This window comes from Chenopodium album, chromosome 17, assembly GCF_948465745.1.
Source record: "Chenopodium album chromosome 17, dcCheAlbu1.1, whole genome shotgun sequence".
Taxonomy (NCBI): Eukaryota; Viridiplantae; Streptophyta; class Magnoliopsida; order Caryophyllales; family Amaranthaceae; genus Chenopodium; species Chenopodium album.
The window spans coordinates 25,367,789-25,439,877 of record NC_137850.1 but is presented as its reverse complement, the minus strand read 5'-3'; positions in this window follow the sequence as shown (position 1 = coordinate 25,439,877).

Below are 72,089 nucleotides of genomic sequence, written 5' to 3'. Positions count from 1 at the left end.
AATAACAATAATATCAAGCAACATAATAACAACAATCATCATAATAACAATCTCAACAAAGCATAATAATATTAGCAAGACCCTAAGCATGATACTAACTGTTGGGTTTTGATGAGTCCGGCTCATCGCGGAAGAAAACCCGAGCCAAGACCACACTCATAATAATTATAACCATAAAGCATAATTAACTTAAACAACTAGATTAAGAAAGAGATTAATACCTTTGGCGCATGCTTCGCTCACTAAAAGAGCTCTTACTTCGAAAGCACTAAGCCTCGCTCGCACGAGGACCTCCAACGAAGTCCACCCGCAACTCGAGCACCAAAAATGGTCCAATGCTTGGAAGTTAGCTAAGCCCGACCTAAAACCCGAGTAGTTAATTGTGTTCAAAGGTTTTCACAATGGTGATGCCTTTTTCAACACTTACTCAAGCAATTTTCCCAATACCCCAACTTGGGTATTTATAAGGAAAATAAGAGTGAGATTTGCTCTTTTATCTATGTGGGAGAATTGATTTTTCCATTTTATTTTTAAATTAAAAATAAAATTAATAATCAAGCTACTAATAAATCAACAAGTGGCATGCTCACAAGAGAGGTTAGGTGAGGATCATTTGGAGAAGGGGGGGGACCAAACTTGCTCCCCACTCCTCTCCCATAGCCGGCCAACACACCACCCTCAAGCCAATTACTTCGCGCCACGTGGCACCCCACCACTTGGGCACCAAGGCACCCAAGGTGGGCTGCCAGCCGCTGCTTTACCCTTCTGCCCAGCAGGCCACTCACCAAGTGTGCGGGCTTCTTTGGCGAGGCCTGCTGCCAGCATGCCACGCACCAATGTGCGGGCTGCTAGCTGCAGCCTGCTAGCATGCCTCGCACATTTGTGCGGGCAGCTAGCCTTGGCCTGCTAGCATGCCTAGCACATGGTGCGGGCTGCCAGCCCTGGCCAGTTGCTAGCAATGGTGCGCTAGCACACACCAGCGAGCTTAGGCTCGGCTTGGTGCTTTTGCTAGCCACCTTGCTAGGCCATATGCCCTTAGCACTTGGTTTTCTCGGGCCATTCCGATGCTAGGGGTATTTTGGTAATTTTGTTGATTTATTAGTAATTTTCTCGTCTTATCTTTTATTATTTTCGACTCGACTTTTGACGCTCGGTTTCGATGCTCTAAGCTCGAATTTCCAATGTCTAAATATTAATTACTTGGGTGACTCATTAATTCCTTCCAAATTAATTCGTTGCATCAGTTTGTTTGTTGCTTGGGTGTGACCCGGAGGGTTCATTCAAGATTAAGCTGTAATATTAATTATACATTAATACTACTAATCAGAAGCGGCCTCCACCCAGGCATTTCGATCTTGACCTCACTGAATAATTAACTTTCTAATAATTCCGAACCCTCTATCGGAATAATACACTTGTTCGAAGGACACCATTCCTTTCAATCTCCCACTTGTCCTTCCGGACAAGTGCGCTCTTAGTGTATAGCCTTTTTCCTATGTCACTCAATGTCTCTTCATGAATTTTAAGGTAAGATTTATTCGTCATCCGTATTATGTCTAGAAGTGTTTCTTGATCCCGAGTCCGACTATCAATAAACAAGTGATTTCTAAAATCCATCCGAGCACGGCCATGCATTTTACAGTCTCGCTCTTCGAGAGGCCTTGTAAACAACAAAGACATCTTCCCTATTTTAGTAGGGGGACATTTCCAGTCTTGTAATGTAGCTTCTCTTTCTGAGAGGACCTAGCCGCCCGAGTGTTGTCGTTATAATCATGTCCTTGTAGCACAAGAAACGGTGCTATAAATCAAACTACACACTAATCTCAAGTGGTCATTAATCATCCATCGTTCAAATGACCTTGATTAGGGATAATTCTCGATTATAATATTCAACGTTCACTTAATAGGTGTTTCATTACGAAGGCTGGTCTTGATACCCTATTTTGAATATTCTCGGAATCGAATGGACTCATTATTTAATCCTAAACCATAATTAAATAGCAAACGGAGTGATATAATATTGCATGAAATTTAAATTACTCCAAAACTTGAATGGTTTTTCTTAGTGTCTTACATGAAAATGATCAAATTTAACTAAAATACTAAACAGGGAAATCAAAGCAAGTCTCCAACGTGCCTGATTCCCATTGCCTCAACGTGCTTGTTGTGCTTCACTTGAGGCAAAGGTTTAGTAAGTGGATTGGATACATTGTCATCTGTTCCAACTTTACAAATTCTAATTTCACCTTTTGATTTCCATTCTTGAATAATGTGAAATCCTCGCTTGACATGTTTGACCTTCTGATGTTCCCTTGGCTCTCTGGCCTAAGAAATAGCTCCATTGTTGTCACAATAGAGGCTTATTGGACCCTTGATGGAGGGTACAACATCAAGTTCACCAACCAACTTATGAATCCAAACAACCTCCTTAGCCGCTTCAGCAGCTGCCAAGTATTCGGCTTTAGTTGTAGAATCTGCAGTTGTGCTCTGCTTGGCACTCTTCCAACTAAATGCTCCTCCATTTAGACAGAACACATATCCATATTGCGATTTGAAATCGTCTCTGTATGTCTGGAAGCTCGCGTCGGTATAACCTTCAACAACTAATTCCTCTAAACCACCATACACCAGGAATTTATCCTTGTTCCTTTTCAGCTACTCTAGGATATTCTTGGCCGCAGTCTAATGGGCCTCTCCTGGGTCTGATTGATAACGGCTCGTAGCACTTAAGGCATACGATACATCGGGCCTAGTATATATCATGGTATACATGATTGATCCAATAAGCGAAGCATATGGAATCTGATTCATCCTTTCCCGCTCATCAGGTGTCTGTGGGCACTGCTTCTTGCTTAGGGTTATGCCATGTGACATGGGTAGGTGACCTCTCTTGGCCTCCTCCATGCCGAATCGAGCCAGTACCTTATCAATATAAGTACTTTGGCTGAATCCAATCATCCTTTTCGATCTATCCCTATAGATTTTGATGCCTAGTATGTACTGAGCCTCTCCCAAGTCTTTCATTGAAAAACACTTTTCGAGCCAGGCCTTTACAGACTCTTACAACGGAATGCTGTTTCCAATGAGCAATATGTCATCGACATATAAGACTAGGAAGGCGATGTCACTCCCACTGACCTTCTTGTAAACACAAGATTCATCTGGATTCTTGATAAAACCAAACTTACTGATGGCTTCATTGAATCGTAGATTCCAACACAGTTTCTTCGAAAATACCATTGAGGAAGGCGGTTTTAACGTCCATTTGCCATATTTCATAATTATAATATGCAGCAATCGCTAGGCGAATCCGAACGGATTTAAGCATTGAGACGGGAGAAAAGGTTTCATCGTAATCGATACCATGAACTTGCCTGTAACCTTTTGCTACCAATCTAGCTTTGAATACATTTCCAACTTTTTCGGTTTTCAACTTGAAAATCCACTTACATCCGATAGGTGTGTAACCTTTGGGTAAGTCAACCAAGTCCCAGACTTGATTTTCAAACATGGAATCCATTTCAGATCTCATAGCCTCTTGCCATTTAGCAGAGTCGGTGCTTGCCATCGCTTGCTTGTAGGTTGCTGGTTCATCTCCATCTATAATCAGGATGTCCTGATTCTCGGTCAATACTATACTAAGATATCTATTAGGTTGAGATCTCGGCCTCCGAGACCTATGTAGGGTAACGGACTGAGCATTTGCATTGTCGGTTTGACTTTGCATATTTTGACCAGCGTCAACAGATGCTGTTTGAGCACTTTGAGTATCAATCCGATTTTATTGCTCGTCCTCTCGAACTTCATCGAGTTCGATTTTCTTCCCACTTTTCATTTTGGAAAGGTGTTGCTTCTCCAAAAAGACACCATCACGAGCAACAAACACTTTGTTCTCGGATTTATTGTAGAAGTAATACCCTTTGGTTTCTTTTGGGTAACCCAAGAAGTAAACCTTATCAAATTTGGGATGAAGTTTTTTAGAAATCAATTTCTTGGCATATGCTTCGCATCCCTATATCTTTAGAAAAGACAACCGAGGAGGTTTCTTCGTCCATAACTCGTATGGAGTCTTTTCTACTGCTTTTGATGGAGCACGGTTTAGTGTTAGTGCCGCAGTTACAAGTGCGTGTCCCCAGAAAGAGATAGGAAGATTACTAAGACCCATTGTAGATCGTACCATGTCTAATAAGGTTCAATTTCTCTTTTCGGATACTCCGTTCCATTGTGGAGTTCCTGTAGGTGTTAATTCTGAAAGTATACCCTTTTCTTTCAGATGGTCATCGAATTCTTTGCTCAAGTATTCATCACCTCGACCCGATCGAAGGGCTTTGATTTTCTTTCCAAGTTGATTTTCAACTTTACTTTGAAATTCTTTGAACTTTTCAAACGATTCAGATTTGTGCGACATGAGGTAGACATAACCATATCTACTATAGTCGTCTGTGAAGGTGATAAAATATCGATGTCCGTTCCTTGTGGAAGAGCTCATTGGTCCACATACATCGGTGTGTATTAGACCCAATAAATCTCCTGCCCTTTCTCCCAGCTTGGAGAATGGTTGCTTAATCATCTTGCCTAATAAACATCCTTCGCAATTCTCAAACGATTGCAAATCGAAAGAGTCAAGAACACCTTCTTGTAGAAGTTTCTTGATGCATTTGATGTTAATGTGGCCAAGACGACAATGCCACAAGTACGTTTGATTTGACTCCATGGTCTTAGCCCTTTTGGAGGTATTATTCACATTATAAACTTTTTTGTCTAAAGAAAGCACAAAAAGACCATTTTCAGAATGTGCAATACCATATAAAACATTATCAAGATAAAACGAACATTCATTATCCTTTACTCGAAATTCAAAACCCTTGGCGTCCAACGCCGAAATTGAAATAATGTTTTTGGTTATGTTGGGAACATAAAAACAGTTTTCAAGTTAAAAAACAAGCCCAGAGGGCAAAGACAAACTGAGAGTTCCTACGGATACAGCTGTAATTCTGGCTCCATTGCCGACCTGGAGTTTAACCTCTCTCTTCGCTAGCTTCCTAATGTTCCTTAGTCCCTGAGAATTGGAACAAAGGTGTGAGCCACATCCGGTATCTAATACCCATGATGTTGAGCTAGTGAAGTTTAAGTCTATAACGAATATACCTGATCTAGAAGCAACGGTTCCGTTCTTCTTATCTTCCTTTAACTTGAGGCAATCTCTCTTCTAATGTCCCTTCTTCTTACAGTATAAGCATTTGGAATCAGATTTAGAAGACGCTACCTTCTTCTCCTTGTTATCCTTGGTAGCTTTAGACTTAGGCGGAAAGGTCTTCTTCTTACCCTTCCCCTTAAAGCCTTTCTTCTTCTTGCCTGAGAATTTGAACGACTTGCCCTTTTTGATCATGAGCATGTCATGCTTCCCCTCATCCTTGAGTATTTGCTCGGCTTACTTCAACATACCATGAAGCTCGGCAAGGGTTTTCTCCATGCTGTGCATGTTATAGTTCATCTTAAACTGATCATAACCTTTGTGCAGCGAGTGGAGAATGATGTCAATTGCCATCTCGGTTGAATACCCCGCATCAAGCCTTTCCATGTTCTCAAACAATCCTATCATTTTGAGTACATGTGGGCTGACTGGCTGTCCTTTCTTGAGGTTGCTCTCAAGGATCTGCCTGTGGGTTTCAAAACTTTTAGTTCGGGCCTGCTCTTGGAACATGTTCTGCAGCTCAGAAATGATCTCAAAAGTTGTCTCCTTTTCAAAGAAAGTCTTTTGAAGCTCGGGAGACATTGTGGCCAACATGATGCATTTGACATACCGATTGGCACTTTGCCATCGGTTTAGGGCAGCCCGAGTCACCTCCTCATTAGGAGTCTCGGGCATTTCCTCATCAAGGACATATTCCTTTTGTTCTTGCATGAGAACTATGCGCAAGTTCCTTTTCCAATCAAGAAAATTTGGCCCACTTAACTTCTCCTTGCCGAGAATTGAGCGCAACGAGAATTGGTTGTTTGAGTTATTTGAAGACATGATTCTACAATTGAAAGAATTTGAAATGAAAAACTATTCATAATACTTAAATAAGATTGAAATCATGCATTTTAATCAAACTTATTTAAACGTCTTATTCACACATTAAAATTGTCCCCGTTTTGGTGAGAATAAGTCGATTCCAAGATCCAAAGAAACAAAGAGTAGTTAAGCATGCTTTGGCTTCTCTTAATACTCAATCTCCTAAGGTAAGAAACGCTTTGCTAATGGCTCCAAGCAACACTTGGTTGGATAAATCGTCACATCTAATGCTCTCTCAACAACTTATCCGCTTTACCACGACATGTTAGGACTCCACTCATATCGTTGAGTATAACCAAAACCAACTTGCATACCCAGTATGCCTTACGTATCCTAGGGAGTAATAGTGCTGCCTCGCTTTGGCGTAGGCCATCACTACTCTTAATAGGGCGATAAGTGTTGTTTTGGAATGACAATTTCACTCAATATTTTAGGGACCTAGGGTTTCTATGTTGGTTGATTTAAGTGAACTTAATTAATCATCACAACATTCGAAATCCTAAACATGCATCTAACATATAATTCATATATAAATATTCATAAATATATATCGAAAACATAAATTAAGATGCATTTGGAAACTAGCATGACCCCTTGAGTCTTCAAGTTTTCAAGGGACGGCTTTTGAAACTTCATGGCTTCGTCTTCCAAGAACCTCCGTCTTCAAGGCATTACCATAATTATGCAAATACTAGTATGTACGATTAGGACTAATCTAAAAATTAAGGTACAAAAATACTCAACGGTTCGCAGGCCGTATTTAGATTTACAAAAATACATCACGGATCGCAGTCCGTATTTTCTATACTAATCGGGCCCCACTAGTTGCCATTTTATAAAACCTGTGAGAGAATATACATTCCATTCATCCATTCACTATTTGTGAATGGCCCATGCATTTTACAACGATAAAACAAGTAACAATGCATAAAACGCGCGCAAACTAGTAACTAATTTAGGTCGTTAATCCAATTAACATACCTAATTAAAACTATTCAAAGTTGTTTAATTGATTATGTAAATTAGCGCAATTAATAATTGAAGCTCCCACTAAATTTCGCATCCATCTTAATTAATCCAATTAATTAAGCCGGTAAACCCAAATATTTGCCAAAATTAAATTTTGCAAATGCTGCTCAAAAATCGAGGCCTAGCCTTATAATTTAATTAAAATTAATTAAAACCAAAATAATTAATTAAAATAATTAAAACGGCAAAATGAGCAAACATGAAGCCAATTGCATTCAAGTGGCTCACGCACTAAGTACGTGCCATTTGCAAGCCAAGGTCGTCTAGCAACCCCAGACTATACGGCTTGGTGTATGTGCATCCACCACCCAACGTAGCACTAGCTAGGTTGAGCCTAGTAGCGTTTGCTACGGGTTACCTGGTGCTAGGCACACGCACTAAGGCTGCTTGCCCCTTCGCACCAAGAACCAAGCAACGCACATACACCATGCTCCATGCACGCACCAGCCACGGCTAGCCATGGCCAGCCACATAGCAGCACGCATGGTGCGCGCGCACAACACGATGCTGATGTCGCACCATGCTGTTGCTCGTTGCTGGCTGGCGCGCCATGATGCTGGCAGCGAGCAGCCGCAGCGCGCTGCTGCCTGGCTGGTGTTGCTATGTTGTTGCTGCGGCTGGGCGCACTAGCCACGCTACTAGTGTGTGGCGCGCACAAGGCATCAACCACCTTGACAGCCACATGCGGGCTACACAGCAGCCCGGCTAGCCAAAAGGGTGTTGCCTTGGTTTGCATGCCATACTCTCGGGATTTAAAATTCGAGTTTTTTGCGTGACTAAATAATTAATTCTAAATTAATTTTTAGAACTAATTTAACGAGCAAAAAATGAAAAATTAAACAAGTCCAACTTAAATTAAGAATTCATTAAGGTGCATATAACCAAAATTATTTCCAAGAACCATTCTTTAATAAAATTGGTTTAACTTGGTGCAATAAAAAATAAATAAAGTGCAATCACACACTATTAATTTAATTAATTTAAATTAATCATGAGATTTTGACAAAATAAAAGGGAGTTGGAAATATGAACACAATGTTCAATTTAAAGATTCCAACTTTAGCACTTGTGAATCTTTAAAAAATTATATCTTCCAATATGAAGATAAATAAAATTTCTATCACAAGATTCAAACTTTATGATTCCAATCAACTTAATACATGATTAAAATCAAAAGTTCAACCAAAAATTCATGGAATTTAGTAACTCAAAGTTTCAATCACTTAAAACAATTAAAGATTGAATCTTTAGTACTTAGAAGCAACAAAGAACAAATTTTTCACACTTAATGCAATGGATTTGCAATTATGTGAAAATAAAAACCAATATTTCAAGCACCAATTACTTCCAAGTAACCATGCTTAAAGAGGTTTAAAATTGCATATAAATTAAGGAAAGAACCAAATACATAACCACCCTAATTATGCCATTCAGATTCAAGGTTAGAAAGACTTAAAATTTTTCGTCAAAACGAAAAATCCCCCGAAAAAGGAATTTCAGGTCGTTTTTTTGGCTAAAAACACAGTCCTAACGGGTAAAATAATTTCCAGAACACCTTTTCCACCCAAAATTCACTATGTTTGGGCGAAAATCTGGGTTCTAGGCTGAAGAAAGCTTTAATACGAGCTTAAAAGTAATAAAACCGAGCTACTAATCTAATTAGCAACTTAAAACCAGAAAAATTAAGCCATAAAAACACCTTGAAAAAATAATATTATAAAAAATAAATAAGGATGGCTCCGATACCGCTGTTGGGTTTTAATGAGTCCGACTCGTCGCGGAAGTAAACCCGATCCAAGACCACACTCACAATAATTATAACCATAAAGCATAATTAACTTAAACAACTAGATTAAGAAAGAGATTAATACCTTTGGCGCATGCTTTGCTCACTAAAAGAGCTCTTACTTCGAAAGCTTTAAGCCTCGCTTACACGAGGACCTCCAACGAAGTCCACCCGTAACCCGAGCACCGAAAATGGTCCAATGCTTAGGAGTTAGCTAAGGCCGACCTAAAACCCGAGTAATTAATTGTGTTCAAAGGTTTTCACAATGGTGATGCCTTTTTCAACACTTACTCAAGCAATTTTCCCAATACCCCAACTTGGGTATTTATAGGGAAAACAAGAGTGAGATTCGCTCTTCTATTAATGTGGGAGAAATGATTTTTCCATTTTATTTTTAAATAAAAAATAAAATTAATAATCAAGCTACTAATAAATCAACAAGTGGAATGCTCACAAGAGAGGTTAGGTGAGGACCATTTGGAGATGGAGGGGACTAAACTTGCTCCCCACTCCTCTCCCATAGCCGGCCAACACACCATCCTCAAGCCAATTACTTCGCCACGTGGCACCCCACCACTTGGGCACCAAGACACCCAAGGTGGGCTGCACGCCGCTGCTTTACCCTTTGACCTAGCATGCCACGCACCAAGTGTGCAGGCTGCTTTGGTGAGGCCTGCTGCCAGCATGCCATGCACCAATGTCCGGGCTGCTAGCTGCAGCCTGCTAGCATGCCTCACACATTTGTGGGGGCTGCTAGCCATGGCCTGCTAGCATGCCTCGCACATTTGTGCGGGCAGTTAGCCTTGGCCTGATAGCATGCCTCACACATGGTGCGAGCTGCCAGCCCTAGCCAGCTGCTAGCGTTGGTGTGCTAGCACGCACTAGCCAGCCTAGGCTCGGCTTGGTGCGCTTGCTAGCCACCTTGCTAGGCCATATGCCCTTAGCACTCGGTTTTCTCGGGGCATTCCGATGCTAGGGGTATTTTGGTAATTTTGTTGATTTATTATTAATTTTCTCGTCTCGTCCTTTATTATTTTTGACTCGACTTTCGACGCTCCAAACTCGAATTTCCGACGTCTAAATATTAATTACTCGGGCGACTCATTAATTCCTTTCGAATTAATTCGTTGCATCGGTTCGTTATTGCTTGGGTGTGACCCGAAGGGTTCATTCAAGATTAAGCTGTAATATTAATTATACATTAATATTACTGATCAGAAGCGGTCTCCACCCAGGCATTTCGATCACTTGACCTTACTGAATAATTAGCTTTCTAATAATTCCGAACCCTCTATCGGAATAATACACTTGTTCAAAGGACACCATTCCTTTCACTAACATGATTAATAAGAAATCCTAGCATGTCACTAAACAATAAAGATCAAATATTTAACCCTAACATGATACTAACATGATAGAAAAAAATAGGAAGCAACCTAATCATGATAGTAGAAACCAATAAATAACATCCTAACATGATACTAGGAATTAATATAATTTAAGCATGCTTTCTATAAAAATATAGCAATAAAACAACTTACTTTGTTGCCTCATATCTCTTTCTATCAAAACAATACGCACGTTAGTAACTTCAAGAAAAATATTAAATCAAACAATTAATTTAAATAATTGAAATAGGGATTTGGGATCAAACCCTTAGAAATTATCAACCTTTCACGTCTAGGGAAAAGGAAACTTCGAGCTTGGTTATGTGCGTCTAAGACTTGTGAATGCGGTATTGTATTTTGAAAAGGGAAGGCTTAGAAAGAGGGAAAAAGAAAGAATAAGCTTTAGCTTAAAAAGAGAAAGAATTAGATGATTGTTAATGATTATTGGCCATCTTAAAAACGGGGAATAAAGACCTTATTTATGTAGAAAATAGTCCTGAAATTATCAAATATGTGTTGATGTTGTCTCTCATGATGCAAGGGTTGTAGCATCATAGGCTATCTCAATTGTTGACTCAATGACGAAAACTTAGGCACGGAGGCTAAGTACTTCATACTTTGTGATGCAATGATGATTGTGATATGATTTTGATATGACAAGGCATGCTTCAAAGTTGTGTTAAGATTTCATGACAAAGGGTTCCTAAAGGGAATTATCATTTGGTCATGTATCTGTGATGTGTGTGAAAGTGACACTAAAGTTTGGCCGCATAGGCTAAGTGTATGGAAAATATTTTGAGAAGAGTGAAATGATGGTGAATCTTAGGCTAGGTAGGCTAATGATGTAGGGATCAAGCCCCCAAGTCTAGCTCTAAATGGATAAGGATGAGCATTGGAGATCCCTTGATATGATCATGTATGAATGTAAATATGTATGTAAATGCATTTTATTACGGCCGCACCTCCAATGTGAGGTTGCCTACGTATCCGTTAAGAATCAGACCGAACGTAGCTCTAGCCGAACCTTGCACAAGTGTGTGTATACCTCAAAGAGGTCTGTTGAAGGGTTATAACAGGGTTAGGCTAAAGGTTGAAGAAGAAAAGATAAAGGCTCAAAACCCTAGATAAGCCCCTAAGGTGTGCAACCTTGCTTTTGAATCTTTATATTTGTATGCTTGAGGTTTCTCACTTTTGAACTCTCTTTTATTTATATTTTACTCTTTCTTTTTTGCTTTTGCTTTTTTCTGTATTGAATCTTTCTCTCTCTCTCTCTCTCTCTCTCTCTCTCTCTCTCTCTCTCTCTCTCTCTCTCTTTTATTATTTTTTTTAAGTGTGGGCAATCCCGATCATGCGGTCTATCACTCACTTGGAATTTATGTTTCTCGGGCGTGGTACTAAGCACTCGATAAGAGACACAATCTGAGACGTGTTCATATCAAAGATATGTTCATATTGATGACATTGGAACACTTGCCCTTTTGCACACTTTTATATTTTTCTATTTGAATTTTTGAAATTTTGTAACATCACTCAAGCTTTTGTATTTGAAAATTGCATAGGTTGCACATTATCCCATCCCAAGGTTAGGTAGATGTGGGTTGAAAAAAAGAGGTCAATTGTTAAACGAGGATCAAAGTGTTTTATCAAGAAAGGAATGTATTTTAGAAAGGTGAAAGTGATATGATATGTTTATAAGGGGTTCCCCAAATCATTGGTATACCTTGTGCTAAGTTTGACATTTTTTATTTTATTTTAATGCAATGCAATGATCATATGAAAAGAAATAAATTCTCATTTTATTAAAATGGGAAAGGATAAAATCTATGGAAACTAAGGAAGACAAAGGGTGCCTATGTTAGACTTTATGGGAAAGGGGAATTAAAAAATAAGAAAAGAAATCATGAAATCTTGTCATTAAAATCTGCCTTGTGTTTTCTGATTATCATCACTCAGTCTTATTGCCAGTTAGAGGCAACGAAATCTTGTTTGCATCTTTGAGATCTTGAATGAGATTTTGAAATCTGTAACATTCATCCGTGGTATGACCATTTCCTCGATGGTACTTGCAATAAGAGTTGGGATTTCATCTTGAAGATTGCTTTTCTGGCATTAGATCTTCAGTAGGGCCGATAGGTTTGATCAATCCTCGATCATAGAGACGATCGAAAGCAACATCATAGGTCATTCCAATGGGTGTGAGTTCTCTCTTAGGTTGCTTTTTAGGTCTTTGATTATCCATGGCTAAGACCTCATTAAGATCAAAGGTACTAACATTACTAATAGAGTAGGTGTTTTCGGAAGAAGAAGGATTGTCGTTCTTCTTTACTTTCCAGCCATTGTTGTTACTACTGTTAGTAGCTTTCTGTTTTGCAAGGTCATCTTCAATGTTAATGCCTATGTCATAGACAGCCTTGAAAGTATTCAAGTTGTGTTGGTATTTCAAATTCTTTGAATACTTCTCTTGGAGGTTCTTGATGAACATCCTTATGGACTCCTTTTCAGTAGGGACCTCTACCATCCTAGCAGAAGTTTCCCTCCACTTATTGAAGAAAGAAGTAAATCCCTCGTTTTCCTTTTATTTCAACATCTCAAGTTGTCTATGGTCTGTTTCAACTTGAATGTTGTATTTGTACCTATCAATTAAAGCGTTTGTGATAGAATCCTAAGAAGAGATTTTCTCTTTGTCAAGGGAGAAGAAACATTATTGACAAACGACTTCTAGAGATAGTGAAAACAACGAGTGGAAAGCTTACCTATCAATTCCCTTAATATTCATTATAGTTTCGAAAGATCTCAAATGGAAGTAAGGGTTATTAGTTGGCTTGAACTTAGGGATGTCATTGGCATTGAACTTTTGTAGAAGAAGTTTCTTGTCCACCGAGACCCCTTGGGAGCTAATTCCTTGATACTTATAATCGTTGGAAACTTTCTTAAGGCTTTCTTCCATGCGCTCAAGCTGTCATTGTTTACTAGGATAATTGACTTGAAGAACGAGAGTTTTGAACATCTCGGTCATGTTAGTCATGTTTTGTTTCAACTCATCAACTTCTTGTTGGGAAGCCATGAGTACGATTTTATCCTATGTCTGATGGGCTTATCGAAGAGTAGAACTTGAACGAAGGTGTTTTCCTTGATTAAGCGCCCTTTTCTCCTTGGCCAAGTGCTGTGGAAAGGGAGGTTATAGATACTTATTGTTAGTTATTTGACTCTAACTCGGTTCAACATGCAATGGATGGGAAGAGATCATGGAAGAATGAAGGGAATGGCATGTGTGGTGAAATCATGTGGAGAGTGGAAAGATGATATAGATGTGGAAGAATTAGGAATAGAGTGGACCCCCAAATCAAATAACAAAAAGAGCAACTCATGCATGAACCTAAGACATGGTCATGGTGTGAAAAGAGTATGTACAAAGTGTGTGAATACTTATGAGTGTAAGTGATATATTCAAGACTCGTGTCGTGACCATGTGACTAGACTCAAACAAAGACTAAGTTAAGAACTTACGTATGTGCAGTAAACTGGACAGGCTGTAGTATTTTAGTCATAACTTTTTATCTGTGACTCTGAATTGGACGAAATCAACGTCAAATTAAAGGTAAAACTAGGGGATACAGATCCATGGATTGTACGACACGTAAATCTTCCTAGAACTCCAGCTATAACTAAAAAAACTTGACGCTTGTGCAGTATACGGGAATAAAAATCCGGGTTGAAACAAAGGAACTATGACTTGATTTTAGACATTTATTAGCTCAAATTAATTAATTAAGAAAATTCTTTTACTCATTAGTTAGCTTATTGAAGAATATTTATAATCACAAGTCAAACCAAACAGTTAGTTTAATCACATATAAATATGTACAAGTAAATAACGCACAAGTAGTCAAATAGTCACAACATGATGCAATGAGTTTGCAACCTAACCATGGCTCTAGTTCTCTAAAGTTTAAGGATAAAGGTTAGTCAAAGAGGGTCCATGGTTATGAGTCCAAATGCACCGCGCGGAGGCCTTACCTTTGGAAGGGTTGGCACGTATGGATGGGACCCCGCAAGTTAAACTTGCTTCCATGGTTTGGTGAATTCACAAACTCGGATGTACCCGTCGTTGCAATGAGCGTTTGATACGGTGAATGAAGTGGGAATTCCCAGAGGGTTATGGCCATATGTAGAACACACATGGGTTCAGAAAAGTGAGAAAATAACAAAATCAGGAAGTAAAACCGAGCAAACTACACTAGAACCGTTTAAAGAAAGAACGTTGATTTCTAGCTCGGTATTGGAAGAAATCGGCGCAAGACAACATGGACCATCGCGAGACGATAGCCCTGTCGCACCGCGATATTGCTATCACGTCGCGACAGAGCCATCGCACTACGATGGGCACTGTTTTCTCAGCGTCAGTTCCTACATGCCTTAGCATCTCTCTTTGTTCTTAGAATTTTCCAATTTTCGCAGCTCTTTTTCGATTCTAGTTGTGAAAGATATTTCCCAAATTTCCTACGTGTAAAAATCCTATGTTTTTGACGCATTACGGATGTTCTATCTAATGTGGACCTTTTTATGATTATGCCAATAATGTCAATCAAAATTACGCACATGAATACTTAAAACTTTTCGAGTCTCATCCACTCATTCTAAATTATTGCCAAAATAAATTTTAGGAATTAAAATAGAAATCCTCCCCAGTGGAGTCGCCAAAAATTGTAGGGAATATTTCAAGCATCCCACACTTGATCCCCACTGTGATCAAACTCTTAAGTATGGTGGCGTTCAAAGGGAAGGAAGCTAGAGCAAAAGAGTCGCCAACAAGTTTTAGGAACTTGTAAACCGTTCACAGGGTGAAGGTTACACCACTTCACGATCCATGAGATCGCTAACTTCATAGTGGTCTTGAACCATGACTGGATATTCGGGGATGAAGGTACAAATCCAACCTAAAAGAGATTGAACCTACCCTAAATAGGCCTCTGCTTTATTCTTCTCATATTCATGTGTGCAATCTGACCAACATACAATAAATATATTAATCCTAAACCTGTTTAATCTATGTTGGTTGAATATTAATGCACAAACAAAACTATTATTGGCAATCACTTGAATAAAAATAATATTAGCCTAAATAAAATTATTAATTATCTTATTAAGCGTGATTTCAAGTACAAATCCCCTTTAAACTGATGCGTGCCATTTATGGCACTCTTAGGCTAGGTTTTCTTCTTATTTTTATACTCGTTTTTAGTCTTTTATGTCGTGTTTTTAGGGAATAATGCTTGATTTGTGTGTTTGTGTGTTAGTTTAGAGAAATGCGTGCTTTTAATGGTTTTCTTATTATTTTATTCATTTCTCGGCTATTTCTCTCGCTTCTCCGTTTCTTTGACTTGTTTTGTAGGTGTGCCGAGTTTTCCGAGATTTAATTATCGAGGAGGAGGCTCAAGCGCATTCAAGGAAGTCAATGGAGCTAAGTTCGATAATCCAAGCATGCAACTCAAGCAAACCAAGCTAGCTCCGCAAGCACAAGCACCTTGGAAGCAATGTTTTGGTTCGGAGTGTGCAAGTTCTTAAAGAATAAAAGGCTTCCCTCCTCGCGAACATCGCCTCGAGTGCACCAATGATAGGAATGATCGGGAGCGCAGAGATTGATCGAGCAAGCGAAGGAAGCAAGTCCACGAGCACCAAGCAGGGGTGCACGCGCGCGGATGGTGGTGCGCGCGCGCAGACCCAGCTGTTAGCGCAGACCCTGCTGTGCCCGCGCGCGGCCTGGGTGGTGTTAGTGCACAGATCTTCTGTGGCCTGCTGTGCGTGCGCACAGAAAGGTGGTGCGTGCGCACGGTTTGCCTTGTTTCCCTTTGCTCGTTTTATTATAAATTAGCCTTGTCATTTCTATTTGAGGGGACGATTTTTAGATTAGTTTTGTGACTTTCTATCTCATATCTTAGGTTAGGTTGAGAGCTTCTCTCTCTAGTTTTTAGGGATAGTTTAGGAGTAGTTTTAGAGAGAGAAAGTAAGGGATTTCAATGGTGGTTTAAGAGATTGAAAATCCAATGGTGACAATTGTATTGAAGATCTTCTTAATCAATCAATGAGCATTTCTCACTCTATCTCATCCTTATTGCTTTTTTCAATTTCATGTTTGTTTGGTTTAATCTTGATGTTTGATTCTTGATAGTGTAATTGTTCTTGATATTTTGTTGATTCTTGATTCCCTTAGTTGTTTTTTGATAGATAATGATTCTTGAGTAGTTGTTTGGCTAGGAATTGGGTGAAACTTGTATGATTGATTGATTGTGATTTATTTGGGAATTGTGTTGATTGATTGTTGAGATTAAAGTGATTAATAAAGGTTCGCATGTGTGTAATTGAATTAGGCCTTGAGAATTATGCTAGATTGCATTGTAATTGCTAATGACACGACCAATTGATTTAGGAATTGCAATTATCGATTGGTTTGGATTGTGATTCTCTTAGTTTGTTATTCATAGTGAACCCTAGCTTAACGATTAGGAGATAGCTCTTTGATTCCAATTGATAGCTCTTATCATTAGTCTTCACAACCTTTGATTGGCATGATCTTCCAAGTTGTTGTAATTATCATGATTACTTATATATCCCCATTCCTAGTGTTTTATTTGTTTGATTGTTAGTTTGTTAGTTGTTACTATTCCTTCTTCACCTTCGACTTCGACCTAGCTTAGGCGCATAATTGAGAGTGCTAGAACATTACCGTTCCTTTGGGTTCGACCCTTGAATTACCTCTATACTCGTATTTAGGTTTGTTAAGTGTTTATAAATTTAGTTTGACTTAGGGAGGATTAGTAAACGACCTAGTTTTCCTCTAGTCATAAACCTGCAAGAGAGGGTGTGATCAAGCAACAACAATAATATCAAGCAACATAATAACAACAATCATCATAATAACAATCTCAACAAAGCCTAATAATATTAGCAAGACCCTAGGAATGATACTAACATGATTAATAACAAATCCTAGCATGTCATTGATGAGTGAAATTTATGCCACGATTAAAGGCTCATTTTAACGGTTATTTCCCCATATTTGTAGCTTGTTTGTACCCTCTTTCTTATCTTTAGTTTCTCTTTCTTTTGTTCGTATTCTTTCCTACCTTTACTTCCTTTGTCTATTTTCTATCTTGGTTTCCTCGTTTGTGTTTTGTAGGAACCGTGGTCTTGAAAAGGAGAAGGCTTTAGCTAAAGGGAGCTAAGGGAAGCAAGATTAAGAGGAGTAAAGGGAAGGAGAGGAAGCAAGGGAAGCAAGATCAAGAGGAAGCAAAGGAAGCAAGATCAAAGAAAGCGAGATCAAGGGAAGAAAGTTCAAGAGAGGTGTGGTCAAAATTTTCAAAAGTTTGACCGAACCTCCAAGGTGCAAATGAAACAGTTTCAAACCATTTTTCAGCGATTTTGTAGGAGAAGCCGAACCCTCAAAGTTCTACCTTACCAGGAGCAGGGAGGTTCGGCCGAACCTACCCATGGTTCGGTCGAACGTACCTAGTGTTCGACCGAACCTACCCAGTGTTCGGTCGGACCATTTCCCGATTACAGCCGACTTTGTACGGACTATTTAAGTCCCTCTTAAGAACGTTTTAGATTTTTAGATTAGCTTAGCTTAACTTTTTGATTTTTAGCTTAATCTAGAGAGAGAAACACCATTAGTTTTGGCATTGTAGAGAGAGAAAGTGTGGATTTCTCCATTGTTGAGCTTGGATTTTGAAGAAGAAGCTTAATCAACCTCTTTGTAGAACTTCAACTTCAATGAATGAGAATTTCCTTATTCTTTTCTCTTTACTTTGCTATTTGATTTTGTTTTAGATTTCTTTTGCTTTGTTAATTACTCATTAATTATGCTTTTGCTTGTTAATTTCATGATTGACTTGATGATTGCCATGGATAGTGAGTAGTTATCTAGCTAAGGGTGTGTGGTTGATGTAGTTGGAATTTGTTCATGTTTATAGTGTTGGGATTTAAGTTGATTGTGATTAAAGTCTTTACATGCTTGATTGTTCTTTGATCTTCTTGCAAAGTGCACGTTGCTAGTTGATTGAAGGTGAATCTTTGCTGAATGAAACGATAGTTGACTTAGCTAAGTTCATTTGTATCGATTTTTTCTTGATTGCACCTCCCAATATATGGTTCTAATGTGGAAGCATAGAGGCTATGTTAGGAGAAGCCAATTGACCCCGAAAGGTGGCTAGATTGGACTCTTTATATCGATATTCATGCATGTTTAGTTCATTATCGATTTGTTTCTATGTTATTGCATGTTCAAGTGAAACCTACATCTACCCATTCCCCTTGGTGTTCTCTTTATATTGTCTTTAATTCATTTCACTCTTAATTTAATCTTTTAGATATTTCCGTTCTTTGTCCCGAGATGGCTTAATTGATTAGTAGTGATCACAGTGTTCAGCTTCTCCCTGCGGTTCGACCCTTTGCTTACCTTATACTTGTATTTGGTTCATTTAGGTTATATAAATCTTATTTGATTTAGGGTTAGGCACATAACAACATGTTTATATCCCTTGTCAGTCACTAAACAATAAAGATCAAATCTTTAACCCTAACATGATACTAACATGATAGAAGAAAATAGGAAGCAACCTAATCATGATACTAGAAACCAATAAATAACATCCTAACATGATACTAGGAATTAATATAATTTAAGCATGCTTTATATAAAAATATAGCAATAAAACAACTTACTTTGTTGCCTCGCATCTCTTTCTATCAAAACAATACACACGTTAGTAACTTCAAGGGAAATATTAAATCAAACAATTAATTTAAATAATTGAAATAAGGATTTGGGACCAAACCCTCAGAAATTATCAACCATTCACGTCTAGGGCAAAGGCAACTTCGAGCTTGGTTATGTGCGTCTAAGACTCGTGAATGCGGTATTGTATTTTGAAAAGGGAAGGCTTAGAAAGTGGGAGAAAGAAAGAATAAGTTTTAGCTTAAAGAGAGAAAGACTTAGATGATTGTTGATGATTGTTGGCCATCTTAAAAATAGGGAATAAAGACCCTATTTATAGAGAAAATAGTCTCGAAACAATCAGAAAAGATCGAATTCGATTCGGAGTAAAACTACTTTTATCGCGGCCCGATGAAGCTGTCGTTTGGCGATGGTTCTGAAAAGATAAAAACATTGTACGGAGTTCTTTTCCTAATATAATTAAGTAATTAGACTCCGTATTTATCATAATTAAAAGCAGATTTAATCTTTTAAAACACTTGTTTTAATCCAAATAAAATTATTTATTTTCCAAAAAATATAATTATTAATCCTAATTCCACTAGAATTTAAAAGAACCTTATAGATTATTCTAGTAGATTAAAGTTAATCCTAATGATTTCAGGAATAATAATTAATGGGCCCTCCACTTGATCATTGGGCTGTATATAAAACTCATTTCAGGCCCAATTTAGTATTTTGGTCATAACTTCCTTTTTATTCATCGGAATTGGGCTTATAATATATCGTTGGAAAGATATTTTCGAGCCCCATCCAACTACACCATTATTGGACCCTTATCATGGATCAAACTAAAATGGACTAAATATTTTCCATTAATAGAGTACGAAAAGAAATATTTTCGAAAACAGACTGAATTATTTTTATTAAAACTTTCTAGAAAATAGAAGAATTCACGAGACTCTTCACATTTCACCTTACTCGATATTCAATGACATGAAAGGTACACATCACTAGGTTTGGTTTTCGGGGAGACATAATTAGGTGTCTACAGGTAGCAAATGTAGTTTTGGTGAACAAGCCGAATGGAGCATGGAGAATATGTGTGGATTACACCGACCTCAACAAGGAGTGTCCCAAGGACAGCTTTCCCTTGCTTAAAATTGACCGTTTGGTCGATTCAACGGCTAGACACGCCTTAATGAGCTTTATGGACGCATACTCCGAATTCCACCAGATCCCCTTGTGAGAAGAAGACCAAGAGAAAACTGTGTTTGTGACCGAGCAGGGTCTGTACTACTACAAAGTCATGTCGTTCGGTGCTAAGAATGCCCCTTGTCACAACTTAAGTCCCACATCCACCAAGCCAAGGGAGATGCCCATGGGTGCTAAGAAGCACCTTCCCCCTAAAGAGCTTTATTTTGATTTGGTGCTGTTTTCCTAGTGAACACCCAATTGACAATAACACAATAATGGGTCATTTGGGAGACCAAATGAAACCAAAATGAGCCTAAACTTGGGGATCCACTATTTTTGGCCTCGAGGAAGACAATGGTGCAGCCAGATTTTCTAGGAGAAATCCAAAACATTCCAGAACGTGCTAGGAGTCTCGGGATATGTCTAGAAGCTTCTATAACTTTCTAGAATGCTCTTGTACATTCTTGTAAATCCCAGAGTATGGTAGAATTCTCCGGATTGAGGCACATAAGAGATGCAACTAGAAAATGTATAGAAGAATCTAGAAAGCTAGGCTTCTAGGACCTTCCAATTGAGGAGGTTAGAATATTTTAGAGTAGAACTCTCTAGGTACTTGGGAGGCCTATAAACAGGGACCTTCCCCTCATTTTAAAGGATCCAAGCATTTTTGTAAACACTCTCTTACTCAAGCAATACAAGTTCTCTTAACTTACTCTCTCACTTACTTAAGCTTCCGTTGCGTTACTTGCTAGAAGCAATACTCGGGGTTAAGCCTTGACTAGTAGCCTTTGGGAAGAAAGTTAGTAGGCGCGCGTGCACCAGACTAGGGTGAGTTAGTTTGCACATGACAACGTGGTATCAGAGCAGCAACGATCGTTGGGTCGACGTTCTGTTGGCTTAGCTAGCATCGTAGCTTACGAAGGAAAAGTAAGTGTCGGGACAATGGGTAACAAGAACAAGGAGGCTAACGCATCACAAGTGCTCTAAGGCGGGGAGACCGAGGTCGTGACTCATGCTCTTCAAAAGCTTGAGAAGCGAGTGCATAGGGAAGACGAGAAGACATCCAAGCTCGAGCTAGCCATGGGCGGATTGTCCGATGCAATCGGTAAGGTAGAGCTTGATGTGTCATTACTCAAGGATCAAGTGGTTGACCTGGACAACCAACTTGAGGAGTTAGGCTTGGAGAATACGACGAAAGCTCACACCCTCGCTAATCAAGTTGTTGAAAAGGTTATGAGTGAACTAGCTAAAATGCGTGAGGAGTTCTCGGGGGAACTTCTCGATTTGAAGAACGAGAACGAGATTTTCAAGGAGGAACTCGCTCTCTGCCGTAAGGCAGCGGTAACCAGGGGAGTTACCACCCAAGCGGGGATAAAGATAGAGGTCCTTAAGCCTCAAAAATACAATGGGAAGAGAGATGCTCAGGAGATTGACAACTTCCTATGGGGCGTCAAAAAATACTTCAACGCTATGCGCTTGGAGAAGATCAGCACTGCCACCATGTACCTTGGAGAAGATGCCATACTCTGGTGGAGGAGACGGAGTTGGACATTAAGAAAGGAACTTGCATTATCAGTACGTGGGACGAGTTCAAGAAGGATTTCAAGCGACAATTTTTCCCACAGAATGCCAAGAAGTTCTTAATGATGAAGCTGCGTGATCTAAAGCACAGCAGCACCATTAAAGAGTACATCAAGCAATTTTCTACGTTGATGCTTGAGATCGATGATCTTTCAGAGGAGAACCAACTTATCTATTTCATCGGAGGGCTGCAACAATGGGCTCAGCAGGAAGTAGAACGGAGAAATGTGCAAACACTTGCTGAGGCCATAGCCGTCACCGAATCCTTGCTGGAGTTCAAGGGTTTAAAGAGGGATGGTAAAAGTGGGGGGAACAAGGGAAACGGTGGGGAGAAAAACCCACCGACCGAAGCAGCAGCAGTAGCAATCGGTTCGAGAAGAAGGACAAGGATAAGGGAAAGGGCCAGTCATCCGCTTTGTCGTCGGACAAGAGCAAGCATCAAGACTGCTTCTTATGCGGAGGGCCGCACTGGGCTAGGGAATGCCCAAGAAGACAAAGGCTCAATGCCATTATCTCTTCGGGAGGCGAGTCGACGAGCGGCGAAGCGCAGATGGGATCATTGCGCATCATGGGGAGTGTGAAGGCGACATTCGAAGCCGAGGGGTGCAGTGATGTGGTCAAGGTAAGCACACTACCACGCCCGAATGGAAAACTAATGTTCGTGGAAGCATTAGTTAATGGCAAGGCTTCTAGGGCACTTGTTGACACGGGTGCATCACACAGCTTCATTGCCAAGGAGGAGGCGAGCAAGCTGGGTGTTGAGTACACTAAGGAGCCAGGCACGTTGAAGACCTTCAACGCTTTACCCGTGCCTAACCGTGGCATAGCTCGCAAGGTGCCACTTAGTTTGGGAGAATGGAGCGGCACCGTAGATCTCACCGTCGTCAACATGGATGACTTCTCTCTGGTGTTGGGTATAGAGTTCATGGACTCGGTGAGACCTTTTTCATTCAAAAGGGACGGGTCAATGACTATTGTAAAAGACCAAGGAGCATGGTCCGTTCCCATAACCCGAGAAGAAGTCGAGGCTAAGATGATCTCGGTCATTCAGCTAGAGAGAGGGGTAAAGAAGGGTTAAGAAACATTATTGGCCGCCTTAGTCGAAGACGAGCCTTGTGGGGGCGAGGTTCCGTCCGAAATTTTAGGAGTGCTCGAGGAGTTCGACGATGTAATGCCTCCGGAACTACCCAAGAAACTTCCCCCTCGAAGGGAAGTAGACCACGAGATAGTGCTGGAGCTAGGAGCAAGGCCTCTAGCCATGGCACTGTATAGGATGGCACCACCAGAGCTTAAGGAACTAAGGAAGCAGCTCAAGGAGTTACTAGAAGCGGGGTTTATTAGGCCATCTAAAGCACCGTTTGGAGCACCTGTGCTATTTCAGCGCAAGCACGATGGGAGTCTTCACATGTGCATCGACTATCGGGCTCTCAATAAGGTAACCGTGAAGAATAAGTACTCGATCCGGTAGTTGCAGATCTTTTTGATCGACTCGGTAATGCCAGATATTTCTCCAAACTAGACTTGCATTTGGGATATTGGCAGGTGCACATTGCTGAGGGTGATAAGCCCAAGACAGCATGCGTCACCCAATATGGGTTGTATGAATTTCTGGTGATGCCTTTCGGTCTTACCAATGTCCTGGCAACTTTTTGTACCTTAATGAACAAGATCTTCCTGCCCTTTCTAGACGATTTTGTAGTCGTCTATCTCGAATATATCGTCGTGTATAGCGACAACTTACAGGATCATGCGCAACACTTGAGGAAGGTATTTCAGGTCCTGCGAGAGAACGAGCTGTACATGAAGAAGGAAAAATGCTCATTTGGACAGGAAGAGGTGTCTTTTCTGGGGCACCGCATCAAAGCCGGAAAGATCATGATGGAACATGACAAGGTGAGTTCCATCAAAGAATGGGGCGAGCCCAAAAATGTGTCCGAGTTGCGTTCTTTCCTTGGGCTTCCAAACTACTATCGGCGGTTCATTAAGAGCTACTCAACAAGAGCAGCACCACTAACCGATCTTTTGAAGAAAAAGGTGTAACGGTGCTGGAGCGACAAGTGTCAAGCAGCCTTCGTTGATTTGAAACAAGCAGTCACCGAAGAACCTGTCTTGGCCTTTCCAGACTACTTAAAGCCTTTCGAGCTACACACAGATGCCTCTGACTTGCTATCGGAGGAGTTCTCATGTGAGAGGGGCATTCGATTGCCTATGAGTCGTGTAAGTTGAATGATACCGAAAAGAGATATCCAGTGCATGATAAGTGAAAGGAATGGTGTCCTTCGAACAAGTGTATTATTCTGATAGCGGGTTCAGAATTATTAGAAAGCTAATATATTCAGTAAGGTCAAGTGATTGGAATGCCTGGGTGGAGGCCGCTTCCGATCAGTAATATTAATATAATTAATATTACAGCTTAATCTTGACTGAACCCTTCGGGTCACACCCAAGCAAATATATGCGAACCAACTCGATGAATTAATTCGGAAGAAATTAATTCGTCCCCTGAGTGTTAAATATTTAGACGTCAGTAATTCGAGCTTAGAGCGTCGAAATCGATCGTCGGAAGTCGAGTCGAAAAATAGTGAAAGACGAGACGAGAAATATTGATAAATCAACAAAAGACCAAAATACCCCTAGCATCGGAATGCCCTAGAAAACCGAGTGCGAAGGGCGTATGGCCTAGCATGGTGGCTAGCATGCGCACCAAGCCGAGCCTAGGCTGGCTGGTGCGTGCTAGCGCACCCATGCTAGCATCGCAAATCTAGGCGCTACCTAGTGCGTGCTAGCATGCTAGGCACTGCCTTGTGCGCGCATTGGCTAGCAAGCCATGCCGCAACAAGCTGCAGCAGCTAGCACGATAGGCGCGCCAGCTAGCCACAGCTAGCAGCAGCATGGCGAGGGCCATTGCTTGCTAGCAGCGAGGCCAAGGCACAAAGCCACAGCAGCCCGCACGAGCATGCTGGGCAGCAGCGCCTAGCAGCCCGCATGCGAGTGTTGGGCCTGCTGGGCTTGCGTGCTCGTGGGTGCCACGGACAGCAGCACATGGCAGCCCACCTTAGCTGCCTTGGTGCCCAAGGGTGGGTGCCATGTGGCTTGTGGTCCTTGAGTGTGTGTGGTGTGAGGTGGACGGCTAAGGGAGAGGGAGTGGGGAGCAAGTTTGGTCCCCCCCTCCTCCAAGTGGTCCTCACCTAACCACTCACATGAGCTTGCCACTTGTTGATTTATTACTAGCTTGATTATTTATTTTATTTTAGCTTTAAAATAAAATGGAAAAATCATACTATCCCACATTGATGGGAGAGTAAATGATACTCCCATCATTTCCTATAAATACCCAAGTATGGGCATTGGGAATGATGCTTGAGTGGGAGTTAAAAAGAGCATTCCATAATTTTTGGGAAAACTCTTAAACTCACATAACACTCGGGTTTAGGTCGGACCTTGCTAACCCCAAGGTAGTAGACCTTAAAGTTGTGTTCGCCCATTTGTGGGTGGATACCATCGGAGGCGCGGCGCTTGACGTGCTAGTAGCTTTCAAGTAAGAGCCCCGGGTTTTGGGCGAAGCTCGATTCGAGGGTAAGATTCGTTATCTTTTCTTTGTGAATATTTATTTATGCTTTGTGATTTTAATTATTGCGAGTGGTTCCTCGGGAGGGGTTGTTTCCGCGGTGAGTCGGACTCACCAAACCCCAACAGCGGTATCGGAGCCCCGCTCGTTTATTTTTATAATCATGTTTTTCAAGGTTTATTTTTGGCTTAATTTTCTGGTTTATGTTGCTAATTAGATTAGTAGCTCGGTTTTATTTATTTAATCTCGTTTTTAATGTCGATTTTGGCCCAGAACCCAGATTTTCGCCGAAGACTAGTGAATTTTGGGTGGAAAACGTGTTCTGGAAAGGTTTTTATCTTGTTGGGGCTGTGATTTTAGCCAAATTCTGACCAGAAATGCCTTTTTCGAGGGGTTTTTCGTTTTTGACGAAAAATTTTAAGTCTTTTCTAACCTTGAAATCAATGGCATAAATTGTTGATTATATGGTTGATTATTTGCATATTTTTCTGCACTTTTATGTCCCCTTAAAGCACACTTACTTGGTAGTATTTGATGCTTAAAGGTTGATTTATTTTCACATAATTGCAAACGAATTGCTTTTTAGTGTGAAAATTTTATTTTGAGGCTTCCTAAGTGTTAAAGATTCAATCTTTATTTGAGATAAGTGATTGAAACTTTGAAAACCACTAAATTCCATGTTATTTTGAATTTAACTTTGTTGTTTTAATCATTTTGAGTTGATTAGAAACATAAAGTTTCGATTTTTGTGATAGAAATTTGGTTATCTTCATGTTGGAAGATATAATTTTCAAGGATTCACAAATTTTAGATGTTGGAATTTTCATTTGAACATTAAAGTTCATATTTTTCTAACTTCCCTTTACTTTGTCAAATTCTCAAGTTTAATTTAAATTGATTAAATTGAAAGTGAGAAATTGCCTCAATTTTATTTTGCACCAAGCTAAACCAATTTAATTAAAGATGGTTCTTGGAATTATTTTGGTTATTGCACTTTGAAATTTTATTAAGTTAGACTTGTTTAAAATTTTATTTTGCTCACTAAATTAGTTCTAAAATTAATTTAGAATTAATTATTTTTGTCTCGCGCAAAAGGGATCAAATCCCAAGGTAGTGGCACGCAAAACGAGGCAATGCACCACCATGGCGAGCCGGGCTGCACAGCAACCTGCATGTGGCTGCCAAGGTGGTTGCGCCGCCTCGATTGTGGGCCACACGCGCGGCAGCAGCCACGCACAGCAGCAGCTCACGCGCGGCAGCAGCAGCCACGCACGGCTGTGCTGTGGCAGCGGCTTGCGGCTTGCGGCCGTGTGCCGTGGGCCGTGTGTTTGTGGTCTTGGCGTGTGCGTATGCTTGGTGCGGTGAGGTGATTAGCCGTAGTAGGCTTGATGTTATTTATTTTTCCGTTTATTTATTTTAATTAATTTTGTTTATTTTAATTAAAATTTTGGGAGGCTAGGCCTCGATTTTTGAGCGGCATTGGCAAAATTTCATTTTGACAAGTTTGGGTGCTACCAACTTAATTAATTGGATTAATTAAGGAAATGCGGAATTTAGTGGGAGCTTCAATTATTAATGACGTAATTTATATAATCGGTTAAACAACTTTGACTAGTTTTAATTAGGCGTGTTAATCGGATTAACCACCTAGATTAGTTACTAGTGCGCGCGTTGTTTGAATGCATTTTACTTGTTGTTAATTTTGTAAATTGCATGGGCCATTCACAAATAGTGAATGGATGAATGGAATATATATATTCTCTCTCTCTCACAGGTTTTATGAAATGGCAACTAGTGGGACCCGACTAGGACAGAAAATACGGACTACGTGTCGTTATGTATTTTTGTAAATCTAAATACAGTCTATGCACCATTAAGTATTTTTGTACTTTAATATTTAGATTATTCCTAGTTATAGACACTAGTTTTTGCATAGTTTGGTTAAGTCTTGAAGACGGCGTATCTTGGAAGACAAAGCCTTGAAATGCAAATGAAGACCTTTTGAAGATATGAAGATTTCAAGGGGTCATGCTAGTTGCCAATATGCATCTATTATTTCGCTTTATATTTTATGGTTATATATATGTGTGTGAAATATTCGTTAGATGCATGTTTAGGTTTTCTTGATGTTGCGATGATTAGTTAAGTTCACTTAAATCAACCAACATAGAAATCCTAGGTCCCTAATAATATTGAGTAAAACTTGCCTTTCCAAAACAACACTTACTAACCGGACTATGGTGATGGTAGGCTACGCCAAAGCGAGGTGCCATCACTGCTCTAAGGGGCATAAGGCACACCGGGTGTGCACGTTGGTTTTGGTTTAACTCATCGGTATGAGTGAGGAGTCCTCACATACCGTGGCAAAAGAGATACATCGTCAAAGATGCATTAGATGCGACGATTGTCTAACCAAGAGTGGCTTAGAGCCATTAGCAAGGCAATGCTTACCTAGAATATTGAGTGTTTAAGACAAGCCAAAGCATGCTTAACCACTCTTTGTTTCTTCGGATCTTGGAATCGCCTTATTTTCACCAAATAGGGACAATTTTTATGTGTAAATAAGACGTTAAATAAGTATTGAAAATTTGCATGAATAAAATTCAATCTTATTTAAATATTTTGAATGGTTTTTCATTAAAATTCTTTCAATTGTAGAATCATGTCTTCAACTATTAACAACGACCTTATGTACCCGGAACTTCCCGAGAAGTTACCATTTTTGCTCAATTTGGTGAACTTCAAGGAATGGGAAGATGAACTCCGAAAGACTCTCAGGAATTGCTACCTAGAGCATATCTTGGACACTCCGATCCCGAGTTTCTACTCGAAAGGGATCATGAGTGATGAAGCTCATGAAGAATGGAGTATAGATTGAAAGAGAGTTTCCAAACTCATGGCAAACTCTATCTCGGATCAATGGAGAGGGGTTTTCTGCGGCTATTTTCCGGACATGATGCTCAAAGCTCTTGAGGATGTGGTCAATATGAGGGTCACCAAGAGTGCTAGGGGCAATTATGATGGTCATGTGGAGGATGTGACAAGGTCACTCTCAAAAATGAGGATCAAGCCACCGCAAGAATGTTGTCTCTCGAAAGAAAGACAATAGGTATGGGGAAAAGTCTACAATGCGAGACTTAGGCCTGGAATGCCACTTCAAGCTCATGTAATTAACATGACAAGGTTATTCAACCATCTGGAGCTAATTGGCAAACCAGTGGAAGACGAGCAAGCGGCTCACATGCTTCTTAGCTCTCTTCACTCGGGGTATGTGGGACTTAAGATGCGTCTCACCGCCAGTAGGGATACACTGTCCTTAAGGGAAGTCATCCAAGAGCTTCAAAAGACCTATTCTTGCAAGAAGGCTAACTTTGCCCTTAGACCAAGGAAGAAGGAGTTCAAAGACAAGAGGAAGATGCGCTGCTTCTATTGTGGTAACCCCGGACACTACAAAAGAGAATGCAGCATGTATCTGGATGATGAGGCGAAAGGAAAAGTAACCTCAACCTCAGGTATCATCTTATTTTCTTGAATATAAACAATTTTAAAAGGTATTAGATACCGGAAAATTGACTCACAACACATTCCTTTTCAAGAACCAAGTGAGCGGTGCTTTTTCAAGAGGAATCGAGTACACAAGTAGGATGAAGTGATCTATCCAAGAGAAACTTGTAAATCTCATGTTTTGTCTAAAGAAGTAGAACTTATCTACCATACTTTTGATGTATTTCCGACGTTGGACGTCATTTTCATCAAATCGAGACCTTTTGTTTTGATGTCTTGAACATATTTATGGAATGACACTTTCATGTGTTTTTAGACAAATGTTTGATACCAGTACAAAGAAAGCTAAGACTACACAGTCTAGTCAAACTTACTTGTGGCATTGTCGCCTTGGCCACATTAACATCAAACGCATCAAGAAACTTCTACAAGAAGTTATTCTTGACTCATTTGATTTAAAATCCTTTGAGAATTGTGAAGGATGTTTATTAGGTAAGATGATAAAGCAACCATTCTCCAAGTTAGGAGAAAGGGCTGGTGACTTATTGGGACTTATACACACCGATGTATGTGGACCAATGAGTACACCCGCAAGAAGTGGTTATCGGTATTTCATAACCTTCACGGACGACTTTAGTAGATATGGTTATGTCTATCTAATGTCGCACAAATCTGAATCGTTTGATAAATTCAAAGAATTTCAGAAAGAAGTTGAAAACCAACTCGGCAAGAAAATCAAGGCACTTCGATCGGATCGAGGTGGCGAATATTTGAGCCAAGAGTTTGATGACCATCTGAAAGAACATGGAATACTTTCAGAGTTGACACCTCCGGGAACTCCTCATTGGAATGGAGTATCTGAAAGGAGGAATCGAACCCTGTTAGACATGGTCCGATCGACTATGGGTCTTAGTGAACTTCCAATCTCTTTCTGGGGACATGCACTTTTAACTGCGGCACTCACACTGAATCGTGCTCCGTCAAAAGCAGTGGAAAAGACTCCATATGAATTATGGACTAATAAACCGCAAAGGTTGTCTTTTCTCAAGATTTGGGGATGCGAAGCATATGTCAAGAAACTCATTTCTGACAAACTTCATCCAAAATCTGATAAGGTTTACTTTGTGGGTTATCCAAAAGAAACCAAAGGGTATTACTTCTACAACAAATCCGAGAACAAAGTGTTTGTTGCTCGTGATGGTGTCTTTTTGGAGAAGGAACATCTCTCCAAAATGACAAGTGGGAGGAAAATCGAACTCGACGAAGTTCGAGAGGACGAGCAACAAGGACAAGGTGACAATCAAAGTGCTTACCAAGCAGCTGTTGACGTTGGTCAAACTCAAAATATGCAAAGTCAAACTGACAATGCAAATGCTCAGTCCATTGCCCTACGTAGGTCGACTCGGCCAAGATCTCAACCTGACAGATATCTCGGTGTTGTATTAACCGAAGATCAGGACGTCCTAGTAGTGGATGGAGATGAGCCGGCAACCTACAAGCAAGCTATGACGAGCCCTGACTCTGCAAAATGGCAAGAGGCCATGAAATCCGAAATGGACTCCATGTTTGAAAATCAAGTATGGGACTTGGTTGATTTACCCACAGGTTACACACCTATCGGATGTGAATGGATTTTCAAGATGAAAACCGACAAAGATGGAAATGTATTTATTTACAAAGTAAGGCTGGTAGCAAAAGGTTATAGGCAAATTCATGGCGTTGATTATGATGAAACCTTTTCTCCAGTTGCCATGCTTAAGTGCGTTCGAATTCTTCTAGCGATTGCTGCATATTACAATTATGAAATATGGCAGATGGACGTCAAAACTGCCTTCCTCAATGGGATTCTGGAAGAAACTGTGTATATGACACAGCCTGAAGGTTTTTTCGACCAGAATTATCCTAAGAAGGTATGCAAGCTTAAGAAGTCAATTTATGGACTAAAGCAAGCAAGAAGAAGTTGGAATCTGTGATTTGATGAAGCCATTAGTAAGTTTGGTTTTATCAAGAATCCAAATGAGTCTTGTGTCTACAAGAAGGTCAGTGGGAGTGACATCGCCTTCCTAGTCTTATATGTCGATGACATTTTGCTCATTTGAAATAGCATTCCATTGCTGGAGTCTGTAAAGACTTGGCTCGGGAAATGTTTTTCAATGAAAGACTTGGGAGAAGCTCAGTACATATTAGGCATCAAGATCTATAGGGATAGATCAAAAAGGATGATTGGAATGAGTCAGAGTACTTATATCGATAAGGTACTGGCTCGATTCCAAATGGAAGGATCCAAGAGAGGGCACCTACCTATGTCACATGGCATAACCTTAAGCAAGAAGCAGTGTCCAAAGACACCTGATGAGCGAGAAAGGATGAGTCGAATTCCGTATGCTTCGCTTATCGGATCGATCATGTATGCCATGATATGTACTAGGCCGGATGTATCGTATGCCTTGAGTGCTACGAGCCGATACCAATCAGACCCAAGAGAGGCGCATTGGACTGCGGCTAAGAATATTCTGAATTGGTTGGTAAAGATGAATTGGTTGTTGAGGGATATACCGACGCAAGCTTCCAGACAGACAGAGACGACTTCAAGTCATAATCAGGATACATATTCTGTCTCAATGGAGGAGCGTTTAGTTGGAAGAGTGCAAAGCAAAGCACAACCGCTGATTCTACAATTGAAGCCGAATACTTGGCAGCATCTGAGGCAGCCAAGGAGGCAGTTTAGATTCGCAAGTTCATTGATGAACTTGGTGTTGTACCCTCGATCAAGGGTCCAGTAGACCTCTATTGTGATAACAATGGAGCTATTGCTCAGGCTAGAGAGCCACGAGAACATCAGAAGGCCAAACATGTCCAGAGGCGATTTCATATGATTCGGGAATGGAAGTCAAAAGGTGAAATCAGAATTTGTAAAGTTGGAACGGATGATAATGTAGCCGATCAACTAACTAAACCTCTGTCTCAAGTGAAGCACAACAAACACATTGAGGCAATGGGAATCAAGCATGTTGCGAACTGGCTTTGAATTCCATTTATAGTGTTTTAATCAAATTTTGAATAATGTTGATGTAAAGAACCATGATGAACCCTTCAGTTTTTGGAGTAATTAAAATTTTCATGCAATTTAAATCACTCCGTCTCTACTTAATTGTGGTTTAGAATTAAATAATGAGTCCATTTGATTTTAATAAATATTCAAAATAGGGTATCAAGTCAATGGCTTGGATAAAGAAACACCTATTAAGTGAACGTTGAATATTTTAATCGAAAATTATCCCTAATCAAGGTCGTATTCTGTGGACGAATAATGACCATAAGAGATTAGTGTGTAGTATGATTTGTAGCACCGTTTCTTGTGCTATGAGGATACAAATCATTTGCACGGGTATTGGTTTAGAACCATACTGGACAGACCTATGAGGATGCTTTAAGAGATTAAAAATCGTCATAAGTATTTTCTCATTATTACTATCGGAACTCTTTTCCTTTGACCATGAGTAGTGGGAGATCTCTTGTTTGAGTACTGGTCCGCTTTGGTATCCGCCAAACGTCTGCCGTAATTGGGGATTATAAAGACGGATATCGGCGGGTGAGTCCTCTTAGTAAGAGAAGCTACATTACAAGACTGGAAATGTCCCCCTACTAACAATAAGGAACATGTCTTGTTGTTTACAAGGCCTCTCGAAGAGCGAGACTGTGAAAAATGCATGGCCGTGCTCAGATGGATTTTAGAAATCATCTGCTTATTGACAGTCAAACTCGGATTTCGAGAAACACTTCTGGACGTAACAGAGATGACTAGTAATCTTACTCTATAGTTCATGAAGAGACATGAAGAGACATAGGATAAGGGCTATACACTAAATGCACACTTGTCCGGAAGGACAAGTGGGAGATTGAAAGGAATGGTGTCCTTCGAACAAGTGTATTATTCTGATAGCGGGTTCAGAATTATTAGAAAGCTAATATATTCAGTAAGGTCAAGTGATCGAAATGCTTGGGTGGAGGCCGCTTCCGATCAGTAATATTAATATAATTAATATTACAGCTTAATCTTGACTGAACCCTTCGGGTCACACCCAAGCAAATATATGCGAACCAACTCAACGACTTAGATCGGAAGAAATTAATTCGTCGCCTGAGTGTTAAATATTTAGACGTCGGTAATTCAAGCTTAGAGCGTCGAAACCGATCGCCGGAAGTCGAGTCGAAAAATAGTGAAAGACGAGACGAGAAATAGTGATAAATCAATAAAAGACCAAAATACCCCTAGCATCGGAATGCCCTAGCAAACCGAGTGCTAAGGGCGTATGGCCTAGCATGGTGGCTAGGATGCGCACCAAGCTGAGCCTAGGCTGGCTGGTGCGTGCTAGCGCACCCATGCTAGCATCGCAAAGCTAGGCGATGCCTAGTGCGTGCTAGCATGCTAGGCACTGCCTTGTGCGCGCATTGGCTAGCAAGCCATGCCGCAACAAGCTGCAGCAGCTAGCACGCTAGGCGCGCCAGCTAGCCACAGCTAGCAGCAGCATGGCGAGGGCCATTGCTTGCTAGTAGCGAGGCCAAGGCACAAAGCCACAACAGCCCGCACCAATTTGAGCCTAATGTTTCCCTTTCTTGTCTTAACCACATTACAAACCAAATGGCCTATGTTTACCAACCCTTTTATTTAGTGAAGCATTGACATGTGAGGTTTGAGTTTTGAGAGTGTTGATCATGAGCAAGAAAACTTTGTGAATTGGTTTGAGTACGGTATTGAAAGTTGAGCTTGAAAAGAAAATGCAAAAAAGTTTGAGAAGAAATATGCAATTCACGAAAAGCAAATGAAGTTTCAAGAAAAAGCCGTCCATGGTTACAAAAACGCAAGGACATAAAAAAAAAAAATTGAATAAGAAACAAAAACACAAATATATTTTAGTTTGGTTTCGTTTTATTCCCTTGTTTAAGCATTGGGGACAATGCTTCGTTCAAGCCTGGGGGGGAGCGTTCCTTCATTTTTGTATATATTGTGTATGTGTTAGTGTTGAGTAAGCTTGGGGGAGATGGCATTATTGATATTTTTGTATAAAATTTTGTGAATTCTTGAGTTTGTTTTTGAGAGTAGGCAACTCTTTTGCTTCACTTAGGAAATATCACCAAAATTTTCAAATTTTTACCCCGCCTTAACCCTTAGCCTTACGTTACAACCCAATAAAAGACCCTTAGACTTTAGTGGTGTTAGGTCAAAGAACGGTGGAGGGAGATAGACTTCATACCTATGGAGAAAGTATGCATAGTTGAGATGTCGGGATTACCTTCTCAAAGTTTTTCATTTCTTTATCTTTTTCCGGTTCCTTCGTGGAATCATGAGAAGCTAGCTTAAGGGTTGATTTGAAGCTAGTGGAGAGAACGCGGCCCGATTGGTTAGGGCTAGGGTGGATTGAGTCCTTATTAGTTCTCTATGCTTAGCATATATTATGTTTCAATCAACCATTGACATCTTGGAACGTGCATACATTTGTCTATTTAGAAAGGTTTGCATTCATTGGTGCTTGTTCCTATCTCTTATCCAAATATGAATTTGTGTTTTGCTTTCTCTTTTTATGTTTCTTTTTCTTTTCTTTTTTATTGCCGTGCCTTGGTTTTTGTCTAGAGTTGTGGGTTAAACTCTTAGGACACCCTCACGAGAGCACACTCGTCCTCTAGGCCGATCTAGGGGTTTAAAGGGCTTGTCATTAGTTGCTAAAAGTGACCGTGATTCCTAAGAAAGTGAGTTAGTGTATATTCATGTCTCCTTTAGTGTTCTAACTTTGCTTGAATAAATCATTCTCCTTCTCCCGTGTTTCATGTTAATTTGCTCGAGGACGAGCAAAAGGTAAGCTTGGGGGAGTTTGATAAGTGACTTTTATGTCACTTTTAGGGTGTTTATTGAGTCGTATTCCGGCTTATTTTCCAATAATTTCACCCTTTTTTATCCTTTATTTCTATTATTTTATTATTCTCGTCTTTTATATTTATTTTGAGTATTTTTGGAGCGTTTTAGTTTATTTTCTTTATTTTATTAGTTTTAGTCTATTTTCGTATTTTATTTTATTTTATTTGCTTGCGTAGTTTTAATTATTTTTTTTAGTTTAGTTTTATGCCCCTTATTTTCTATTTTATTTCTATTTTATTTATCTTATTTTATGTCCCGATTCTCCAATGTGTATTTTTGGTTGTGTAGGTATGTTTTCGGGTTGAAGCACGGATTTCAAAGTCAAGTGGTTTGCATTGGATGTTCGAGACCCGAGTCAATCAAGTCAAGCTGCTGCCCCTTATCCTTCAGCACAGCATTACCTCTCCTCCACCACACACTCGATCTCCTCGTCCTTCCCTGCTCCCTGCTTTTCCTCATCACCAACACCAACAGCAACATCAATAACACAACACCACACACGCACCACTGCTCCCTGCTCCCTCACGCACACAACAACTCCCTCACCATCAACAACCATCAACAACCATCAACAACAGCAGCCCCAGCTGCTCCCATCACGCAACACCACCAGCTCCACCACACTGCCCTGCTCCCTGCTTCCTGCTTTCCACTCACAAATCACCAGCAACACCCCGCAACACCACCTACAGCACCTCAGCGAACAAACACTCTCTCCAGCCACGCAAAACCACCAATCAACCAATCACCACGCAGCCAAAACAACCAGCAACAACAACAACCACCAGCCATCACACCGACACCAAACCAACCTCCAATTAACCACGTTTCTCACCCCAACATCGCCAACACTCGCAGCCACGCACCACCTCCAACCAAACCGCCAACAATAACCACCTCCAATCAACAACAACCACCCAAATCACCACCAAATTACATACCTCATATCCGCGCAACTCCAATTGCAACTACCCTGACCTTCGCGGCCACGCAGCCCTATCAGAAGGCGCACAAATTGCAGTCCAAAATCAGAGTCGAGGCAGAAGCTATCGCGCGACCTCTGTGCGATGTCTTTGCAGGCGCGCAATTGTGGGTCAATCACGAGCTTCTCACGCGAGTTTTAATGAAAATTTAACGGCCTTGATTGATTGCTACTGATGTCGGTGATGATGGTGTTTTGATTTGAGCCATTGATGATGCGTGATGGCGATGATGGAAGTTCAGAGCAGCCACGAAGAGTCTGATGCGTGGGAATGTTGGGGATTTTTGGGGTTTATTTTCTTTTTCATTTTCCTTTTATTTCCTTTTATTTTTAGTTTTGTTTTTTTTTTTGGTTTAGTTTAGTTATTTTAATTATTTTATTTAGTTTTATTTCTCTTTTATTTTTATTTTTATTTTAGCTTGTATTATAAATACCCCTTTGGGGTTATTTTCTCAAAACTTTTAATCAACATCTTAGATTAGTATTAGAGTAGTTTAGCTCTTTTATTTTCTCTCTCTTAGGGTTAGATTAGTTTAGAGAGAGAAAGCTTGGATTTTTCATGGAGTTTTTGGGATTTTGAAGAAGCAAATTTGTGAATTTTTCTTCTCAATTATTCAATGAGTTTTCCTAACTTTTTCTCACCTTTATTGCTTTCATTTATTATTGTTTTTGCTTATTTATTTGTTTATTTGAGTAGATTAATTAGTTTAGTTATTTGATTCTTGCTTTTATTATTATTTTACCTTGTTTTCCATGTTTTTGTTCATTATGTTAGCTTAGACTTTGTTCTAGGGAAATGGATGAAGGTTATGTTAATTAATTTAATGATTGATTGTGGTTAGTATGAAATTGTTTCTTGATTATTGTGTATGGATGATGCTTTAATGGATTAGAATCTTTCTAGCTAATTGATTCTATGTTCTTAATTGTGCTTTCAATCAATTGTGCGAGAGTGAGTTGGTTGAGGGTCTAAATTCTTCCATACCTTTGCTAGGCTAGTTGCACGAGAATGAATTAGTTTAGTAGGATAATTAACATGCTTAATTGTGCGAGAGTGAGTTAAATGTGTTGATTGTTCCTAATCGAGGGCATTTTTATCTAATTATATGATTTTGTTGAATGCATTGATGTAATTGGATTCCACTTTCCCTAGTTTTAGTTATTTGTCCTTAGTTGTGTTTAGTTGAATCTCTCTCTATCTCACAAGCTTTCCTAGTAGTCTAATTAGCACAAATTGATACACTTAGTCCTTTTGGGTTCGACCCTTTACTTACCCCTATACTCGTATTAGGGTAGTTTAGGATTATAAATTTCTAATTTGATTAGGGGTAGTAGACCAACGACCTATCTAACTCCCGATCAACTCTCTTTCTCAAGCAATACAATTTCTCTTAACTTACTCTCTTGTGCTTACTTACTCTCTCACTTACTTAAGCTTTCGTTGCCTTAATTGCCTACACTAGTGGAAAAAAGCTTATTTGTAACAAGCTATTTGTAACGGGCATATTATTTCCCGTTACAATTACATCATTTGTAACGGCCAAAATCAATGTCCGTTACAAATAAGCCGTGACTTGAGCATGAAAAGATATATTTGTAACGGGCGGATTAGTGCCCGTTACGAATAAGTTGTTATTTGTAACCGTCATTATTCTGCCCGTTACAAATAACCAACTATTCGTAACCAACAAGGAATGTCCGTTACGAATAATGTTTCAAAGTAAACCCTAAATTTTTTATTTTCCCTTTCTCATCACTCTCTCTCTCATCAAAATATTTCCCCTTTCTATCTCCAATAATATTGAAGCTCAGTTCGGACCTCAGCTCCCCGAACTTCGGCCGATCCTGAGCTCGTGCTCTCCAAACTCCGGTGGTCCCCAGCTCCCTCAACTCCGGCCGTTCCTCAGCTCGGTCCTCTTCAAACTCCGGTGCACTCTCTCGTCCCGACTCCCTTGAAGCAGCGCTCTCTCCATTGAAGCAGCTCGCTCTCCATTGAAGCAGCTCGCTCTCCATTGAAGCAGCTCAAGCTCTCCATTGAAGCAGCGCTCTCTACTCCCTTTCTCACGCAGCAGCCCTCTCTCCATTGAAGCAACTCAGCTCTCCCTTCCTGCTCAAGAAACTCCCATCAATAGCTTCCTGTAAGCTCAATTTGATGCTATCTTTCTCTCTCCTCCCCCAATTTCGTAACCCTTGTTTCAATTTTCTTAATTGCAATTACTTAATTATAGGTTTTTAATTTTTTTTTTCCGAATTAATTAATTAATTTTACATGTTTAATTTGATTTTTTCCATTGAGTGGAAATAAATCTTAAATTCATAATGTTTTAGATGGATTTGAATTAAGATTCTAATTTATTTTTGCTGAAAAGTCCATTTGATTTTTCATAAATAAAATCATGGTTAAAGCTCAACTATATAGCAAGATTGAATAAGGTAGATTGATAAACTCCATAGTAGATGTCTGTAGTATAACTTTGCATTTTACTAGATGGAAAAGCAAAGGGTAACATGATATTGTAATTATAAAAGGGTGTTATAAATAATACTGTAATTATAATAATATTGAATGGTAAAATATTTATTTCAGGAATAAAATGGGAAAGCCAGTGATAATTGATCCAGCTTTTTTGGTGGGCTGTTAAGTAAAGGGGTCTTCCCAGTTCATTTAAGCTGTTCACAGGTTAATTATTCTCTAATCTTTTTTATCTAATTAATTGCAAATTATATATTATTTATAGTTATTATTTATATGAGGTACTCCATTCTTTTTGTTAACACTAACTCCTATTTTTCATGAATCATTTGAAGGTTAGGAAGTTATATAATTGTGTAGATTAAGGGGGATAATTCAAGTTAGCTTTATAAAGGAGAATGCTTGTGCACTAAATATGAACACAATAGATTTGTCATATCCTTGTTGCTGATTCTTGCAGTTCAAATGTTTATAAACACGAATACATGCTGACAGTGGTTTTCGTTTTTGACAAATTATCATACAGTTCAATTTTTTTTTCCGTTTACAACTTCTGCTTTGTGCACATGTAGCAGGCACTCCAGTTATTCTCTTTATGGGTGAGATGATTGGGCTGGTGGCTTTCTTTTTGTTTCAATATTTGTGTGTATATATACATGCTTCAATTTTATTGAATAGTTTTTGTTTACATGGATAAGGAGATGTTGTTGTCATATACTTTAAGAGATCATAGAAAGTCACTCTTGACGTTTTCTAGAAGTCTTTCACTAGATAGTGACGAGGTATTTGGATAGAGATGACCAAGTAATAGATAATAGATCCATATAATTGTGCCCTTCAAATAGGGTTTTTCCACAAAAAAGTCCTTACCCTTAAAGATTGTTCACAAAAGATTCCCAATCTATTACACACTTTTTCTGTCTTATAGCTAGTATGCAGTACATGTATGAAGTAAAAATAATAAAAGTACTAATCATTGTGAAAGTTAGTGATTTGATAATTATTATTATGGATACGTAAATGTATGAAGTATGCTTGCACTATTTGTTAATAACTTGGAAACTTTTCTCAATTATTTTTCATCTAATACACACAATTATAGTAGGAATCTTTGCTTGAATTTCATGTTTTGATATTTTAAGATGACTACTGGTAGATTTCGGGATGTTATAAGTTTACCAACTAATTATTTATGATGGTTTAATATCAACTATTGTTGCTGTTGCTCCTCAGGAAACACTTATAACTCCTCTTAGAAATGGGAGTGAATTGAAATTGATGTTTCAGGAGTGTGAGTGGGACATTTCAAGATGGTGATTTGATGTTGTCTAGAAAGGGTTGCGGCTTAAATCTGCTAATTTGGTATGAGTAATTGAATTGATTTGTAGCTTGTTTTTTTGTAATTAGTGCTTTGCATTAAGAGGTTCTTTCTTTTGATTTTTATTTAATTTTCTGCCAATTCAAATTTGTTTTTTTTTGTTTAATTTTCTGCCAATTTTTGTTGTTTTTTTATTTTATGGAAATTTGTTGTAGTTTGCATTTCCGTGTAGTTTAATTCAGTTGAATTATATTGTTGTTTTGATTTTGCATGAACATATCTCTGATTTGTTGATTGTTTTTGAATGTGTTAATATTTATGATGCATTATATCTTCATATGCCTAGATACCCGTTCAAGATTTACTCATAATGAGTAAATCTTGAATAGTCCCCGTTTGGGACTGTTCTTGGAATTGTATTCTCACTTAGGATGTAAATGGTTGCTTGTTTTTAAAAAGTAAAGGTAATTTCTTGTTAGCATTCCCTAATGTGTTCTCTGGGTACATATGTAATTAAGAAATTAATTACATCGTGTACTTGGAGAACCATAGGGAAATGCTGCCGAAATTTCCTTAGGCCCGAAAAGTGGTCAACCATTTGCTAGTGGGAATACACTTCTAAGGATGGGTTAGGTTGGAGTGATAAGGACCTTTGGAATCATGCATTTGGAATGTGTTGATATGTCATGTTTAATATAATTTGTTTCTTGGGTTTTAATCATACATTGTTAGAAATGGACCGTCGTTGGATGTATAATGGCTCTTGAACCACACCAGAATACTTAGTCGGGGTCAACGAGTTCTGTAGAATTGTAGTGCAACACCAATAGAGTACTCTCGTTGAACAAAGGCTAACCAAAGCAAGACCTATTTTATTTGGATGGGATGTTAAAAATGTTGACAAGAAATGGGCATGTTGAGAAGGGAGTGAGTCGTGAGCCATTGACAGGAATTGAAGTGTATGAGAAAATTAAAAATGTTGGCTCTAAATGCTCTAAAAAGATTTGGATGGGATGTTATGAGTTTTATTTCTATAAATGCTCTAAATTAGGGATGTTATGAGTTTTATTTCTATAATTTAGACTAACACATGAAAGATGGGAAAGATAGAAGTCCCTTAGGCAATTTTGAAGCATTTTTGGCTCTATACGCTCCCAAAAGTGAGTAAATGGTCATATTTTATTGATTTCAATTCATGGAAACCAAAATATAAGTTAATTAAGGATGATATGTGTTTTATTTCTATAATTTGGACCAACACATGAAAGATGGGAAAGATAGAAGTCCCTTAGGCAATTTTGAAGCATTTTTGGCTCTAAATGCTCTCAAAAGTGAGTAAATGGTCATATTTCATTGATTTCAATTCATAAAAACCAAAATATAAGTTAATTATTGATTTTATGTCTTTATTTATATAATTTGAACTAATATATGAAAGATGGGAAAGATAGAAACCCCTTAGGTAATTTTGAAGCCTTTTTGGCTTTATATGCTCCCAAAAGTGAGTAAATGGTCCTATTTCATTTATTTCAATTCATAGAAACAAAAATATAAGTTAATTATGGATGTTGTGTGTTTTATTTCTATAATTTGGACCAATACATGAAAGATGGGAAAGAGAGAAGCCTTTTAGGCAATTTTGAAGCCTTTTTGGCTTTATATGCTCCCAAAAGTGAGTAAATGGTCTTATTTCATTGATTTCAATTCATAGAAACCAAAATATAAGTTAATAATGGATGTTATGTGTTTTATTTCTATAATTTGGACCAATACATGAACGATGGGAAAGATAGAAGCCCCTTAGGCAATTTTGAAGCCTTTTTGGCTTTATATGCTCTCAAAAGTGAGTAAATGGTCCTATTTCATTGATTTCAATTCATAAAAACCAAAATATAAGTTAGTTATGCATGTTGTGTGTTTTATTTCTATAATTTGAGTTTTAATTCTATAATTTGGACCATCACATTTATTCAAATGATTGTTTTTATTATGGATTGTTTTTATTTTGTAACCTCATTTATATGGTTTTTTTTTTTTAATAGGATTATTGTCCAAGGAAAGCCCCGTATGATGTTGACGAGGTTAATGTGGTTCGAGAACAATGGGCGCACTACTTTAGGACAAAGTATTTATTAAATGCATAACTATTTCCTTAGGTAGAACATTAGTAATATTATTAGTGTTGTTTGTTGTATGTGTTGGATAAATTTATACAAGTTCTTATTTGAATATTATACTAGAATTTTTATATTATGTCATATTAATTTTTACGAAAGTCGGTATTATTTTTTATCTACAGGAACAGGTTTATTATAATAGGTTTTAATTAAAATATATTAATTATATATAAATACATGCTGCCGAAATTTAATCAAAAAAAAATTAAATGTAATGACTATTTGTAACGGGCAGGAGATTTGTCAGTTACAAATAAGAACACATTCGTAACGGGTGTTTTTGTTGCCCGTTACAAATAGGTACTTAATTATACACCATGAAACCTTATTCGTAACGGGCAGATAAAGTGTCTGTTACGAATAATGGGTTATTCGTAACGGGCGTTTTTAGTGCCCGTTACGAATAAGGACTTATTTTAGTTCAAAAAAGGACTTATTCGGAACGGGCACCTGAAACGCCCGTATGCCGTTACGAATAACAGGTTATTCGTAACGGACATTTTATATTTCCGTTACGAATAACCGGTTTTTCGTAACGGGCATTTTATATGTCCGTTACGAATAAGGACTTATTTTAGTTCAAAAAAGGACTTATTCGTAAAGGGCACCTGAAACGCCTGTTACGAATAACCGGTTATTCGTAACGGACAACGCTCGTTACGAATAATAATGGCCATCCGTAACGGCCGCATACGTAACGGACACTGCCTGTTACGGATGGGCCCTTTTTGCCCGTTACGGATGGTGTTTTTTCCACTAGTGCTAGTTACAATACTCGAGGTTAAGCCTTAACTAGCAGCCTTTGGGAAGGAAGTTCGTAGGCGTGCGTGCACCAGACTAGGGGGAGTTAGTCCGCACGTGACACCCTGCTACATTTCAGACACTTGTTAAGTTTTTAGAGCTCAGATCGGCTGGAACATGGAAGCGTATATTAATGACATGATTGTCAAATCAAAGCAGCCGGCCGACAATCTGAATGACCTTCGAGAAACATTCACGGAACTGAGCGGCTTAAGATGATGTTAAATCCAAAGAAGTATGTCTTTGGTGCTGAGTCTGGCAAATTCCTCGAATTTCTAATTGATCAACGCGACATTGAGGCCAGCCCTGAAAAAATCCAAGCGGTCCTGGACATGAAATCACCGAGAACTATCAAAAAGGTTCAAAGATTGATTGGCTACCTAGCCGCACTCGGCGAATTTCTATCAAGGTTAGGGGATAAGTGCCGATATTTCTTTCAGACAATCAAGAAAAAAATCTATGTTTGATTGGATCGAATACGCCGAGGAAGCCTTTGTACAATTGAAGAGTCATCTGCATACACTTCCTCGGCTCGTCAGCCCGCTCAAAGATGAGAAGCTATACATGTATCTTGCTATTTCAGATCACTCTTTAAGTGTCGTCCTCCTTGTTGAGAGGGACGACCATCAGACCCCTTGTATTTCATAAGCCATGTCCTACACAGTGCCGAGTTAAGGTACCCACCCATTGATAAATTTGGGCTGGCATTATTCATGGCTTCAAAAAAGCTAAGGCCATACTTCCTTGATCATTCAATAGTGGTCTACACGGACCAACAGCTGAAGAAGCCATTCACAACATTAGAGGCCAGTGGCCGAATGCTTAAACAGGGATTTGGAGTTGAGAGGTTTTGATATAACGTTTGAGCCCAGGAAATCAATCAAGGGGTAGGCCTTTGCTGATTTCCTAGCTGAAATGACACGGCCGGACTTACAGCAAGCAGGTAACCAAATTTTTAAGGTATTTGTGGATGGAAGCGCTATAACAACTGGATGTGGTGCTGGTATCATTTGTTAGTCTCCTGAGGGAGATAAGTTTGAATATACTATGAGATTTCAGTTCCAAGCCTCTAACAATGAGGCTAAGTATGAAGCCCTTTTGGCCGACCATAGAATGTGTAAGGCGGCCGAGGCAACAAAGATTGATGCTAGTTTAGATTCCCAGCTGATAGTTAGCCAGGTTAATGGTGACTATGAGGCCAGAGAGTCGGCCATGATGAAATATCTTAGGATGGTGAAAGACGAGGCCGATGGTCTAGAGCATTTCACCTTACAACAATTTCCTCGTTCGGAAAATCATCAAGCAGACGCGCTCTCCAAGTTAGCATCCTCGGCATCATGTGATTCTCCCAGATTAGTGTTTTGGGAACTAAAAGAGAAGAGGGGTATTGAAGCCGAGTCTGTGCAGATCATAAACAAAAGCTCCACTTGGATGGACGGGGTAGTCTCTTATCTGAGGGATGGGACACTCCCGGATGATCCTAAAGAGAGCTGGCTGATGAATAGGAGAACGGCCTGGTTCGAAATGAAGAATGGGGAATTATTCAAAAGAGCGTTTGTTAAGCCGTATTAGAAGTGCATCACCTCAGAGAGGGGGCATGATGTGTTGGACGACCTCCATAAAGGGCAATATGGATCGCACATAGGCGGACAAGCCTCAGTAGAAAAAGCTACCCACCTGGGGTACTACTGGCCATGCATGAATTCGGACGCCATGAAAATGGTGAAAAAATGTGACAAGTGCCAGAGGTTTGCCACCCTTATTCACCGACCAACAAATAGTTTGTCGGGCATAAGTAGTCCGCTCCCCTTTACAAAATGGGGGATGGACATCTTGGGGCCATATACTCCTACGTCCGGGCAGAGGCGCATGTGTTAGTAGCAGTAGACTACTTCACCAAATGGAATGAAGCCGAGGCCATCTAAGGAATCAAGTATCCGCCTTTATCTAAAAAAATATTATCACTCGCTATGGTGTGCCACAGTCAATGGTGTTCGACAATGGACCCCAATTTGAAACACGCCAACTCAAAAATTGGCTAAGTGACCAGGGCATCACTCATTTTTTTGCCTCGGTTGGACGCCCGCAAGCTAACAGCCAAGTTGAGGCTTACAATAAGCTGATCTCCAACGGTATCAAGCGCAAGCTTGAGAAGGCGGGCGACCTTTACGCGGATGAGTTGGTGAACGTGTTGTGGTCCATTCGGACCACAACCAAGAGTTCAACAGGAGAGACCCCATTCTTTCTAGTCTACGGCGCTGAAGCCGTACTCCCCATTGAGATGTACAAGCCTATACTTCGGGTAATGCTATATAATGAATCGGCCGATTGGGAGGCCATGAAGACTGCCCTAGACTTTCTTCTAGAAGCCAGGGGCAATGCGACACTTAGACATGAAATCTATCGTCTCAAAATGGCAAGGGAGTACAATCGCAAGGTGTCTAAGCGGCCGCTAAAGATGGAGGATCTTGTTTTGAGAAAAATAGAAGTGGTTGGTTGAGCTAATGAAGATGGAAAGTTAACTCCTAATTGGGAAGGGCCATACCGAATAAGAGAAGAAGTGCGGGATGGTACATACCGTCTCGAAGCCTTAGATGGCCGTCCTATTCCTTGTACTTGGAATACGGACAATCTAAGAAAGTATTATGTTTAAATCTAGTACTTAGCCAAAAAGTTGTATATATAACTAGGTTTAAATGACTGAGCCTTGTAATTAAAGCCGTACGACAACCCAATAATGTAATTTTGACAAAATTAATGAAAAGTTGAACATTTTTATCTAAATTTTGCCATTTATTTATGATTACTTAAGCAGAAATGCAGAATAAAAGTAATAGTAATGTTGTTTGCAACATAGTAGCTCGACCCTTAAAAAGGCGCTATAAAGCAGCCATGTAGGTGTATACAAAGGGCATCCCATAGCTGCACAACTCGGCCGCGGAGACTGTAAAGTCAACCAGATTGTTCGACCTCAACATGGTCAGACAACTGAGCATTAGGAAGCCATTAAAATTGCCTAAGGTATTTTTACCTAAATAAGGGCAAGGGCATTCCTAGGCGTACATGCCTAGCCAATATTTAGAAATTTCTAAGTTAAGATATTAATTGAAATTTCTTGAGTTGCGTCCGAGCGATAGTGTCAAAGGACAAATCAAGCAAAGCCAACAAAGCGGCCATATATGATGTTGATTCGGCATTCACCTAATCCAAGGGCAATCATTATTATGATTTAATTAACTTATTAGTTGTCACACCCTTTGAGGTATAAAACCTACTAAGTTAATCAAACCACCAGGAATATGGACTACGCGAATGATGAACAAAGGGGCATACCCCCAGTATTCACACGTACAGGCATATATAAAGCATGAAAAATTGCTAAAACATGCTAGGTATAGAAAAACAAAATTTGCATTAACTAAAACCAAGCTGCTCAAAACAAGGCGGCGAAAATCAAATATTATACAAGACCGCTAAAACAGGAAGCCGAATTTGAAATTGTATAAAGAAATGAAATGAAAGCAAGAAAAATCTAAGTACTAAAAGCTTTTAAAAATTGCTGGTGGAGGACCCGAGCTCTTTACTTAGCCGGCTTATCACCTTTTGCAGGCTCCTCCAAGGCCGACTCCTTCTCAGCTGCCTCCCCTTCGCCAGTAGGCTTGGCCTAAGCGTTCGTCGGCTCCCCCTTGGTCGGCTCCCCCTCATTAGTTGGCTCAGCCTCGTCCTCCTCATCATCATCATCTTCCCCGTCTTCAGAGTCGGACGAAGTAACTTCGAGTTTTGGAGGAGGTTGACCGACCTTCTCGGCTTCGTCCTTGAGGCAGACGTACTCCAAGCGCTTAGTGAAGCGCTCTAGATGATAGATAGCCATCCCTTCTAGGCCTCATTAGCTGGACGATCTCTATTGCACTAGGCTGCCGAGGGGCCTTCAATTTCTCAGACAAATAAGCCACAGACTTGTTCAACTCGTCCACTTGGAGCTTGAGGGATGCCGACTCATCTTGGGCGAACTTGAGGGCCTCTTGGGATGAGGATAATTCAGCTTTTAGTTTCTCGGAGGCCTCAAAGCCCTCCTTCCACTGAGAGGCATTAGAGACCGCCTCGTCCCTCTCCACCTTAAGCGCCTGCGTTGCCAGCTCCTCTCTCTCTAGGTCTTCCCTATCTTGACGATGTCCTCAGTTTTCCAAGCAACCTTGTTGGACAAGGCCTTGAGGGTCGTGTCATAATGAACCTTTCGGAGGCTGATGTTGCTGGTGTTCGCGTCCTCTGCCCTCCTAATTTGGGCCCATGCCTTCTTGATCTTCTCGTTCTCCTTGTCGTTCCACTCTTGGAAGGCGCAGATACAAAGGAAAAGCTACACTCGGACGAATAAAAGTTAGCAAGCATCAAAAGAGCAAAATGTTTTAAGTGAAAATCAAAGGCGGCTGCAAAAGCTGAAAATTAAACTACCTCGGCACTGCGGTTGATCATGGGGCCGAGGAAGCCATCGTTAATTTCGCGGAACTTATCCTGCTACTCTTGAGGAACAACCCGATGCATGGCCTCCCTCATAGCCTTCCGGTCCAAGCCTGTAAGCGACTGGCTGGGTAGTTTCATATTCATCTCCTCGGCAATATTTGTACATGGCCAAGAAAAGTGTTTGAGTGAGCAAAATAAGCTCGCAAAAAAAGACAAGTAAGAGACTATGCTAGAACTTTACCATCCGAGAAAGATGGTGGGGTGGAAAGGTGGAAAGCAGGAGGAGGTACAGGTTCGTCCCCACCTCCATCTTGGCAACCAAGCTAATCCTCGACCGACTGAGAGGCAGCTGTCTGCCAATAATTTTTTTTACTAACTCGACATGTGGAGTCGAGACTGGGCCGGTCGATTTTTCCAGGGTCGACTTACCCCCATCGTTCGTATGAACGTACTTTTCGTGGATCAACTCAGTAGTCTAATCCACGAACTTGGAGATCCCACTAGGTGAATACTGGGGTGGCTCCCTTTGGGACTGCTTTAGAGCAGTCCGGGACTTCGTCTTGGCCGCCTTAATGGAAGACGTCCCTTTAGAAGCAGTACTCTTACGGGATTTGGACGCCTTCCCATCCTTTGAAGCAGAGGCCAACTGCTTTCTCTTCGACCATGGGGTGGGAGTGGCCAACTAAAAGGAAGCAATTTGAAGTTAAGTAAATCCAAATTAAAGCGTCCGAGCATGAGTGGGAAGGAAGCCCATCCTAGAGTCCCAAGTCGGACAAAGAGCCAAATTAGGGACGTATGTGTTAAATCAGGAAGGACTCCTCTCCCAACCAACCATCTCGGCACACACATAAAAAAAAAAAAGAGAGAAAACAAGTAGACGGCCAGTATCTCCTTGGTCTGCTTGTACAACTGCTGGCGGGCCTTGTACCAAGCCAAGTCAAGCTCGGACATGTCCACATCCCCCTTTTGCTCTTGGTCCAGCATGGCTAGTGCTTCGTCTGCAATAGAAAAGGAAAAAAAAGTTAGAAAAATTTCGACACAATTTACTTGTAAGTGGCAAGGGTACGAGTCTCTACCTTGGGGAATGTTTCGGTAAAGGCCGCATGTCGACATAAATACCAGGTCTTTGAGCCAGATGGACAAGGGAATCTAGTTCTTAGGCACCGCCACCAAATTTCTACCCCTAGTCACCCTCCTGACTCCAAAGTAGTCAAGTTGGTACGCGTAGTCAGGATGGACGGGTGGCTTCTACGAACGGTGCTGCCCTTGGCCAAGCTGGATGGGAGAGCGTTAAAGCTATTCATCTGCAAGTTGAACTCCACGTTCTTTGTTTTAATGCGGTAGAAATGGTTCTTCCACGCCACTTGGATGGCCGGCCCATCACCACCAGGTAGTCCTTAGTGGTGCACAATAAGAACCAGCCATCCGTCCCCGAGTCCATGCGGACGATGGAGTGCATCTCGCAAAATACTAGGACATCCAGCTTATGGTCATGTCCCCGACTGGACAGGCATACGAATCTTTAAAATTGTCCCCATTGGCCTCCTCACCGGCCTCTCCGGCCTCTTGATTTTTCGCCTCCCCTTCATCAGGGTGGGGCCTGGCCCCAAACTCCAAAGACAACACAGTATCCAATTCAGCAGCCTCGACCGAGCTCCTAGTCTTAGAGCCTCGGCCGCCTTCGGAGATTGAAACTCTCTCCGGTACTTAGGGTCCTTTGCCCTTATCCTTCCTCTTGGCGTCCGCTTGATTTCCAGGAGGAGGAGCACTGCGAGATGGCAGGTCGGCCGGTTCAGCAATCACTATACCAGTCCTAGGCCTGACCGACCTGGTTGTTTATGATGGGGGTAGTTTGGAGATTCGGGCAGACGCCCCGACGTCCGCCTGAGAAGATGACTGAGGTTCTTTCAAGGATTGCAACTCGGTTGGATCTATGACCGAGTTGGCAAATTGGGGAAAATGAAGGCCCGGAGTCTTCCCGGACGCTTCTCTAGAAGAAGAGACGCCCTGCCTCCTCTTGCGCTCTTCGAATGATGTGGTCACTTTGTCCACCGAGCATTCGCTGCCACTGACTGTGGCGGTGTTTGTGTTAGTGTTTGTGGTGGTAGTAGTCTCCCCGTCCATGTTACTTGGATCATAGGGGACCCTTGGGTTTACCAGACTGCCGTCTGGATTTCTAGCGGCGTACTTGTCGTACGTCTGCATGGTTGGATCCATTTGCGACTGTAGGGATAGAGAAGAATAGGTGGATGTTAGTTGGTACACACTAGAAATTGACCCACTCCATGAGGGAGACGTCTCGTCCCTGTCCACTCTAGACTTTTTAGTCCCAGGCGAACGGCCGGCCTCATGAGGAGAAATGGACGAAGCCGAGTGTTTAGCTAGATTTAAAAATAAAAATGAAAGACAAAACAAAGTAAAAGAGGAAGAAAAAGGGACAGGCGGTTACCTTCGTCTGTGTAGAAAACTTGGGAAAGTCTCGAAGGTTGACCGGAAAACTTAAAGACTCCGACCAGAAACCTCAAACGCACGGCGGAGCTCTTGAATATTTAGGGAAGAAACACTTTCTCTTTCTAACAAGCTCTGACTTCTTTAGAATTCTCGAAGTTCTAAAGTAACAAAATGAAGTCAAACATCCTATATTTATAGGCAAGATTTATGGGGGCAAAACGGTAAATCCATCTTTCCCGCCCAAGAATTCGAACGGTTACTTTTTGAAAAAGTTAACCTAGAATTTAAATGGTTAAAAACCAATTCCGTCACTTTAAATAGAAGGGGAAAAGAATGGGCTGAAATCAGGTCAAAATAGACGGCCAAGTCAGCAGAATCCAAATCGTTGTCCCGAAATCCCGGACAATAGGTGTCCTCCCTAAAAAGATAGTCGGCCTGCTGCGTCCGACTAACCTCAAGACCCAGAAGTGTCCAATAGAGGAATTATAGGCGAACTGGACCAAGTGTTCGGCCCAAGGAAGAAATCCTTAGATAAGATGGACGGTACTGTCCGCATACCAAAGAAACACTCAAAACTTCTGTAAATACCCCAAAATGTGGACCAATCCCATAGTGACACGTGGACCAATCAAAGGGCGACATGTGTCACTAAAGGAAGATGACACGTATGCAAGCCCTACAAAGAGCACCTTAAAAAGAGAGAAAAAGGGCCTCCTTACATCAGGATGCCCAAATCTCAAGAAAGCCGCAAAACGGCGTCCCCCAAGGACACGTGTCCATGCCTGATTGCGCCGCCAATCAGAAAACATCATTCTAGGGTAATAACCCTAAAATTAACAAATCCCCACCCCTATAAATACCCCAATCATTTATGATGGGGGGGCATTGTGACATAAATTTCAACAGAGCATTAAAAAAACTCCAACTTCTCTCTACTTTCTCTCTCTAGCTTTTCCGATTTCAGGTTACTAACTTAACCATCGGAGGCGAATATTCCGGCAATGGAATATTCGTGTTTTCCAAGTGTTCGGGTCGTCTATCAGTAGAGCGTGATCAGAGTCCCAAGGGAAATCACAAAATCACCTGAAACAATAATAGTATTTGGACTAGTGATAATAATGAATTAAAAAAGATGGCAGTGGATTTCTTTAAGGGTATTTTTTCAACCAAAATTCTCGGCCCGGAAGCTCTATCTTCTTCACTCCCAATTATTATCTTTCGGAAAGTGATTGTTTAAGCCTTAACCGTATACCTGTAGACATCCAATTGTGTCTCCCTAAAACCAAACCCAGTGATGAATACTTTTCACATCATTAAGGTGAAATGTGAAAAGTCTTGTGATGCGGTCGTTTTAATAAAGATACTTCTTTCTGTTTTCGAAAATATTTCTTTTCGTACTCTATTTATGGAAAATGTCCAGTCCAGTTTATTTTGGTCCATGATAAGGGTCCAATAATAGTGTAGTTGGATTGGGCTCGAAAAGAACTTTCCAACGATATATTATAAACCCAATTCCGATGAATAATGAGGAAGTTATGGCCAAAATACTAAATTAGGCCTGAAATGAGTTTTATATACGGCCCAAGATCAAGTGGAGGTCCCATTAATTAATATTCCTAAAGTCATTAGGATTGATTTTAATTTTCTAGAATAATCTAGAAGGTTATTTTAAATTCTAGTGGGATTAGGATTGATAATTATATCTTTTTGAAAAATAAAGAATTTTATTTGGAATAAAAACAAGTGTTTTAAAAAGATTAAATCTGATTTTAAAAGATAAGTACAGACTTTAATTAATCTAATTTAATTAGATTAAGGATTTCGTACAGATTTTAGATAACGCATTCTTCATTGCAAAACAACAGGACCCATCGCGTCGCGATGAAGCCTGACGCGCGGCGATGGACCTGTCGTGTGGCGATGGAGCCTGTCACGCAGCGATGGACCCTGTCGTGCCGCGATAGAAGTAGTTTTACTCTGAATCAAATTCGATCTTTTTCTGATCGTTTCGATACTATTTTCTCTATAACTAGGGTCTTTATTCCCCTTTTTCAAAATCACCAACAATCATCTAATTCTATTCTCTTCTCCTCTTCAGCTAGAAGCTTGTTCTTTCTCCTTCTTTTAAGCCTAACCTTTTTACAAATACAATACCTCATTCACAAGTTCTAGACACATATAGCCAAGCTCGAAGTTGCCTTCGCCCTAGACATGAAAGGTTGATAATTTCTGAGGGTTTGGTCCCAAATCCTATTTCAATTATTTAAATTAATCGCTTGATTTAATATTTTCCTTGAAGTTACTAATGTGTGTATTGTTTCGATAGAAAGGGATACGAGGCAACAAAGTAAGTAATTTTATCGCTTTATTTATTTAGCAAGCATGCTTATATTATTTTAATTCCTAATATCATGTTAGGATGCTTAATTGCTTTCTAGCATCATGTTTAGGTTACTTCCTATTTTCTTCTATCATGTTAGTGTCATGTTAGGGATAAAGCTTTGATCTTTATTGTTTAGTGACATGCTAGGATTTGTTATTAATCTTGTTAGTATCATACCTAGGATCTTGCTAATATTATTATGCTTTGAGGAGAATATTACGATAATGATTTGTTGTGTCAATATAATATTATGTTGCTTGTTATATTATTGTTATTGCTTGATCATGCCCTCTCTTGAAGGTTTAAATGGAATTTGTATTTGAAATCACGCTTAATAAGATAATTAATAATTTTATTTAGGCTAATGTGGTTTTAATTTAAGTGATCGCCAATAATAGTTTTGTTTGTGCATTAATATTCAACCAACATAGATTAAACAGGTTTAGGTTAATATATTGATTGTATTTTAGTCAAAAAGCGTACATGAATATGAGAAGAATAAAGTAGAGGCCTATTTTTAGGGCAGGTTCAATGACTTTTAGGTTTGATTTGTACTTTCATCCCCGAATATCCAGTCATGGTTCAAGACCACTATGGAGTTAGCGATCTCATGGATCGTGAAGGGGTGTAACCTTCACCCTGTGAACGGTTTACAAGTTCCTAAAACTTGTTGGCGACTATTTTGCTCTAGCTTCCTTCCCTTTGGACGCCACCATACTTAAGTGTATGATCACAGTGGGGCTCAAGTGTGGGATGCTTGAAATTATTCCCTACAGTTTTTTTTTTTTTTGCGACTCCATTAGGGAGGATTTCTATTATAATTCCTAAAAGTTATTTTGGCAATAATTTAGAATGAGTGGATGAGACTCGAAACGTTCTAAGTATTCATGTGCGTAATTTTGATTGACATTATTAGTATAAGCATAAAAAAGGTCCGCATTGGATAGGCCATTCGTAATGCGTCAAAAACATAGGATTTTTACACGTAGGAAATTTGGGAAATATCTTTGACAACTAGAAACGAAAAAACGCTGCGAAAACTGGAAAATTCTAAGAACAAAGAGAGCTGCTAAGGCATGTAGGAACTAGCGCTGAGAAAACAGTGCCCATTGCAGTGCGATGGCTCTGTCGCGATGCGATAGCAATATCGCGGCGCGACAGGGCTATCGTCTCGCAATGGTCCCAATTGTCTCGCGCCGAGTTCTTCCAATACCGAGCAAGAAATCTGCGTTCTTGCTTTGACTAGTTCTAGTATTGTTTGCTCGGTTTTACTTCATGATTGAGTTTTTCTCACTTTTCTGAACCCATATGTGTTTTACATATGGCCATAACCCTTTGGGATTTCACGCTCCATCTGTCCAATCGAACGCTCATTGCAATGAAGGGTACATCCGAGTTTGTGAATTCACCAAACCATGGAAACAAGTTTAACTTGTGGGGTCCCATCTATACACGCCAACCCTTCCAAAGGTAAGGCTTCCGCGCGATGCATCTGGACTCATAATCATGATCCTCTTTAAATAACCCTTATCCTTGAACTTTAGAGAACTAAGAGCCATGGTTAGGTTGCAACACATTGCATCATGTTGTGACTATTTGATTACTTATGCATTATTTACTTGTGCATATTTATATGTGATTAAACTAACCGATTGGTTTGACATGTGATTATAAGTATGCTTAAACAAACTAACCAACGACTAAAGGATTTTTCTTAATTAATTAATTTGAGCTAATAAATATGTCTAAAACTGAGTCATAGTTCTTTTGAATCAACCCGGATTTTTATTCCTGTATACTGCACAAGCGTCAACCTGTTTTGCTCATAACTGGAGTTCTATAAAGAATTATGAGTCATATAACCTATGAATCTATTTCCCCGAGTTTTATCTTTCATTTGGAGTTGGTTTCGTCTAATTCGGAGTCACAGATCAAAAGTTATGACTAAAATACTACAGGTTGTCCAATTTAGTGCATATACGTGAGGTCTTAACTTAGTCTTTGTTTGAGTGTAGTCACATAGTCTAGTCACATGGTCATAACACGAGTCTTGAACATATCACTTACACTCATAAGTATTCACACACTTTGTACATACTCTTTTCACACCATGACCATGTCTTAGGTTCATGCATGAGTCGCTCTTTCCGTCCTTTGAGTTGGGGGTCCACTCTATCCCTAATTCTTTCATATCTCTCCATCTACATCACCTTCTTCCTACATGCTTTCTCCATACATATCATTCTCCACATTCTTATATGATCTCCTCCCATGCATTGCATGTTGAATTGAGTTTGAGCCAAATAATTAATTCATGAATTCCCTTTCCACAGCACTTGGTCAAGGAGAGAAGGGCGGTTAATCAAGGACAACACCTTCATTCAAGTATTACTATTTGATAAACAAATTCGACAAAAATGGAAAGTTAAGAAAAGGGCATCCTAAGAAGTTATTGAACTAAGGCAAAACATGGCTAGCTTGACCGAGATTATCAAAACTCTCGCTCTTCAAGTCAATGACCCTGCGAAACAACAACAGTTTGAGCGAATGGAAGAGAGCTTGAGCAAAATCTCCAATGACTACAAATTTCAAGGGATTTGCTCACTACGGGTCTTAGTGGACAAGGAACTTCTTCCGTAGAATTTCAATGCCAATGAAATCCCTAACTTCAAGCCAACTGATAACCCTTACTTTCATTTAAGAGCTTTTGAAACAATAATGAACATTAAGGGAATTGATAAGAAAGCTTTCCATTCGTTGTTCTCATTATCTTTAGAAACAGTTTGCCAACAATGGTTTTTCTCCCATGACAAAGAGAAAATCTCTTCTTAGGATTCTATAACAAACGCTTTCATTGATAGGTACAAATGCAACATTCAAGTTGAAACAAACCATAGACAACTCGAGATGTTGAAAAAAAAAATGAAGGATTCACTTCCTTTTTCAACAAGTGCAGGGAAACTTCTGCTAGGATGGTAGAGGTCCTTACTGAAAAGGAGTTTGTAAGGATGTTCACCAAGAACCTCGAAAAGAAGTATTCAAAGCATTTGAAATACCAACACAACTTGAACTTTCAAGGCCGTCTATAAAGTAGGCATTGACATTGAAGACGATCTTGCAAACCAAAAAGCTACTAACAATAGTAATAACAGTGGCTGGAAAGGAAAGAAGAACGACAATCCTTTTTCTTCTGAAAACACCTACTCTAGTAATAATGTTAGTACCTTTGATCTTAATGAGGTCTTAGCCATGGATAATCAAAGACCTAAAAAGCAACCTAAGAGAGAATTCACACCCATTGGAATGACCTATGATGTTGCTTTTGATCTCCTCTATGATCGAGGATTAAAAATTATTGGCCCTACTGAAGATCCAATGCCAGAAAAGCGATCCTCAAGATGGAATCCCAACTCTTATTGTAAGTACCATCGAGGAAATGGTCATACCACGGATGAATGTTACAGATTTCAAAATCTCATTTAAAATCTCATAGATGCAAACAAGATTCTGTTTCCTCTAGCTGGCAAGAATGCCGGGTGATGATAATGCAAAAGACACAAGACGAGCTTCAACGACAAGATTTTGTGACTCCTTTTCTTCTTTTTGATTTTCCCTTCCCCAATAAGTCTAGCATAGGCACCTTTTGTTTTCCTTAGATTTATTCCATAGGTTTTTCTTTTTCCTTTAATAAAATGAGCATTTCTTTTCTTGCATATGATCATCGCATTTTATTAAAAAAAATCCACATTGGACTAAGAACAAGGTATACTAATGATTTGAGGCACCCCTTGTAGCCATATCATATCACCTTTACCCCTTTCGAATATACAATCCGTTCTTGATACACCACTTTGAGCCTCATCTAACGATAAACCTTTCTTTCTTGAACCCACATTTACCTAACCTTGGGACTGGATGGTGTGCAATTTGTATAATTTTCAAAAAGACAAAAGCTTAATTGATTTTACATAGATCTCAAAATTTCAAAAATTAAAAAAAGCAATAACAATATAAAAGTGTGCAAAAGGGCAAGTGTTCCAATATCTTTGATATAAACATATCTTTGATAAGAACACGTCTCAGATTGTGTCTCGTTTCGAGTGCTCGATACTGTGCCTGAGAAACATGAATGCCAAGTGAGTGATAGATCGCATGATCGGGATTGCCCACACTTATCAAAAATAAAAAAAAATGCAAAAGCAAAAAAGAGAGAGCAAAAATATAAATAAAAAAGAGTTCAAAAGTGAGAAACCTCAAGCATACAAATATAAAGATTCAAAATCAAGGTTGCACACCTTGGGGGCTTATCTAGGTTCTTAAGCCTTTATCCCTTTCTTCTTCAATCTTTAGCCTAACCTCGTTACAACCCTTGAAAGACCTCTTTAAGGTATACACATACTTGTGCGAGGTTCGGCTAGAGCTACGTTCGGCCTGATTCTTAAGGGATACGTAGGCAACCTCACATTGGGGTGCGGCCGTAATAAAATGCATTTACATACACATTCACATTCATACATGATCATATCAAGTGATCTCCAATGCTCATCCCTATCTATTTAGAGCTAGACTAGGGGGCTTGATCCCTACATCATTAGCCTACCCAGCCAAAGAGTCACCATTATTTGGCTCTTCATAAAATATATTTCCACACACTTAGCCTTTGCGGCCTAACTTTAGTGTCACTCTCACACACATCACAGATACATGACCAAATAATCCGTCCTTTAGGAACCCTATGTCATGAAATCTTAACATAACTTTGAAGCACGCCTTGTCATATCAAAATCAATCATCATTGTATCACAAAGTATGAAGTACTTAGCCTCCTTGCCTAAGTTTTCGTCATTAAGTCAATAATTGAGATAGCTTGGGATGCTAAAATCCTTACATCAACACATATTTGATTAAGCTCATTCAACATGTATCATCACTTGATTCAATTCTTCGCATCTTCTTTCCTTTTAAGGAAAATCCAACACTTCACTTCTTTCTTTTCACGTCTTTATTTTTTGGGAGAAAGTCAGTACCTTCCACAAAAATGATGGAAAATTTTTGTTTTTCACAATCACAATACAATGCGTACACGAGTTATGTACACTTTGAGTCATGTCGTGTCATCACATCGAGTTAAGTCTATGAACACGAGTCATATTCACATTGAGTCATGTCGGCTTATCACATCGAGTCGATTTGAGTATGTCGAGTTCTACATCGAGTCAAGCAAAAACATTAACACTTAGACAATGAGTTGAGTAAACACCAAAACCCTCAGTCAACCTTAAGCAAATCAAGTGTCAAGGTCTTTTGGAAAAATTTGATCTTTTTTGCAGGGCTTAAGAACATCTTCTCCAAACGACAAATTTTACAAGATTGGATTATCATCTCAAACTGAAAATGTTTCTAAGAGTGGATTGTCGAGCATCTTCTTCAACGATAATTTTTCCAAGATTGGATTGTCATCTCAAATTGGCAATGTTTCCAAGCATGGATTGTCGTGTTCCTTCTCCGTTTGGAAAATTTTTCCAAAGGTCGGATTGTCATCAAATCCTTGACAATATTTCTAAGATTGGATTGTCATGCACCAAGTTCCCTATGGAAAAATTTCCCAAAGGATTGTCGTAGGTCTCTATTCATCTTAACATTTCGACAAAGGTTCCCAACGTGGATTGTCATTCATTTCAGTAGTGGTAAATTTTCCCGAAGTGGATTGTCGATCGACTCTTTTCTGCAAATGTTCCAAGACGCTGATTGTCAATTGTGCCAATATTCTCCTAAAAGGATTGTCTCATAGCATTGGCAAATTTTCGAGACGGATTGGTTTCAAGAGTTATTTTCCAAGGCGTGGATTTTCAATCATAGCAAGGTTCTTTTGACAGATTGTTACGCAGCATTGGCAACTTTTCCCAAAATTGGATTTTGGCAAATTTTCCGAGATGCGGATTGTCGTTTCATCGTAGCAACATTTCCTAGGATGGATTGTTACGCGGTACTTTCCCTAAATCGGATTGTCGCTCATCATTCAAGAGTTGTGTTGACAACTGTTCTTAAAGAAAAAGAGGATTGTCACCACCCCGAAACACGCATTCAACAAAATGAAGCATTAGCAAACTAAGGATCAACAAGCGATGGTCTTCGATAAACTTCCCTAGGAATATTGTCACAACAAAACTAAGGATGGATATAAGCAGCAGTCTTCGACGATGTCCCGAAGTAGTGAAGAGATTGTCTGTGGCGAGGTACTGCCACAACTCTGGAGATGACGAGGTACAGTCACCTTCAACGATGTTCCCGAGGTATTGTGGAAGATTGTCACAAACAAATAAAGATAGCGAGGCACTGTTACCTTCAGATGGCGTTCACGAGGCACTGTGGAGGTCGTTACCACAAATGCAACAACAAAAATCAGTTACCCTAGGAAGATACGCATTTCTTAACTCTTTTATCTGTTTAACTAACTCTAGATTGTAGGTATCGACGTTACAAGAATGATTTAGGATCACAGAACGTTCTGAATCATTCTCCATCCCTATCGCTACTATGACTTTTGTTTTCGAAACTTATGTTTCTCCAAACTCAGCCAAAGTGGGGGCTTCTATAGACACCCAATTGTGTCTCTCGAAAAACCAAACCCAGTGATGAATACCTTTCACGTCATTTGATTATCGAACAAGGTGAAATGTGAAAAGCCTTGTGATGCGATCGTTTTAATAAAGATACTTCTTTCTGTTTTCGAAAATATTTCTTTTCATACTCTATTTATGGAAAATGTCCAGTGCAGTTTAGTTTGGTCCATGATAAGAGTCCAATAATATTGTAATTACATTTGCCTCAAAAAGAGTTTTCCAACAATATATTATAAGCCCAATTCTGATGAATAATGAGGAAGTTATGGCCAAAATACTAAATTAGGCCTGAAATGATTTTTATATACGGCCCAACGATCAAGTGGAGGACCTATTAATTAATATTCCTAATGTCATTAGTGATAGGAATGGTGTCCTTCGAACAAGTATATTATTCCGATAGTGTAATACCCCGTATTTTTATGTATTTTTATAAAGTATTTAAGTATTAATAAAATGTATTGTTAAGGGCTCAACTATTTTAATTAAATATTTTAAAAGGTTAAAGTATTTTAAATATAAGGTTTTATAAAAGTAAAATATATTTTGGGCCAAACGTTTATTAATTATTGGGCAATGTAAATTATTCCTACATACTCTTATTGGAATAACCCATCCTAAAACCCATAACTTAAGCCCACATCTTTATAAGCCTAAATTTAACCCTACACTCTCTACTTTATAAATACACCATGAATTCCCAAAAATTTCCCACACAAAAAGGTTGGTCTTATTTTCTCCTTTGTTTTATTAATTTGTGTAATTATAATTATTGATTTATGGGTTTTGATTTTATTGTTTGAAATTAATTTAATTAGTATCAAATTGTATTTTGATGATTAAACTTTATAATTTCAGATTTTATAAATATCACAATTTTCAGATTTTGTAAATTTTATAACCTAGGGTTTTTAATTATTGAAAATCATGATTTTAGGGTTTTTACGAACAATTGATTAAGGGCTTTTATAGTAATGATGTTTGAAATTTTGGTGATTATAACTACTGATTAGTTTAACTTAATCCCAGAATATTTTGAACACGTAAATTCGTGTTTTAATTCTTAGATTTCCATTCGTTAATATTAATCCCGTTTTAATCCCGATTAGGTTCTGAACTCATCCGATTTTGATAAAAAAAAAAAGTAGTGTTTTCCATGTGGAAACAATGTTTTAAGATTTTCAGGCCAAATACAGCCTCTAAATATGATTTTCGGGCAGTTTTTGATTTTTGCCGAAGTTTTTTTGTGCTTTAAATTTTATCCTTGAGTTTTAAAGGGTTTTTGATTAGTTTAAAATGCTGGAATTTTATTTAAAGTAGTATAATTGTGATTTTAATGAAAGGGTGTGATTACCCATTAAAAAGGAGTTTAATTAGGGGTTTTAAAATAATTTTCAGATTTTTTTAAGTAGTCTAAAAGAAATTTAAGTTGCTGGAAATTGTGTACACAAGGAGAATTAATATAGTATTATTGTCCCTTTATGTAGGAGACTTGATTCTGGAATTATTGTAGTGTAATCGGCTATTTTAAGGGCTTATTTGAGGTACGTTCGCATACTTAGCATAATTACATTGATGTAGTAGCATGCTAAAGGTGTTTAATTGATTTCAAGTAGTATCATGCTAGGTTTGGTTTGGAAATTATGATTTGGATGTCATTGGTGATTGGATTATGAAGCATGATTTATTTGTGATGGAATATTGGATGGAAAATAATAGTTTGGAATATTATTTATGAACCACATATTTATTTATGGCATGATAGAGAGCATGTTTAATTAAACTAAATGTTTAATTTGGTTTGGAATATTGAAAAAGAATTTATTTATGGTTCATATAATTTTTATTGATGCTATAAGCGTGAGGAAAGGAGCTATATAAGTGTCTATGTACACGAGGAATAAATTGTATGTTGGTGCCTTAGTGCACTTAAGGTGTTTTTAACACCGAGGGATAGGATTTGTGGCGCTTTATGCGTTTAAGGTGTCATTGGCACCGAGGTAGAATTAAAAAGGGTTCAACATTAAATATTATGTGGTCACTAATTATTCAAGAATTAAATTGATATATTTGATTGTTTGAATAGTTATTGTTGATTGAATGATTTTGGTTTGAGAGTCATCACCAAGTTTAATAATCGGTAAATAACGTAAAGTGAAAGAGATTACGCACCAAAACTCTTGGAACATATATACCTTGAGTATGAACATATGGGGGGGAGTTATGGGGTTTTATATTTAACCATAACTTCTAATGGAGTACAGGACGTTGTACATTCCTTTTATTATTATTATGCGCAGGAATTCCGCCACCTATGTGTGGTTTTTGATGCTGGCACGGTTAGCTCCCGTGTCAGTAACCTCAAGTTATTGGGGGAGGCTAGGGGGAAACCCGTTCGATGCGTAATCAATGATAAATAAATTATTTAGTGTCTAGTGAGAATTTTATTGAATGTTGTATGCTTGAAATAAACAGGCGCAACAAGGTAAGTCGTGTGTTGATAGGGAATTGTATGCTAGTGTGTTAATTACGCTTATGTACTCAGCTTTGCTGATTGTGTGTTTTTTGTGTTTGTTGGCCTTGTCTTTATCTTGACCCTATGATGACCCATTTTTAATGGAGAGTAGTGGAAATAGGTAGAGATAAGCTTTTCAGGTGATGAAGCATTTTCATGAATGGGCATGATTGAAGAGCGTATTATGCTAGTTTCTATAAGTATATGATGTATTACTGCTTTAATTATTTATGATAATGTTATTATGCGCGACTAACGAAAAGGTTTTGAATTTGGTTTGGTTTGGTTTTAATAAGGGCCTATAATGGTTCCAAGTTGTAGGTTGATTTTATTTTACTTTGTTTGACTTTGGTTTGACTTTACTATCGTGGATTGGGGAGCAACTGAGGATGGGGTCCTCACCTAACCATGTGACACTTGTTACTTTGTTATTCCTTTGTTTATTTAACTAAGGATTGAATTCAACATTCTTTCTATGTGGGATCTTTTTGTTAAAAAGTCCCGCGTTGAAAGATGAGTGGAATTCACAAGAAATCACTCCTTATAAATAGCCAAGGCATACCTTGTGATTGTTCACTTGAGTAAGATGTTAGAAAAGGCATCTCCATTGAGAAAACCTTTAAACACATATAATTACTCGAGTATTTTGGTCGGGCTTAGCTAACCTCTAAGCAATAGACCTAGTCGGGTCGAGTTGCGGGTGGATACCATTGGAGGTTTTCGCCCGTGCGAGACTTAAAGCTTTCTCAAGTAAGAGCTCGGGATACGAGTGAAGCACGCGTCAAAGGTAATTAATTTTTCCTTAATTCTTGTTAATTGACTTAATTATGTCTTTTGGTTATATTAATTGTGAGTGTGATCTTGGCTTGGGTTTTCTTCCGCGATGAGTCAGAATCATCAAAACCCAACAGCGGTATCGGAGTCTTGCTCATTTATTTTTATAATAATTTTCAAGGTGTTTTATGGCTTTTTTCTGGTTTTATGTTGCTAATTAGATTAGTAGCTCTGTTTTATTAATTTTAAGCCCGTTTTAGAGCTGATTATGGCCCCGAACCCAGATGTTTGCCCAAAAATAGTGAATTTTGGGTGGAAAAGGTGTTCTGGAAATTATTTTACCCTTTCAATACTGTGTTTTAGGCCAAAATTTGACCAGAAATGCCTTTTTCGAGGGATTTTTCGTTTTGACGAAAACTTTTAAGTCTTTCTAACCTTGAATCTTAATGGCATATTTATGGTGATTATGTATATGGTTCTGTCCTAAATGTTTTTGCAATTTTGAACCTCTTTAAGCATGGTTACTTTGAGGCTTCTAAGTACTAAAGATTCAATCTTTAATTATTTTAAGTGATTGAAACTTTGAGTTACTAAATTCCATAAATTTTGGTTGAACTTTTGATTTAATCATGTATCAAGTTGATTGGAATCATAAAGTTTGAATCTTGTGATAGAAATTTCATTTATCTTCATATTGGAAGATATAATTTTTCAAGGATTCACAAGTTAAAGTTGGAATCTTTATTTGAATATTTGTATTCATAATTCCAACTCCCCTTTATTTTGTCAAAATATCATGATTAATTTAAATTAATTAAATTTATAGTGAGTTATTACCCTTGTTCATTTTGTTGCACCAAGGTAAACCAATTTTATTAAAGAATGGTTCTTGGAAATAATTTTTGTTATGTGCACCTTGATGAATTTTTATTTAAGTTGGACTTAGCTTGTAATAACTTTTCATTTTTGGCTCATTTTATTAATTCTAAAATTAATTTGGAATTAATTATTTAGTCACGCAAAATTTGGGTTAAAAACTCGGGGATATGGCACTGAAATCGAGGGCAAAGCCACCCTTTGCGAGCCGGGTTGCATAGCAACCCACATGTGGCTGCCAAGGGGCTGCCTCGAGGTGGTGCAGCCCTTGCGTGGCTGCTGCTCGCGGCTAGCAGCACGGCGCGCCAGCCAGCAAGCAGCAGCAGCGCCAGCCATGCGTGCTGCTGCACGTGGCTCGGCTGCTCGTGGCTTGGCTTGCACAAGCTCGAGCCTTGTGGTGCGAGGCATGCTATATATGTATGTATACATGTTGGTGCTTGATAGGGGTTAGTGTGCGTAGACATTGCTTGCGAAGCAATGTGGTGCGATGAGCTCGCGCGATATGGCCATCATGGGCCACGACTTGGTGTGTGAAAGTTCGCTGATGTGGTCGGTGTAACGCGTAAGCGACATCGTAAGTCACTCCCACGTTCATTGAGCATCAATCAGTTGTGCGAGTAGTGAGCACTCCAAGTCTTGGTGCTAGGCAGTTAGACATTTTGGACTACGCAATTTTGTATTCTTTTGTCGTTTTAATTATTTTAATTAATTATTTTGGTTTTAATTATTTTAATTAAATTTTGAGGCTAGGCCTCGGTTTTGAGCGGCATTGGCAAAATTATATTTTGGCAAAATTTTGGGTTTACCGACTTAATTAATTGGATTAATTAAGATGGATGTAGAATTTAGTGGGAGCTTCAATTTTTAATTGCGCTAAATTACATAATCGGTTAAATAACTTTGACTAGTTTTAGTTAGGCGTGTTAATTGCATTAACGACCTAAATTAGTTACTAGTTTACACATGTTTGTGCATTATTACTTGTTTATCGTTGTAAAATGCATGGGCCATTCATAAATAGTGAATGGATGAATGGGATGCATATTCTCCCGTAGATTTTATAAAAATGGCAACTAGTGGGGCCTGATTAGGATAGAAAATACGGACTGCGTTTCGTGATGTATTTTTGTAAATCTAAATACGGTCTACAAACCGTTGAGTATTTTTGTACCTTAATATTTAGATTAGTCCTAATCGTAGATAATAGTTTTTGCATAATTATGGTTTTTGCATAATTATAGTTGCCAAATGCATCTTTATTTATGTTTTCGATATATATTTATGATTATATATATGAATTATATGTTAGATGCATGTTTAGGATTTCGAATGTTTTGATGACTAATTAAGTTCACTTAAATCAACCAACATAGAAACCCTAGGTCCCTAAAATATTGAGTTAAATTGCCATTCCAAAATAGGACTTATCGACCTATTGAAAGTAGTGATGGGCTACGCCAAAGAGAGGCATCACTATTACTCCCTAGGATACGTAAGGCATACCGGGTATGCAAGTTGGTTTTGGTTATACTCAACGATATGAGTGATGGAGTCCTAACATGTCGTGGCAAAGTGGATAAGTTGTTGAGAGAGCATTAGATGCGACGATTTATCTAACCAAGAGTGGCTTGGAGCCATTAGCAAAGAGTTGCTTACCTTAGAAGATTGAGTTTTAAGACAAGCCAAAGCATGCTTAACCACTCATTGTTTCTTTGGATCTTGGAATCGCCTTATTCTCGCCAAATGGGGACAAATTTAATGCATGGATAAGACGCTTAATAAGATTGAAAGTTTGCATGAATGCTTTTAAATTTCAAACTTATTATGTTATTTTCTTGATAAATGGTTATATTTTGGACTTATTTTTGTAGAATTCCAAATCAAACTATATTGTTTTCCGTGATTGGTAAAGGAAATCTTTGAGAATAGTTCTCAAAGAAAGGAAAGGCATTTCTAAAAATACAATTCTCATAAATTTATAAGTCCGAAAGGATGGTTGGACATCATGTATTCAAAATACTAAGTAGTTTTGATAAACATGAAGTATTGAGTTGGAAACTCAAAATTATCAATGCTTGACAACCAACATATCTTTTCGCTTTATACGCTGGTGAGCAAAACTCATTGATGTATTAATTCAAGTACAAATTAAAGGAAAATATGGAACTTTGTTATGCGGCGCACTAGATGCTTAGTCATGCCTAACAAAGTATAAAAGTCAAAGACTCTTAAAGAAATGGTTCTTTAAGATTATGAGATGAAGTATGATAAGAAATATAGGAAACAAGGAACAAAGAAAAGGAATTAGATTCCATTCCATTTCTACTAAAGAGCTCATGTTAACTTAGCAAGTCATTATCTTCACAAGTATTAGATACTGCTTGAGTGTTACACTTTGAAAGTAACCTCAAACTATTTAAGATAAGCTAAGCTATTGACTTACAAGCTTAGAATGAAGCAAGAAGAGCTACATTAGATGTAAGGTCGTATGCTTTGTTTAGAGACCTTTTAAACTAACGGTGGAACAAATAAATGGTTATTGTGTTCCATAATCAGCAAACAATCTTTTAACACACGGAAAGACTCACATTCAAAGTAAAGACCAATAGTTGCAAATTTATTTGAATGGCATGGTTGTCTAAACCATGAGTCAAGAATGCTTGATTATAAACAAACATTTCCCTAATATGAAAACTCACAAAGTTCAAATCATAGGCATGATTTGTGTTCCGAACATCTTTAGCAATGTCACATTAACAAGAACGTACTCAAGGTTATATAGGCTCTTGACAGTTGATCGATTCGGAATCGTTCTAAGACAAGCAAGTCTTACTTGTTAAAAACCGACAAAGTAAAGAGCTATTGTTCTTGGTATAGACAATTGACTCCGAAAGCTAAAGAGGATTCAATTACTTCAACGTTTCACGAAGAATTTGAAAGAATATGGCTATATACATAAAATGTGAACAAACTTGACCATGAAAAGTTCAAGAGTTCAATGAAGTACAGAATCGACTTGGCAAGATATCAAAACGTCTAGATTAGATCAAGCGATGTTTGCTTGAGCCAAGCGTGACCATCACAAAGTTATGAAATTGAAATTTTCATAAATATCTCCACAAAAAACATAGTGTGTCTTCACGGAGACCTCGATGCCATTTAAAAATGACTCGAACAATGATGGATCACATCCCTTCCTAAAATGTTCTGAAAGATTTGCACAAATGACTAATGTTACACTAAATAAAATGTCGGAGCTATGAAAGGACACCATATTCAGTTATGGATAGAATTAACTTCTAAACGTATTTTCAAGTATATGTCTAAAATTCTTAGCCTCAGTGGGAGCTAAGTGACTCAGTGGGAGTTCACCAGCTTAGCAAGAGCTTGGTGGCTTAGTGGGAGCTTAATGGCTCATTAAAGGCTAAGATAGCTCAAGTAGGAGCTAACTGTTTGTTTCACAACGAACTTTTACCTAAAGACAATATACATGTAAGCATTCAAGTGAGAATACGGGCATTTCCTTCGTAACCTAGATGAGAACATAATGTTTGTTGCTCTAAGTGGTGTCTTTTTGGAAAGTAACACATTTCCAAAACGACAAGTGGGAGGAAAATGAACTCGATGACTATCGATTTTAGCAATAAACTAGAACTGAGAATCTCGGAAGAATCAAAAGGGATTCATGAGAATGATTGATCAAGAATACTCAAAAGGACTTTACAAGTGCCTTAAAAGAAAATTCATTACTCACAAAACTACTAATAAGTTGGAGTAAGATCAACATAATGAAAGGGCTTTGGAAGCGCCTTGAAACTCAGTGTTCGATGCAATAACCTCGTATAGGTATAGAATTCACCAAAGTTTTGGATTGAATCCTATAAATTTTCTATTAAGTTAGAAATAAACCTAAGACTTACAAGCATACTATTTACTATTAGATAGTAAGTGGGGAATAATGCCTTGTAAGATAGCTACGACAAATCCAAATTCCGAATAATAGTTAGAGGCCATAAAATTCGAAAGAGACTCCATGTTTAAAATCATGTTTAAAACTTGATTAATTTGCATGAAGGGTGAAAGACCCATCGATCGCAAATAAGTTTTCAAGGAGAAAACTAACAAATGTGGAAATGTATATGCATACATAGCTAGATTGGTTTAAAAGGATATAATTAAATTCACGGAGTTGATTTTAATAAAAACCAATTCACCAATTGGAATGCTCAATTCTTTTCGTGGTTATTCCAGCAAAATTGCACATATAAAATATGGAAAAATAGATACTAAAACCGCGTTCCTAAAATAGGGTTTTAGAAGTGATTATGCAATTAGTCTAAGGGTTTTAAAAATCTAAATAATTCTAGATTTGAAAGCAAGCTCAAGAAATCCATTATGGGATTGAAGGAAACATTGCATAAAGGAATTGCAACGTGTTTTCTCATAAAGTTAATAAAAGGATTGGCTTATGAAGAAACATAGAAATTCTTATGAGTAAGAAGTTTAGTGGGAGCAAGAGCCAATCTTGTAAGATCCAACAAGAAATTTGCTATTGTAAATTAACTATCAAATGCTAAATGCTTAGACTTGAAAGTATTTTTGACAAAGGATCAAGCTAATGACGATATTTAGTACATATTGGGAATTAAGATCTATTGTATAGACTTAATAAAATGTTTAAACGGGTAAAGGAATTTACCGTGTTAAACATGAATTGAAGGACTTTGAAAGGCTTTCGACCCGTATGTATAAAACTAAGTAATTGTTTGAACTAAGTATGAGCTAGGCTAAATACTAAATCAAACAAGAAAGACTCTAGTAGAGACTTTCAAACGTATCACATAGCAAACAGTTTAGCAAGACTTAGTGAAATTGGATGAGCTAAAATGTAACGTGGATGGAAAAAGATTAAGAATCATTCTACAATTAAATCCATCATGTACGCTACGATATGGAATTATCACACGACTTACTTGCTTAAAGCATGTGAAGTATGTATATAGTACCAATCAACCTGAATCTATTTAATAGATTGTTAGATTATGGCCAAGAACATCCAAAGTACTTAGATAAGTATGAGGATGAGTTATTGACGCATGGAAACAAATATGATTTGCATAATAATGTTGCAAGCACAAACCTTAACAAGGATCAGATCCTTAACAAGGATGCTATTTGTAAGCACGAGCTAAGAAGCGTCGTGGCTTGAGAATGGTAACATGGATGTGCATCCATGTGTAATGTGTAGAAATTTAAGGTGAATTTCCACGATCACAAGTGATTAGGGTATCCCAAAATCATTGTGAGCAGCTTGAAGTGAAACCCAAGCAAAGCATCATCGGGAAGTCTACTAAAATATATGTTAAGAATATGGTTTCCTTCAAGGCAATAATAAGGAAGATGTTCTATGGAAAATTCGTTGTTAAACGTTAATGATTGTAGGTTGTCAAGTTGAAGATCTCAATCATGAAAATGAGTGGGAGCCATCACTTGGACAATAAATCCTAAATCACATATAATCCATGACACTCTCAAATTTTATCGTCTTATTATGAAAGTGATTAGTAAAGAAGATGCTAAGATTAGCAAAGTAATTATAACTAAACCTATACAATAAGTGAACGACAACATTCACAATTGCACGAAAGAAATCAAGCATATTAGATATGGGTGTGATTTCTATAAATGTTTTATAAAGAGTGTTATTCTTAAAACAATCGGAAAAACCATTTATCATAAGATGAACCATTCAGGTTTTGGAGTAATTTAAATTTCATGCAATTTTATCACTCTATTTTCTATTTAATTGTGGTTTAGGATTAAATAATGAGTTCATTCGATTCTGAGAATATTTAATATCGGGTATCAACACCAGTCTTGATAAGGAAACACTTATTAAGTGAACATTGAATATTATAATCGAAAATTATCCCTAATCGAGGTCATTTAAACGATGGACGATTAATGACCACTTGAGATTAGTGTGTAGTTTGATTTATAGCACCGTTTCTTGTGCTACAAGGACATGATCGTCATAAATCATTTTCATTGGTATTGGTTTAGAACCATACTGGATCGACCTATGAGAATACTTTAAGAGATTTAAAAATCGTCATAAGTATACTTCTCATTATGGCTATCGGAACCTATTTCCTCGACCATGAGTATTGTGAGTTCTCTTGTTTGAGTACTAGTCCATTTTGATGATAGTCAAACGTCTGCCGTAAAAGGGGATTATAACCGCAACACTCGGGCGGCTAGGTCCTCTAAGTAAGAGAAGCTACATTACAAGACTGGGAATGTCCCCCTACTAAAAAATAGGGAAGATGTCTTTGTTGTTTATAAGGCCTCTCGAAGAGCGTGACTGTGAAAATGCATGGCCTGATCGGATGGATTTTCGAAATCATCTGTTTATTGGCAGTCACACTCGTTTATCGAGAAAGACATTTAGACGTAATAAGGATGACGAATAAATCGTACCTTATAGTTCATGAAGAGACATTAAGTGACATAGGAAAAAGGCTATACACTAAAAGCACACTTGTCCAGAAGGACAAGCGGGAGATTGATTGGAATGATGTCCTTCAAACAAGTGTATTATTCCGATAGAGGGTTCATAATTATTAGAAATCTAATTATTCAGTGAGGTTAAGTGATCGAAATGCCTAGGTGGAGGCCGCTTCCGATCAGTAATATTAATGAGTAATTAATATTACAGCTTAATCTTAACTAAACCCTTCGGGTCACACCCAAGCAACTAACGATTTGACGCGACAAATTAAACCGAAAGGAATTAATAAGTCACTCGAGTATTATGAACAAAGATGTCGGATTCCGAGCTTAGAGCGTCGGAACTGAATCTTAAAAGTCGAGCCAAAATTTAGGAATTAGCGAGACGGGAAAATGCTTCAAGTAACAGGTAAAAACCCTAGCCACGCGAAGGCTAGGGAAACGCGCCACATGGCAGCATGCCATGTGGCAGCACACGTGGCATCGCACGTGGCAGCCACTAAGTGGCGGCGTGCCACGTGGCAGGGCGCCACGTTGGCAATACCATGTGACAACGGGCGTGGACCCGGGTGACGGGTCATGGACGCCGGCCCAAAAGTGGCGGACCAACCGAACCCAACTTGGGGCTCAAGGTTGGGTGGCACATGGTTAGCTCACAATGCATGTTAGTTGCCTTGGGGAGCAAGTGAGGAAGGGGTCCTCATCTAACCATGTGACACTTGTTACTTTGTTATTCCTTGGTTTATTTAACTAAGGTTTGAATTCAACATTCTTTCTATGTGGGATCTTTTTGTGAAAAAGTCCCACATTAAAAGATGAGTAGAATTCACAAGGAATCACTCCTTATAAATAGCCAAGGCATACCTTGGGATTGTTCACTTGAGTACGGTGTTAGAAAAGGCATCTCCATTGAGAAAACCTTTAAACACATATAATTACTCAAGTATTTTGGTCGGGCTTAGCTAACCTCTAAGCAATAGACCTAGTCGGGGTCGAGTTGTTGGCGGATACCGTTGGAGATTTTCGCCCGTGCGAGACTTAAAGCTTTCTCAAGTAAGAGCTCGGGATACGAGCGAAGCACGCGTCAAAGGTAATTAATTTTTACTTAATTCTTGTTAATTAAGTTAATTATGTCTTTTGATTATATTGATTGTGAGTGTGATCTTGGCTCGGGTTTTCTTCCGCTATGAGTTGTACTCATCAAAACCCAACAATTAGGATTGATTTTAATCTTTTAGAATAATCTAGAAGGTTATTTTAAATTCTAGTGGGATTAGGATTGATAATTATATCTTTTGGAAAAATAAAGAATTTTACTGGAATAAAAACAAGTGTTTTAAAAAGATTAAATCTGATTAAAAAAAGTACGAAATTTAATTAATCTAATTTAATTAGATTAAGGATTCCTTACAGATTTTAGATACGTGTTCTCTATCGCGAAACGACAGGACCCATCGCGATGAAGCCTGTCGCCCGGCGATGGACATGTCGCGCGGTGATGGAGCCTGTTGCGCAGCGATGGACCCTGTCGCGCCGCGATGGAAGCAGTTTTACTCTGAATCAAATTCGATTTTTTTCTGATCGTTTCGGGACTATTTTCTCTATAAATAGGGTCTTTATTCCCATTTTTCAAAATCACCAACATCATCAACAATCATCTAATTCTATTCTTTTCTCTCTCGTAAGCTAGAAGCTTGTTCTTTCTCCTTCTTTTAAGCCTAGCCTTTTTACAAATACAATACCTCATTCACGAGTTTCAGATACACATAGTAAATCTCGAAGTGGCCTTCGCCCTAGACGTGAAAGGTTGATAATTTCTGAGGGTTTGGTCCCAAATCCCTATTTTAATTATTTAAATTAATCGCTTGATTTAATATTTTCCTTGAAGTTACTAACGTGTGTATTGTTTTGATATAAAGAGATATGAGGCAACAAAGTATGTAATTTCATTGCTTTATTTCTTTAGCAAGCATGCTTATATTATTTTAATTCCTAGTATCATGTCAGGATGCTTTTATTGCTTTCTAGCATCATGTTTAGGTTGCTTCCTATTTTCTTCTATCATGTTAGTGTCATGTTAGGGATAAAGATTTGATCTTTATTTTTAGTGACATGCTAGGATTTGTTATTAATCTTGTTAGTATCATACGTAGGATCTTGCTAATATTATTATGCTTTGATGAGAATATTATGATGATGATTTGTTGTGTCAATATAATATTATGTTGCTTGATATATTATTGTTATTGCTTGATCATGCCCTCTCTTGCAGGTTTAAATGGAATTTGTATTTGAAATCACGCTCAATAAGATAATTAATAAGTTTATTTAGGCTAATGTGGTTTTAATTTAAGTGATCGCCAATAATAATTTTGTTTGTGCATTAATATTCAACCAACATAGATTAAACAGGTTTAGGTTAATATATTGATTGTATGTTAGTCAGAAAGCGCACATTAATATCAGAAGAATAAAGTACAGGCTTATTTTTAGGGCAGGTTCAAACTCTATTAGGTTGGGTTTGTACCTTCATCCCCGAATATCCAGTCATGGTTCAGGACCACTATGGAGTTAGTGATCTCATGGATCGTGAAGGGGTGTAACTTTCACCCTGTGAACGGTTTACAAGTTCCTAAAACTTGTTGGCGACTCTTTTGCTCTAGCTTCCTTTCCTTTGGACGTCACCATACTTAAGTGTATGATCATAGTGGGGCTCAAGTGTGGGATGCTCGAAATTATTCCCTACAATACCTAACCCTGATGAGATAAAAGAATGCCTTTTTAGAATTAATCCCCTCAAGTGTCCAGATCTTGATGGCATTTAGCCTAAATTCTTCCAGCATTTTTTGGAACATCTACATTCTGAAATTAGTGAATTTGTTATACACTGCTTTAATACTTCCGAAATCCTAGTGGGTATCAATAAATCTTATTGATTTAGGTATTTCTACCCCGCCATATGGCAAAATGAGAGCTCGCCACGTGTCACCTGAGAAAGCCTCCAAATGGA